This window comes from Arachis hypogaea, chromosome 5 (genome assembly GCF_003086295.3).
Source record: "Arachis hypogaea cultivar Tifrunner chromosome 5, arahy.Tifrunner.gnm2.J5K5, whole genome shotgun sequence".
Lineage (NCBI taxonomy): Eukaryota > Viridiplantae > Streptophyta > Magnoliopsida > Fabales > Fabaceae > Arachis > Arachis hypogaea.
The window spans coordinates 14,097,957-14,170,045 of NC_092040.1; the positions used below are offsets into that span (position 1 = coordinate 14,097,957).

A 72,089-nucleotide genomic window follows, 5' to 3' on the forward strand; every position below is an offset into this window, starting at 1 on the left:
GGAGATTACCATGGAGTTATCATTTTTTTATACTTCTTTACATACTCCATGGTATCTTTAACAATGATGGGCCAATAATACCCAGCCCTAATGATTTTTTGAGCTAACAATTTTCCATCCAAGTGATGTCCACAGCACCCTTCATGAACTTTCTGTAACACATACATTGTTTGTCTAGGATTTAAACATTCTAATAACGGTTGTGATACCCTTTTTGCATAATTTCCCATTTATTATGGTGTAATTAGTTGCCTTTAACCTCAACTTCCTAGCCTCTTCAGCATCGTTAAGCAAAATTTCATGTTCCAAATACATGCATATGTGATCCATCCAAGTACTAACGTCGCTAGAGTGTGAAACCGTAACGTCGGATAAGCTAATAGAAGGTTCTGAAAGTACACTTGTATTAAGCTACGATTTCCACTTCTAAGTTTAGTACTTGCTAATTTTGATAACACATCGGCCCGTGTGTTTTGTTCCCTTAGCACATGTTTAATACAAAAGGAATCAAAGAATTATACCTCTTGCTGTACCTTTCTTAAGTACTTTTGTTACAACAGATCTCTTGCTTGATATTCGCCATTAAATTAGGATGTTACAATTTGTGAATCACTAAATACAATGATTGCCGTCGCGCCGACATCCCGAGCTAACGCTAGTCCTACAAGCATAGCTTCAAACTCAGCTTGATTATTAGAAATGGGTAAATCAAATTTGATAGAGGCTTCAATCATCATGTTATATCTTTTAGTTAGAATGAGACCGGCACCTCCATTTTTTACATTAGAGGCTCCATCTACATGAATTTCCCATTTTAGGATCTCAGAAACTGGGTGAGTCATTTCAACTAGGAAATAAACCATCGCTTGAGCCTTAATGTTAGAGCGTGACTCATATTATATATCAAATTAAGATAGTTCTATAGATCAACTCACCCAAACTGTCAAGTCGGGCTTTTGTAAAACTTTTTTAATCGGCTGATCAGTTCGTACTATGATTAAATAACTTTGAAAATATTGATGTAACTAACGTGCCGATGTCAGTAAAGCAAAAGCTAACTTTTCTAATTTCGAGTAAGGAACTTACTAATAAAAGATATAGGTCGTTGATGTTTATTCTCATCCTCTAGAACCAGGGTCGAAGTGACAGTCTCCTCAATTATAGATAAGTATAGATATAAGGGCTTCCAAGGTTCTTGTTTTGCTAGGATAGGGGAAAATGAAAAAAAAATTAAAATGTTGGAAAGTTATCTCACACTACTCTGTCCATGCAAATTCCACATCTTTCCTCACCAGTTTAAAAAATGGCTTTGCTTTCTTAGCAGAAGCTCCTAAATATCTTGACAAAGCAACTAACTGACCTGTGAGCCTTTGCATCTATTTAAGGTTCTGAGGATTCGACATGTCTAGTATAGCTTGACACTTATTAGTATTAGCTTCTATTCTCCTTTGGGTTACCATAAAGCTAAAAAATTTACCTCTCTAGACACCGAAGGCACACTTCACTAGATTCAACCCCTCTGGAGAAGTCGGAGGCAATTGAAAATCTCCTATAAGTCAGCAATCAAGTCAGAATCTTCTTTGTTCTTTATCAACATATCTTCAATATAGACTTTTATATTCTTTTTTATTTGTTGCTTGAATACCTTGGCCATCAGTCTTTGATAAGTGGCCCCTGCATTTTTCAAACAGAAAGGCATTAGGATATAACATAAAATCCCTTCAGGGGTAATAAAAGTAGTTTTATCTTCATCGGACTTATGCATGGGTATTTGGTTATACATATACCCACTGTAAGCATCTAAGAAACTCAAAATCTGATATCCCAAGGATGAATCAATTATGTTATCAATGTTAGGTAAGGAAAAATAATTTTTTGGGTAGGTTTTGTTTAAATCTATTAATCCACACACATACGCCACTTTTTATTAGATTTTTTCACCATTACGACATTAGATAGCCATGTTGAATATGTTAACTCTCTAATGAACGCAACATCTAACAATCCTTGTACTTGCTTCTTGACCTTAGCAGCTCAGTCGGACGACATCTTCCAACATCGTTGTGTAACCAACTTAAAAGTGGGGTCAATAGCAAGTTAGTGAGACATAAACGTTGGATCGATTTCAGACATATCGGAGGGTTTCCAAGCAAATAAATCTATATTACCTTTCATGAAGTCCTGAAGTTCCAACTTCAGGGGGTACAGCAGATCCTTATTGATCATAGTATATTTTTCTGCAACATCGCCAATTTGGAATTTTTCCAAATTACCATTGGGCTCAGGTCTTGGTTTCTCTTGAACTCAGGAGTCCAAGTCGACTAAAAAACACTCCTATAGAATTTTTGGTTTTATCTCTCAAAGTCAGACTTGCGTTGTTGCACTTTAGAGCAGCTACCCTATCTCTACGAATAGTAGCTATCCGACCTTCAGAGGTCAAGAACTTCATAACTGAGAACTTAGTTGATATAAATGCACAGAGGTCGTTGATCGTCTTCCTTCCAAGGATTACATTATAAGCTGTTGAATCCTTTAAGATGACAAACTCAGCTGGTACTACTTGAACATCATCACCTTCTCCCACTGTAAACAGGAGATCAACAGCCCCATTAGGCTTTATGTAGTGATCTCTTAAACTGACTATTTTAGGAAGATGTGATTTTAGGTGATGACCCTTTAATCCTAATCCATCAAAAGTACTTCTAAAAAGCATATTTGAATCTGCTCTAGTATCAACCAAGATTCTCTTCACAATCTCATTTTCCAACTTCGCAGTAATCACAAAAGACTCATTATCATTCGATGTGGTACTGAAAATCCTCTACCAAGAACTACACATTTGAAAAACTAGTCACTATTAGAATTTTTGAATTTGCAACTTTAATATCTTTTTTATGGCATTTCTGGACTTTGGGAGTCCATTTTTTTCCACAACCACATTCACAATGATTTGAACAGCATCATCCTAAACATCTACAATCCTAGTATTTCTGGGATTCTTGGCCTCTCGTTCTTCATCATCATTATGTTGTCTGGGCAGCCTGACATGCTAAACAAACTCAAGGAGCTTCCCATATTGGATTGCCTGCTCCAACGCATCCTTCAAATCAATACAATCTTCAGTGCTATGACCATAAGACTTGTGATAGTCATAATATTGTGACTTATTCAATAAGGTTGTTGGTCGAATTTGTCTCACTTTTAAAAGGATACCCCTGTGAGATACATAATGATATACGTTGAGAACTTGCCGACCCAGGGGGTAGATGACTTTGAAGTTGAGGATTGACTCGTTCTTCCAGCCTTATTCGGTGATAGTGCTGGATTTTTACTCTTTGTTGAGACCGCCCTCAAGACGTTCTCATCTCGCATATACTCTAGCGCAATATAATGAATCTCCTCCATGGATTTTACATTCTTGGAAGTTAAATACCTCCTGAAGTCTCCTTCTAGGAGTCCAACAATGAGACATAGACACACGATTTCAGGAGTTCGTATGTTTACTTCCAGCAGGGCTTTGTTAAAGTGATCCAAGTAATCTCGGATACTCTCCTCCACTCTTTGCTCTAACGCTAAGTAGTGAGATTGGATGCTTGCCTTGAGTTTTTCTTGTGGTAAAGTATGTAAAACAACTTAGTTTTAATGTCAGCAAATGAAAAAATGGAGCCGGAAGGCAGTGTGTTGAACTAAGCCATTGTTGGGCCTGACAATATCACTGGCATCAATGTGCTCCTAAGGATCCGAATTTCCCTTATACTTCAGATCTGTCGGCTTATCAAAGTGCTTAGGTGAGCAAACCTGGAGGACATGGGAAGCAAATGGAGTCTGGCCCATAATCACATGTTTACGAGCATTCCTATGCCTTTTAGGACTCAAACTCCTTTGTGGAGTTTGTCTTCTTTTATACTCGGCTGATCAGGATTCATCCCTTCCTCGTCTCTCAAACTCGCGATGTTTGTCATAACGTCGTGGCGACCTCTTGTCCCTTTGAGGTGAGTGCGAACGTCGCCGATTGTTATCTTGTCACTGATTATGGGCCCTTTTGGGTTTTCTCTCTCACGACTATGATCATCATGGCCCATGGCGGTGCGAGTTCGATATTGGGACTGCCTAGATTGTGATCGTTCTGCCAGGCAACGTTCCGACTCTGCTTGGTAGCGTTCCAATTTTTGCACTCTATGGTGCATTTCTTGCATGACATGAACGTAATCATTCCCTAACTTAGCAAAGTGATGAGCCCCCACGTTCTGAGTTACAACGTTACGGGATTCAGCATTTTGCACCTCAAGTTTTTTGAATCCTGGGGGGAGTTGATGTTCTTAATTGGTTGGATGGGCTGACATCTGTTTCATGCCCATTATCTTGGAATTGCTCCTTAAAAGGAGTGATTGGGTTAATTACCGAGTGAATTTTCTCAGCCATGACTCGGACAATGTAGGAACTCCACAGATGATGCCAAATATTTGTATTTTTTATAAAATTAGGAGATCAGAGATCCTAACTTGAGCGATGTCAGAACTAGGCCGGAAGGGCTACCTGTAAGACACTACGATGCTTAAACCAGTAGTGTTCACAGGTGTTAGTGTTTATTAGAATTTACCTGTTGAGTTTTTCTTTTCCTTTTATTCTCTTTTTTCAGGGTAACTATTTTCTAAGCATTTACTGCTTTTAATATATGCTTTTAATACCATGATTTGGCAATTTTATGGGTTATGAGTTGTATTAGAATCAAAGTCATATATCTGTTAACTAGTAATGTGATATGCTCATTTATTTGCGATCTTAGGTATTATCTTTGTCTAGAACAAAACCCATTTCCAAAGTCCAACTTGTTGATTCAAGTGCTTGATGATTCCGGAGAAAATCCAGCACGAAGCTCAAATATGACTATGTTAAATTGGAGTTGAATTTTTAGAAGTCAAGCTATGATGAGTCAGAAGCAGCGCACGAAGAAGATGATGATGAATAAAATTTACAAAGAAAGAGTGAACCCCAAAACCGGTTTTGGTTCTTCCAACACGCCACTGAAGGATGCTTTGTTGTTGACTAGGTGTAGATCTGCACCGTACATATCTTTGTCACTAGCGTGCAGATTCTGGAGTTCGCCACTAAGGAATAGGGAAGAAGAAGAATAAAAAAAAGAAGAGAAAGAGAGGAATGAAACAAATAAAGCAAGCTCGCAAGAGATTTGGTCTTGGAAGAATAAGCAAAAAGGGTATCTGCAAGGGACACAGAGTTGGGGTTTTGAAACATGCGGAGAATTCAAATTCGAATGAAAAACCGAAAAAGATTACTGAAGAGTGATGAGAGTAAAACATGACCAATAATGCTTACACGATGTAAATCAGAATTGGTGAGAATTGGGTACAAGCTGGATCCTAGATAAAGAGTAGTTTGAAGAAGAAAAAAAAGGAGACAAAGTTGGGTTTAGTTGATGTTGACATTATTTATGACTAATTAAATTAATTGAATTCATATATTAAATTCTTAATTTCTTTTTTTTTGGTTTATTGAATTGAATATAGTTCTCACTTCTTAGCTACAGCAAATTGAAAATAAATTCTTGTTAATTTTGTGATGGTATTATTCGTATCATTTGAGACAATTACAAGTAGAAGACGAAGAAGAAAAGAAACAAAAGGAAAGGAAGAAGAAAAAGCTGCAGAATTTATAAATGGGGACATTGACTAAATTGAAAAATTATACATTGCTAGCTAGGTCAGCTAACTATTATAATTGATAGCATGGTAATGATTATGCCACATCAGTAATTTGTTTATTGACTCACGTCAAAAATGGACCGAAGGACTTGTATATAGTCTGGAGCTCAATCTAACAGGTTAAATTAGTGCAATTGAAAATTTAAAAATAAAATTTATGTACGAATCTAATATAAAAGACCACTTTAAAAATTTAGTCAAGAGAAAAACTTCTCTCTATTTTTTATTCCAATGCATAATCTCTCTTTCTCTTTGATAACATAGTAAATAGAGATCCAAAACTTTAACTGTTAAAGATGCTACGAGAGACGAGCTATGCAAGGTAAAGCCTATGTTGGCTACATGTTTCAAATGCGACAAAGCCTTACAAATTAGGGGTCATCATTTAGAATGCGTTTGTTTTTTAGAATAGGATAAGATAAGATATTAAAAACAAGACATAAAGGATAGATATACAAAATTTAGTGTTCTTATATTTTATTTAGTGATAGAATATTATATTTTATTTAGTGATAGAATATAACAAATGATAAAAATCTAATTTATTTTCATTCAAAAAAATTGAGAAAAAAATAATTATAAAAAAATTAACAAAAATAATAAAAAATAAAAAATAAAGTATATCATTTGTTAATGTCTCTGAACACAATTCTCTGTTCATATATTATTTGTCAAATATAATTTTATACCTATCAAAATATTCTATCCCCGTAAACAAACACAACCTTATTAAACAAATGCTTATTGTGATGAAATTGGCTAAAATTTTACTTCGAATTAGGCCGACAACTACCAACTAGCTACCATTCACCACTCGATATCCACATATCCTCCACTATATTATTATATACAGTTGCCGGAGGAGTTAAAAAAAAAAAAACCAAGATTGCTAAGTAAATATAAAGAAAAAAATAAGCTTTTTTTCTTTGTATGAGTAGAAATCTAATAATGTGTATTTAGACATATTTATATTATAAATATTCTCTACGTACAAGTCGTTATTCTATACAAGTCTCTTTAAACTAATTCACCTTACGCGCCATTATCTAACTAACTTTTTAATCAACGCGTGAATATATAACTGCCTTTTTCGAAAGGATTTCGTTTCTGTTTTCGAATTTTTTCAACGTTTTCGATCTACGTTCTCTTCTATCTCTGCATTCTTTGCATTTCTCTCTGTTCTTTCTTTGTGTATCTCGTTATTGAAGATAATGAATAATTCAAGTTCAAATTGTCAATTGAACCAAAACGAAGTTGATTATTGTTTTGAATAAAATTAAGTGACTGAGGTGTTGTTCGATTCTAGTTAATATTTTCATTAGTAGTTTATGATTCTGTAGGTGAATAATGTTGTTTTTGTTTGTGAAATTGTTGTTCATTATTAATGGTTTGAAATGAATGTAATGTAAGAATTCTGCATTAAAGAAAATATTTTTCTGTATTTGCAGCAAATTTCGATGTAACACAAAGATATTTAAGTGTATTGTTTAAGAATTTTCGGTGCACGTGTGTGCTGATAAGTTTTTCATAATTCAAAGCTCTTCTTCTCCGTCCTCCTCATATTCTGCTTCTTCTTCTTCCTCTTTTTCATCATCATCATCATCATCATCATCTTTTTTTTTTCTTATTCATATTTTTTCTTGTTTTATCTTCTCAAGTTTCTTCTTGTTTTACTTTTTTAACAAGAATAAAAACAAAAAAAATCAAACAAAGAAGAAGAAACACATAATGCTACAAAATTATTTGGAAGAGGATGAACTTACATTCATTCAACTAAAAGAAAGAAAGAAATAAGAAAAAAAAAGAAAAACATGCAGCATTAGAGGAAACATTTTTCTGTATTTGCAGCAAATTTCGGTATAACACGAAGATATTTAAGTGTATAGTTTAAAAATTTTTGGTGTTTTTGTACTGATAAGTTCTGCATAATTCAAAACTCTTCCTCTTCCTCTTCCTCATATTCTGCTGCTGCTTCTTCTTCTTTTTTTCATCATCATCACCATCTTCTTTTTTTCTTATTCATTTTTCTTTTTTGTTTTACCTTCTCAAGTTTCTTCTTATTTTACTTTCTTAACAAGAATAAAAACAAAAAAATCAAACAAAAAAGAAGAAGAAACACATAATGCTGCAAAATTATTTGGAAGAGAATAAACTTACATTCATTCAACTAAAAGAAAGAAAGAAAAAACAAAAAAGAAGAAGAAGAAAAAATGCAGCATTAGCGGAAATATTTTTCTGTATTTGCATCAAATTTCGGTGTAACATGAAGATATTTAAGTATATTATTTAAGAATTTTTTATGTATGTGTGCTGATAAGTTCTGCATAATTTAAAACTCTTCCTCTTCCTTCTCCTTATTTCTGCTGCTTCTTCTTCTTCATCTTTTTATTTCATTCTCATAATTCTTTTTGAATTCAGCTTGTTTAGGGTTTAGGGTTTAGGGCAACTTCCTTCACTTTTCGCAACGATTTTGAGAGATTTTTGAGAGATTTTGATCCTTGTTTGAATTTTGAGTGTTGTGGTTTTGATTGTTTATACTATTCAAGAGTTAGGGAAACGCGTGATTACACGCAATCTAAATTGAGAATTGTTTTTGTTGGATTTAGATCAATATATATGAACTTGTATGCCAAATAGACTTGTACGTGTAGTAACCTTCTTTATATTAAACACAATATTAAACACAATTTTTTAAAATATGTATATTTAAAGTGAATTTGACTTTATTCAGAGCAAATTTATTTGCTTGTTCATTTGTCAAATATTTGTATGAGTATCTAAATAAAAAGTCAATTATATTATATGTATAAAAAAATTAGTCAATCAGCTAACAGTTTATATAGAATACAATTAAAATATAACATAAAATTATTAAATATATATAAACATATGATAACTGATTATAAATATACACAAATATATGACAAAATTGATTTATTGGTTGATTTAAAATATTATATAAATTTTTTGGTAAAATAAATATTAAAATTATTTTGGTTAAAAAAATTTCAAAAGAAGTAATCAAATATAATTAAAAGGAACATCAAAACTATATTTGAAATTCTAAAAAATGTTAGAGTAAAGTATTGTTTTTGTCCCCAACATTTGGGGTAAATCTTAAAATTGTCCCTAACGTTTCAATCGTCCTATTTACGTCACTAACGTTTTAAAATTGACTCAATGTTGTCCTGCCGTTAGGAATTCGTTAATAAAATTAACGGCGAGATAAAATTGAGATGATTTTGAAACGTTAGGGACGTAAATAGGACTAAAACGTTAGGTACAAAAACGATACATAGAAATAAATTTCAATTTTATTCTTCAATAATATCAACTTTTATTATACATAGTATTCAATTATTTTTAATCATTTACACTTAATCACCTTATTTTCATTCTAAATAAATTATTTTTTTTATAATTTTACGCTTAAAGTAATATAATTTTTTTATAAATAAATAAATTTTATACTTTCATTCTAAATAAATAATGTAATTTTACTTTCATTACTTAATCACATTACTTATATTTTTTTTTATAGTTTTACACTTTCAGTCTAATCACATTACATTATTTATTTAGAATAAAAGTGTAAAATTTATTTATTTATAAAAAATACATTACTTTAAGTGTAAAATTAAAAAAATAAATTTATTTAGAATGAAAATAAGGTGATTAAGTGTAAATATGATTAAAAATAATTGAATACTATGTACAGTAACAAATTGATATTATTGAAGAATAAAATTAAAATTTATTTCTATGTATCGTTTTTGTCCCCAACGTTTTAGTCCTATTTACGTCCCTAACGTTTCAAAATCGTCTCAATTTTGTCCCGCCGTTAATTTTATTAACGGATCCCTAACGGCAGGACAACATTGAGTCAATTTTAAAATGTTAGGGACGTAAATAGGACGATTGAAACGTTAGGGACAATTTTGAGATTTACCCCAAACGTTGGGGACAAAAACAATACTTTACTCAAAATGTTATTTATATATTTGGAAAAACTACCATTTGTACCCATGAATTTTGCGAACGCTGACAAAAGTACCCATTAAACAAGAAAACTAATGTTGTACCCATGAAAGATGGGTTCCGTGTGACAATAGTACCCAAATCGTGATTTTTCGTTGACTTTTTAATAAAATTTCCAAATTACCCCTTCTATCTTCTTCCCCAAATTTCAAATTTCACAACCCTCATCCTTCGTCTTCCTCCTCTGCTGCTGCCAGCCACCAGGCATGATCTCTTTGGCGCTTGGGAACATCAGCAGCAAGAAGCTGTTGTTGGATAGAGGTGAATTGTTGCTGCCTCTCGTGGCGCTTGGAAGCGGGAACCCAAGTGCTCTTCACATGGGTTTGGCAATCGAAGCCACGGCTCTTGCAGCATGTCCTGCACCGCATGTGAGGGCAATCCTTCTTCGCCTGGTTCCCACAGTCCTAGCAGCTAATCCCACCTGCTCCACTTGCTGCTCCGCTCCCCACGGCCGACGCCGGCACCAGGAAGGCCGATCTCGAGGGTGACTGATCGTCGGACACGGTGGTTGGACCCACTCCTAGAGCAGCCGCGAAACTGTAAAGATCTTGGTGGAAGAGAGGCCTTGCTTGAGGTATGAGGTCGTGTTCCGGTTGGTGATGATGATGATGATGGTTCCACAGCTCCAAGCCACTTCGGTACGAGGAAATGTCTTCATTCTTGTACCAGTAAAATTGTCGGAGGTAGGAAACGTCTTCATGCCTGGTGGCTGGCAGCAGCAGAGGAGGAAGACGAAGGACGAGGGTTGTGAAATTTGGAATTTGGGGAAGAAGATAGAAGGGGTAATTTGAAAATTTTATTAAAAAGTCAACGAAAAATCACGGTTTGAGTACTATTGTCACACGGAACCCATCTTTCATGGGTACAACGTTAATTTTCTTGTTTGATGGATACTTTTGTTAGCGTTCGCAAAATTCATGGTTACAAATGGTAGTTTTTCCTTTATATATTTAAAAAATGATTGCTTATGAATACTCAATTTAATTTAATTTAATTTAATTTAAGAATAGCAAATAATTTTACTTTTTAGATTATTAATGTTCTTATTTTTGTTATGACCTGACTAAAAGCGACTTATTATAGGCTGTAGGAGCTAACAGCGCACGCTGACGGTATCCCAACGTTTAAGAAAGACAGACAGATATTAATATCATAGTTAGCTCATAACTGCCAAAGAGTAGGGAATTGAAGAAGCCGCGCTGCCGCAGAGGAAGATACAGAGGAGCGCCCACTGCATTTCTATGTTGCCATCACCGTCCCCACCCTTCCAAATCGCAACCGCAAACTCCACTCTCGCTCTCTCACTACTATTTACTTAACGGTATTATTTTCCCTTCGTGTATTCCTAACTGCTTCTTTAGTTTTTATACACCCTTTCAATTTTCTTAATTGTTTCTTCTGTTATCAAACACGCTTAATTTCATGCTAACTTAGTACTATAGGAGTACTGCTTCTGTCTCTTAAAAGTCGTAATCAACGGTTTCGCATAATCATAATCCATGTTGATCCTTTTGCCCTCACTCTTGTTTAGCCACGTGTACGCATTAGCTGATCCAGTTAGTTTTGTAAATAACCGTTTTCTTTTACTATCTGCTTTTGGAAGTTAAGTCACAGCTTCATGGTCTGCGTTGTTGTATATATAGCATGGTCTCAATTTTATTTTATGTAACTTTAATTTCATTTTCATTACTTCAATCAAAGTGAAGATTTAGATTATCATCTCTATTCTTTAATTTGCTCTTGTTCTTGTGTAATCCTCTCTCGTTTCTTATTATTCCTTTCGGAAGTTTGTGATTGCTACAAATAACAACCTAGTGCACACCAACGCATGTATTGTATAACTAATTTTTAATATGTATTTTTGTATTCCAACCTATATTCTGGATAGGTGGTTGATTTTTGGTGTACACTTAGCATGATTGATATTTTAAACGGAGGTCAAAGGATGGAATTATAGTCACTAGCCCTGTTTTTGTTTCTTGTACTCCAGGTCCAGGAACTAGACTGTATAGTATGCAGAAGATGCTGATGGAAGATATTGGTTCGGAGCAAGCAAGCACTCAATTATTAACTTGGTTATTTTTGTCCTCCAATCCAATCAGACCCGAAACATCAATGAGGTTGATTGAAGATGCAAGAATGTCTTCACTCCAATGGTAAATTAAGTTGTCTAGTGATTCTTCATTCTTTCTTTTCTTTATTATCATTATCATTTTTATAGTATTTTGTAGTAATGCACCGAAGTTTGATCTCAACGAAGTTCAATTGGATGACTCAGCAAGTAACTCGAGTGATAATTTAGAGACCTGCCACTCCACAACTAGATCATTACGTATTTTTGGCAGGGTTCCACACAGAAGAAGCAAAACATCAAGTCACTAAGTGATGCTTCCAAACCCCTTCAGTGGGATGATACTGTAAATTCTGTTGTGGTTAATTCCAAAAGTGTTGGAGAGGTTACTAATCCCAAATTTAATGGAGAGAATGTAGGTGAAGCAGGCCTATTTAGTAGTAAGTGTGTTTCCAGGACTAACGTAGACCCACATAAAGATATTTGCTATTGCACAAGTGACTTGGAGAACAAGGATACTGGATCCACTTGGAAGCCATCTGTTGGTCAATTTTTCTATTCTGATTTTACAGATACTATATTGGTAAACTGTGAGAATACCAAAGATAATGAAATTTCTTGTGCTTGTCAAAGTCAAGGAGAAGAAAAATATGTAGATAACAATGCTTTTTGTGAATCTAGATGGTAGTAGAACTTCCTGAAGCGTCTATGTGCATCCAAAGTGCTGCTCAATTGCTTGTTAATTTTTCCTTAAGCAGTTCATTCAACTACCAAAACTGTTCATCCAAAACAGAATGCATTAAGGTTGACAAGGAAGAGATTGTTAAGGTACAGTGTACTGATTCTTATGAACAAATTGCTTTAGAGCTTGAAGAATGCAATGATGATGACTGCTCTTCCGCATCATCAAAGCCATATGAAGTGGACATAGCAAAGACAAATGATTTTAGTCTTAGATTAAAACGGGGAAGGAGATTCAAGGATTTCCAGAAGGAGATACTTCCTGGTCTTGCATCTCTTTCTAGACATGAAATTCAAGATATAAACATTTTGGAGGCAATATTAAGATCAAGGGAATACCGGAAGATCAGATCCAGAATGGGTGACCACAGCAGCCAGTGTGCGCCTACAACAAGAGTTAGGTCCAAACGCAATTCTGCATGGCGGAAATTGTTTTAGCAAGGTTCATCCAAGTGCTAACATCATTGGAACTTGATTGTTTCTATTCTTTTATGGACATGTTAAAGTGGAATTTGTCAACGATAAAAATTGTTTCTGTAGAGTTTACTTCACGAAAACTTAGAATGTTCATATTACTTAAAAATTGTTTCTCTAGAGGTTACTCGTAGTTGTTAAATTTGGTTTGAATGATGATAGTTAATTAAAAATGTGGTAATTCCAAGTTCCAACTCCAAGAATTTGGTCCGGAAATTTAGTAAAGCCTATTGTTACTTTTTGTTTGTTTGTTAGGATTTAGTTAAAGAGTCCGAGCCAATGGAATATTTGTACAGAATAAAATATTACTAATTTTTCAAACACAATACACTCATATTATCCAAAATAACTATCTGGGTATCAGGGATAATAATCATCTGATATCCTACTGAATCGAACATTCCTAAACCCTCATGGTACATATTGTACAAATATTCCATTAACTCCTTATACTTCCTCTTAGTTAAAACGTGTCATAACATTTTTTTGAAAATTTTTTAATGTATTTAATGTATTGAAATATAAAAAATTGTTTTTATAAAAAAGTTTAATCAAATATTCTTTTATGATATTTTTAAAATATATTATTACGATATGTATTAATAAGAATTTTTTCTTAACATGATAGACTATTAGAGGATACAAAAATCCTAAATTACCCTTGTTTTTAATATCCGATGTCCAAATAAAAAGTTCCTCATCTCTGGGAGAATTTCTTAAAATTCTAAGAGATACTTTTAACCAATAGTATGCTGATCCTGAAATGGATATTGTTAACAGTAACAATATGAATTAATTAATGTTACTATTGGGCCACTATAATGGCACAGTAGAGACAGCACAAAAGGACATAAGACATGCATAGCTGCAACTCATAGCCAAGTTAGCCTATCTAGGAAAAGAAAGTGTGGGGTTTCTCATGATCAAGACCTTTTACATCAAACATTGGATGCTCATTTCAATTGCTTAGGAATCTAGATATCAGATATGGCGTTGAATTTTTTTTTACCAAAAGATCTTATATCATTATATCCGATCCTGCAGTGTAGAAGGAGTGGGCTCAGAATTCAAGTTGATGAGCGATGAGCCAAAGCAGAACATGTCAAGTTGATTTCTGGCAGTTGGCACCATCATTTGTTATCTTATATTTTCTCAACCACCAGCAGTGCTTCATTTTTGTGGTAGGCCCATACCCTTACAACTTTCCTTTTCATTTTTTCCCCTCATTTAATCTAATTATGTCTAATGAAAAATAACAAGAATCAAACTTATAATTTCAATTATTAAAATTTATGATATCACATTATAAGCTTTGGATAAATGTAATTTATTTATATTTTAACACACATGTGCACTACTTCTTTACATTGATGTCCATGCAACTTGAATTTGATTCTTCACTTTGAATAATTAAGATAGCAGTTAAAAAAATATCTTAGTCACAAATTTTGTATGCAATATGATTCCTCACATAACAAGCAACGATGGGGAAAGCGAGTACAACAAAATCTGTGGAGTATTTACTCATTCCAAGGAAGATCTTCCCTCCAAATAAGAAACGCCTTCAGACTTCACATATATACACACACTAACACACGCATAGACCACTGTTATCTGATGTCTCATCTACATACATGTAACATGTCTATGTCTAATATTGGTAGCGTCATTACTCATTACTTGTCCTCCAATTCATCTTCTGCTCTTTTTCCTGCCAATTCGAGTAAATCTGTTTCTTACCCCAATTCCAAATGTGCATTAACTACATCCATGTAATGGTTGGCGAAAAAAGTAGTATTATATTTTACATGTTATCGTATATCAAGTTTAGCTGTGAATTAAACTTCAACTAACTAATAATCTTTTGTATTAGAGACAACAACAACAACAATATATAACATGGATATGGAATATAAAGGAAGGGGCAAAATGGTCATATTGCGGGAACACAGAGCTGACTGTGGGAGGTAGCTAGTCAGAGTTGTCGAGTGTTGGACGGGCGAGAAGATCTCAACCGTACAAAAAAGGATGAATGGACCAGACTCATGCCATGTCATCAACTCCGCTTTGCTTGTACGTTTTATGCATAATTTTTGTTGTACCTAAGGCTAAGAGTTTTAAGTGAAATCAAGCAACACAGAAAAAATATAATATTCTTTTTTAGAGGTGACTATGCCACCTTGAGGAATCTTTGATCCTTTTGTTTCTTCTCCTGTATTGGATTAGGATTATTACTTTTTTGAATTAGGATTAAGATGCATGCATGGCCTTTGATGAGAGAATCCTTATGCAGGACTTGCAGATAAAACAAAAGAAGACAAACTCTTTTTCTTTTAAGAGATTGATGTATGTATGTATGTATGTATGTGTGATCTGTGTATGCTGTATTCTGTACCAGTATTTGTTGCGTATCCTGCAGTGCTTTTTACTCCGTCCACGCCAGCCACACATTTTTAACTTGTTCATTATTAATTAATAATTATATATACATAATGAGTAACGACAAGGTGCTTGTTTAATCTTAGAAAAATCACTTTTTCTATACTTTTAAAATGTTTGCCTTTTTGTTTTAAGTCACTAAAATGCAGAACAAACAAATAAGGCTGGAGAAAGCGCTTCATCCACTTGCTGATCTTTTCTCAACGTCGAGAAGTTGAAACACTTTCTCATACTCCTGGGAAGAAGGACGATGAAAGTACAAAATCCATTTATCTATATCCTCACTCCAAACTAGAATGTCTATAATTATAAATTTGTTTGAGTATAACATAGAAAGGGGGGGCAAAACACTAAAATAAGTCAAAGAAAGAAAATTTTTAAGCAAATACGCCAAATCAAAATTTAGTCCATGAATCAACCAATGCATATTTATATGTAGTTCGAATTAACTAGATTCGAACTCGATCTACACATAATTCGAATCATGTTACTTCGAATTATACACAAAACTCACACACACTAATTCGAATTAACCTGATTCGAATTATGTGTAGATCGAGTTCGAATCTAGTTGATTCGAACTACATATAAACATACATTGATTGATTCATGAACCAATTTTAATTTGACGAATTTGCTTAAAAATTTCCTCTCCTTAGCTTATTTTAGTATTTTGCCCTAGAAAGGGTAAAATAATAAGTGACAAGAGTAAAGAGGCAATAATATCTGAAATATATGCAAATGCAAGTAATGAAGGATCCATAATATTCTTTTCAATAATAATATTATTAGGGGTATGGTCTATGGTATGCGTAGAAGGCAGATTCTTCCTACCTTTCCCCACTTTTAATGCCATGTGCCGCCTCCAGAATCCAGAAAAGGCTCTTTATGCTTTGCGCACTTCTCTCTCTGTATCTCCCTTTCTGAAAAAAAACCTACTACTTTTCTATTCTACAATGCAACAACTGAATACTAATCATACTATAAAATTTAACTAAAGTTAATGAATACAATAAATTAAAGAAAGGAGCATTGTGCTGTCACTATCTTCAATTTAAGGTATGGGATTCCAATTAGAATAGATGATAGGATGATTAAGGGGATGAAACTAATAATGAGAAAAAGAGAAAGGGATATTTGGGTTAATGGGAAAGGGATGAGAGATGCCCACAGAATATTACTAGGAAGATTTGAAAGCAACGTCTCTGATGCACAAAAGATTGAGATGGGGTAGCCACAGATTGTGTAGTATGTACACAGTACAAGTAGTGATGTGCAATTAACTACATACACTGCTTTCGGTACTTGAAAACACTCTAGCTGGATATATAGTGAGACTAGTACCAGTCAAAATCTTTCTAGTCTAGTGCTCATCATATAAGACAACATATTTCTTCTATAATAATTACATTTCTTAACACACCACAATATATCAAAATTTTTCAATTACATTTGAATTGTTTTAAGCATAGCTTGAATAGATGGCCCAAACACGAAAGAGGAAATGTAGCGTACACAGGAGGCAAGGATACATATTTGATATTTGAGTGATCATGCTTTGCATACATTTAATTAATTGCAATCGTACGTGCATATATAGGAAAGGGAATTGGAAAATGTGTTTCTATTGATTTTGTACGTTGATTACTACTTGTGCATTATTATCAAAGTATATTACTCCACCGACATTTTCTTCTAAATGTGTTAGATTGAGGAGAGAAGAACAGCTTTGTTAATTTGTTTTTATTAATTATTAAAGGAAAATTCTGCATCTTAGTGTTAGTGGAGTGGACCACTAATGGGAGAAATGAGTTAAAATCACTGTCTCATGGACTATTTTCTTCAGTGCTATCAATCTCTCACCTCAACTACTAGTCACTCAACTTGCCTCTGCCTCTTTAAAATATTTAGTAATTTATTTACTATGTTATTTAATAAATTCAACATTTTATGCAATTCTTAGTCTCGTTGAACTGAATTACCAATTACCATAAAAAGGAAACAATATGACACACTGTCACTGTATTGAGGGAAAAAATTGCATATAGTACTGTTGAGATATGATTAGTTCTGTTGTGTCTATATTTTAGTAATAAGATTTCAATAAAATGTTAGCGATTTTGAAGGAAGAATATAGTGTAGATTGCTATATAATATAGATTCAAAAATGATAGGATATATGTTTTGATGTTGGAATATTCACCAGTGTGAAGTACAGTTAACTAATGAGAGAAATATATTGAGATTCTCTCTCACTACTCCACCTACCTATAATTGCTGTCATGTTATATCAATGTCATATTTTACTCATATTAATCATGATAGTAATTACTTCTTCTAAGATATAATAAACAATGAAGGTGGATACTACAATGAAGATGGCAAAAATATCTTCTCATGAAGATGCTTTGGTTAAAAGTGTGGTTTATTTATTTAGCCACACTTTAAACAAAAATAACACTTTTATAAATATCAAAATCTAACCATTCAATCCATCATCCAATGGTCAAAAAGAAATATATTCACATGAAGACAATTATAAGATCTTCATTGTAGTATCCACCAACAATGAATGGTCTCTAATTCCCAATGAAAACTAAGGCATGACTAGCTGTAGCTTTGTTATAGTTGATGCGAACACAAACAAATCTCTGAGCTGAGATGCTGCACAGATAGATAATTTAAGACACAACCAATCACTTTGGTTTCTTCATTTCAGAACACATTTTCTCCCTCCTCCCTTTATAAATTATAAAGATCGCACACACTAACATAACACAACACTCATTCTTCTTTCCTTCTCTCTCTCCCTCTCTCTCTCTACTCATTACAGAACACAATGTCGGCTTACAGAGACGAAGACCCCCGTCTTCATGGCATCAAAACTAAGATTCGTGTCGTCCCACACTTTCCCAAATCCGGTATCCAACTTCTTCTCCTCTCTTTTCTCTATTATTATTATTTGGATTTAGTTACTTTGTGTTCTAAAGACACACTTTAAGAAGATATTAATAGAAATTTTTTAGTTTTTTGATATATTTAAAAAAGGTATTATTAAAATGTAATATTAAGACTCTTATTATGATTATTATTATGATTATTTTCGGAGCCTGAAACACAGCACTCACACCAAATACCATAAAAGATAAAACACCGTTCCGCACTTTTTTTTATGTTTCTGATGGACGATGGTTGAAATTCCTTTAAGTATTGTAACTTTGTTCATGACTCTGAGGCTTAGGCAGAGAGCTTCTAACTTTTCTTGGTCTTTTTGTTTTTTGGCTGCAAACTTGCAATGGCAGGAATAATGTTCCAAGACATCACTACTCTCTTGCTCGATCCCAAAGCCTTCAAGGACACCATCGACTTGTTCGTGGAGCGTTACAAAGGCAAAAACATTTCTGTTGTTGCAGGTAAATACTTGCTCTATTACCATCAGCAACATGATTTTGGAGTTCCTTTTTTCTTCATCAGCGGTGTTTATCTTTTCTGGAGGGTGGTGGTGGTGTCACTTACAAGTGTGGATAGGTCCAAAGTGGGTGGGGTCCATGTTTGCGAGAAAGTTGGGCGGAATATGCACTGGACAGTCTTGTATATTATTTTTGGTGGGTGTCTTTATGGAATGGAAGCCACTGTGTGTTTTGTTTTGGGATGTGAACTGTGAAGTGATTATTATTATTATTGACTATAAAATACTATATTAACTGTTTTACCTCAAAATTGTTCGCACAAACTAAAAAGGTTCTATAAGAGCACTAAAAAGTTGTCGGACAAAGTTAGCCCCAAGGATCACCTTGCCCAAATAGAAAATAGACAAAACAAGAGTCGATCCAAAAGAGGTCAGACAGAAAGGTACCTACCCTCTATAAAATCCGCAAAAGTTGCAAAGGAATGATTACCATGTCAGAAAAACATATCCATTAGAAAAATACATTAAAGACTCAAAAGGCCACCAAAAAGGCAGCCTCAGAGTTTGAAAGTGTTTTGTTTTTAAGGTTGCATAGAAGCAACCAAGTATTAGAAGAGTCAACCAGTTAAAAAGTTACAAAAAACCAAAGTGCAAAAGTCCACAAACCATACTATAAGATAGGTACAGAAAAGCTATGGAACATTTAAATTCTCCCCAGTAGAAGCATCCTGGGCTGAAAAAAGAGGAACAGTGGAGATCGGGACTGCATCAACAATTCTATCCGTCCGGTTCAGAATTTGCACATCGGGCTCGGGCTCTAGATGGTCAACCTCAGCTGAAGGGGTTGAAGAAGCTGAGGCTGCAGAAGCTCTGGCCGGTGGCAGGTACAATCTTGCCATCCTCCACTATATTATCCAGATTGAAGGGAGTCAGGTCGAGCTCAAGGGCAAGAACTCGGACCTGGTATTTCAAGTTCTCATACGCATTAGTCACACAGCCCACCAAATGACCTTGCAGCTCGGCATAATCGGCATGGGCAGATTAAAGCCTCTCCCGGGTCTCCAACAAGTCGGCATAAGTACGGGTGTAGCACTCTTTGGACTTCTTGGCCATCTCCTCGACCAGGTTTGCAGCAGCCTCCGCAGTAGTAGCTCAGGATTTCTCCTTTTCCACATCTAGCTCCAGTTTAATAACCTTAGCGTCAAGCTCATCCTTCAAGCTCTTAATTCGGTTATATTCAGACTTGGCATTCTCCATAAAGGCTTTAGTAGCTCAGACAGGAGATTCCATATATAACAACTCGTGACAAAGTCGCACAAATATTTGCCATCCAAATACTGTTACTTGTAACAAAATCAAGGTGGTGAAGAATAGATACATCGTCCAATGGAAGCTTATCATAAGGAGCAATCAGTTCAGTAGCGAAACCCACACCATCAAAATCCTTATCATTCAGATCATAAGAACTAAGAGTTTTCTGACGCAGAAGGAGAGAAGGCAGCACCAGAAGTCGGTTGAAGAGGGTCAGAAGGAACCACGCGAACCTGAAGAGTTGGAATGATCTTCCTCGGTCAAGAAGTGTCTGAGGTCGGCTTCTTCGGAGGAACTTGAGAAGATCCTTCTCCAGAACCCTTCGCCAAGATATTTTGAGTAGTAGTCGCCTTCTTCGCCCTACGAAAGGCTTTCATGGAGTCTGTAGATTTCACCATCTCTGCAAACAGAAACCAAGAAAACAAATCACAGATAGAAAGGGGTAAAACTTAACTATAAAGCAAAACTATGGAAAAGAAATCGGCCATTACCCAGTTCAACATGAAGGAGGGAAGGATTTCCTAGAAACTTCTTTGTGTCGAGATGAGGAGGCTCCCCCCAATTCTCCTCTAACACACTCACAAAAGCATATTCAACCTCATCCAGGCCCTCCCAAGAATACTTAGTAGCAACTACATCTGTTTGCCAACACAAAGGAAAAGTTGGCTCGATATTTTAATCTAAAAAGAAAGGGTGGACGTCTTCAACAGCCCAGACTTTAAAGTAAAAGTTCTTAAAGTCCCGGAAGGATTCATCATTGGTGCACGAAATTATGATATCAATGGCGCCAACAACCTAGTACGCACAATTGTAATCTAAACTCTTTTTCACAACTTTGCACAACTAACCAGCAAGTGAACTGGGTCATCCAAGTAATAAAACTTACCTGAGTAAGGGTCGATCCCATGGAGATTGTCGGCTTTAAGCAAGCTATGGTCATCTTGTAAATCTCAGTCAGGCAGATTCAAATGGTTATGGAGTTTCCATAATTAAAAGGTAAATAAAATGTAAAATAAAGATAGAGATACTTATGTAATTCATTGGTGGGAATTTCAGATAAGTGTATGGAGATGCTTTATCCCTTTTGAATCTCTACTTTCCTACTGCCTTCATTCAATCCTTCATACTCCTTTCCATGGCAAGCCGTATGTTGGGTGTCACCATTGTCAATGGCTACTTCCCGTCCTCTCAGTGAAAATGGTCCTCTACGGTTTCTGTACGGTGATGAGCGGATAATTTATACGCTTTTTGGCACTATTTTTAGTATGTTTTTAGTACACTTTAGTTAGTTTTTAGTATGTTTTTATTAGTTTTTATTTAAAATTTACTTTTCTGGGCTTTACTATGAGTTTGTGTGTTTTTCTGTGATTTCAGGTAATTTTCGGTTGAAATTGAGGGACCTGAGCAAAAATCTGATTTAGAGGCTGAAAAAGGACTGCAGATGCTGTTGGATTCTGACCTCCCTGCACTCGAAGTGGATTTTCTAGAGCTACAGAAGCCCAATTGGCGCGCTCTCAATTGCGGTGAAAAGTAGACATCCTGGGCTTTCCATCAATGTTTAATAGTCCATACTTTTCTCGAGATTTGATGACCCAACCTGGTGTTGCAAATCAGCTTCAGAATTCCCGACGATTAACGCCGGAACTGGCACAAAAATTGGAGTTAAACGCCCAAACTGGCACAAAAGCTGGCGTTTAACTCCAGAAAAAGTCTCTACACATGAAGGCTTCAATGCTCAGCCCAAGCACACACCAAGTGGATCCCGGAAGTGGATTTTTACGTCATTTACTCATTTCTGTATATCATAGGTTACTAGTTCACTATTAATAGGACCTTTTGACATTGTATCTTTACCTCATGACACTTTACACGTTCCTTATTGTATCTTCTATGGCATGAGTCTCTAAACCCCATGGTTGGGGGTGAGGAGCTCTGCTGTGTCTTGATGGATTAATGCAATTACTACTATCTTTCATTCAATAATGCTTGCTTCCATTCTAAGATATCACTTGTTCCTCAACTTGATGAATGTGATGATCCGTGACACTCATCATCATTCTCACATATGAACGTGTGCCTGACAACCACCTCCGTTCTAGTTTAGATTGAGTGAATATCTATTGGATTCCTTAATCAGAATCTTCGTGGTATAAGCTAGAATTGATGGCGGCATTCAAGAGAATCCGGAAGGTCTAAACCTTGTCTGTGGTATTCTGAGTAGGATTCAAAGATTGAATGACTGTGACGAGCTTCAAACTCCTGAGGGCTGGGCGTTAGTGACAGACGTAAAAGAATCACTAGATTCTATTCCAACCTGATTGAGAACCGACAGATGATTAGCCGTGCTGTGACAGAACGCGTTGAACATTTTCACTGAGAGGATGGGAGGTAGCCATTGACAACGGTGAAACCCTACATACAGCTTGCCATGGAAGGAGCCTTGCGTGCATGAAGAAGAAGACAGTAAGAAAGCAGAAATTCAGAAGATAGAGCATCTCCAAAACCTTAACCTGTTCTCCATTACTGCAAAACAAGTATTTATTTCATGTTCTTTTACTTTTCACAATTAAACCTGAGAATTATTGATATCCTGACTAAGAGTTACAAGATAACCATAGCTTGCTTCAAGACAACAATCTCCGTGGGATCGACCCTTACTCACGTAAGGTATTACTTGGACGACCCAGTGCACTTGCTGGTTAGTTGTGCGGAATTGCAAATGTGTGATTGCAATTTCGTGCACCAAGTTTTTGCGCCGTTGCCAGGGATTGTTCGAGTTTGGACAACTGACGGTTTATCTTGTTGCTTAGATTAGGAATATTTTATTTTCGTTGGTTTAGAGTCTTTTATTTGAGTTTAGTTTCATATTTTAATTTTGGTGTCAATTGCATGCTTTTATTTTCTTTTAATTTTTCGAATTTGCATGTTTCTAGTCCTTTCTTGATCTTTAAAAATTTCTAAGTTTGGTGTCTTCTTTGGGTTTTCCTTTAATTTTTTGAAAATTTGTGTTGGATTTTCTTAAAATTTTAAGTTTGGTGTCTTTTGTGCTTCTATTTACTTAATTTTTTTTAAAAAAAAAAAACTTGTTCTTGGTGTTCATCTTGAACTTCAAAGTGTTCTTGGTGACATTCAAAGTTTTCTTGTTTGTTCTCTTTGTTTTGATCTAAAATTTCTAAGTTTAGTGTCGTTTTGTTGTTTTTCTCTTTCCTCATTAAAAATTTAAAAATCAAAAAAATATCCTTTCCTTATTTTACTCATAATTTTTGAAATTTTGCATTAAATTAGTCAAAGATTTTCAAAATCATATCTTTTTTTTAGTCAAGTCAAAATTCTAATTTCAAAAATTGATCTTTTCAAATCTTTTTCAAAAATCAAATCTTTTTAATTTCTTCAATCATATCTTTTCAATCAGTTTTTTTTATTGCAATCATATCTTCTCAATCATATCTTTTTTCAAAATAAATTTCAATCATATATTTTTAATTGCTAATTCCAAAATATTTTTCATTAATTAATTAATTTAGTTTTCAATTTGCTTTGATTTTATTTTCTTTTAGTTTTCGAAATTTTATTTTATTTTCTTTTCTATTTTATTTTATTATTTTCGGTCATTCCTAAAAAAAATAATAAAAAAATAAAAATAAAATAATATCTGCATCATCTCCCTTTCTCCATCATGGACCTAAGTGGAAGTGAGCAGTCCAGAAGGACTCTGGGGTCATATGCTAACCCCATTACAGTTGCATATGGGAGTAGCATCTGTATACCTCCCATTAAAGCAAGCAGCTTTGAGCTAAATCCTCAACTCATTATCATGGTGCAGCAAAATTGCCAGTATTCTGGTCTTCCACAGAAAGAACCTACTGAGTTTCTGGCACAGTTCTTACAAATTGCTGACACAGTACGTGATAAAGAGGTGGATCAGGATGTCTACAGATTATTACTGTTTCCATTTGCTGTAAAAGATCAAGCTAAGAGGTGGTTGAATAACCAACCCACAGCAAGCATAAAAACATGGAGACAGTTATCAGACAAAAAGGATGACACAGCTAAGGCTGGACATCCAAGGCTTTAAACAAGAGGATAATGAATCCCTTTATAATGCCTGGGAGAGGTATAGAGGTATGCTAAGGAAATGCCCCTCTGAAATGTTTTCAGAGTGGGTACAGTTAGACATCTTCTATTTTGGGCTTACGGAAAAAGCTCAGATGTCTTTAGACTACTTAGCTGGTGGATCTATACACATGAGAAAGACGATTGAAGAGGCTCAAGAGCTTATAGATACGGTTGCTAGAAATCAACATTTATACTCAAGCAGTGAGCCCTCTATAAAAGAAGAAGCTATGGCAGTAACTACTGATCCTAACCCTCAAGAACAGATGGTTGAGCTTAATCAGCAATTATTCTTGATGACAAAACAGTTAGTAGAATTTAAAGAGATGCTCCAAGAAACTAAAATTGCTAACAAGAATATGGAAGCACAATTAAATTAGACAAGACAGCAACTATCTAAACAGATAACAGAAGAATGCCAAGCTGTTAAATTAAGGAGTGGGAAAACATTGAATGTATCAACTGAAAGCAGTAGAAAGCTAAGAAAGGAACAACTGACAGAGGATGACCCACCAACTACCCAAAATCCCTCTGAGGATAGTAAGAGCCCAGAGAGGAATGATTCTGGTGTTCAAACGCCAGAAAAGAATAAGAAAGTGGCGTTAAACACCCAATGGGTAGCCAATTCTGGCGTTCAAACGCCAGAAAAGGGTTGCAATCTGGCGTTAAATGCCCAAAAAACACCCAATCCTGGCGTTCAAATGCCACAAAGGGGTCAGACACTTGCAAGTGCTGATAACAACCCCCATAAGCAGGCTTCTCCAACCACTTTTGTAGGAAATAAACCTGCAGCAACTAAGGTTTAAGAGTATAAAGCCAAGATGCCTTATCCTCAGAAACTCCGCCAAGCGGAACATGATAAACAATTTGCTCGCTTTGCAGACTATCTCAGGACTCTTGAAATAAAGATTCTATTTGCAGAGGCACTTGAGCAAATACCCTCTTATGCTAAGTTCATGAAAGAGATCTTAAGTCATAAGAAGGATTGGAGAGAAACTGAAAATGTTTTTCTCACTGAAGAATTCAGTGCAATCATATTAAAGAGCTTACCAGAGAAGCATAAGGACCCTGGAAGCTTTATGATACCATGCACATTAGAGGGTACTTGTACCAAGAAAGCTCTATGTGATCTTCGGGCAAGTATCAACCTAATACCTGCATCCACTATCAGAAAGCTTGGCTTGACTGAAGAAGTCAAACCAACCCGAATATGCCTCCAACTTGCTGATGGCTCCATTAAATATCCATCAGGCATAATTGAGGACATGATTGTCAAGGTGGGACCATTTGCCTTTCCCACTGACTTTGTAGTGCTGGAAATGGAGGAGCACAAGAGTGCAACTCTCATTCTAGGAAGACCTTTCCTAGCAATTGGTCGAACCCTCATTGACGTCCAAAAAGGGGAATTAACCCTGAGAGTTAATGAGGATGAGTTCAAGTTGAATGTTGTCAAAGCTATGCAGCATCCAGACACATCAAATGACTGCATAAGCACTGATAATATTGACTCTTTGGTGGAGGAGGTCAAATGACTGAAAGTCTCGAATCAGGGCTAGAGGACATCTTTAAAGATGTTCAGCCTGATCTGGAGGAACTAAAGGAAATAAAAGAAATTCTGAAAATTCCTCAAGAAGAAGATAAGCCTCTTAAACCCGAGCTCAAGCAACTACCACTATCCCTGAAATATGCATTTCTGGGAGAAGGTGACACTTTTCCAGTGATCATAAGCTCTGCTTTAAATCCACAGGAAGAGGAAGCACTAATTCAAGTGCTAAGGACACACAAGACATCTCTTGGGTGGTCTATAAGTGATCTTAAGGGCATTAGCCCAGCAAGATACATGCACAAGATCCTATTGGAGGATGATGCTAAGCCAGTGGTCCAACTACAAAGGCGGCTAAATCCAGCCATGAAGGAGGTGGTGCAGAAAGAGGTCACTAAGTTACTAGAGGTTGGGATTATTTATCCTATTTCTGATAGCCCCTGGGTGAGCCCTGTCCACGTTGTCCCCAAGAAGGGAGGCATTACAGTGGTTCATAATGAAAAGAATGAACTGGTTCCTACAAGAACAGTTACAAGGTGGCGTATGTGTATTGACTACAGAAGGCTCAATACAGCCACCAGAAAGGATCATTTTCCGTTACCATTCATAGACCAGATGCTAGAGAGACTAGCAGGTCATGAATATTATTGCTTTTTGGATGGCTATTCAGGTTACAACCAAATTGCAGTAGATCCTCAGGACCAAGAGAAAACAGCATTTACATGTCCTTCTGGAGTATTTGCCTACAGAAGGATGCCTTTTGGTCTGTGCAATGCACCTACAACCTTTCAGAGGTGCATGCTCTCTATCTTCTCAGATATGGTATAGAAATTTCTGGAAGTCTTCATGGATGACTTTTCAGTATTTGGAGACTCATTCAGCTCCTGCCTTAACCATCTAGCACTTGTTCTAAAAAGATGCCAAGAGACCAACCTAGTTTTAAACTGGGAAAAATGTCACTTTATGGTGACTGAGAGGATTGTCCTTGGGCATAAAATTTCAAACAAGGGAATAGAGGTGGATCAAGCTAAAGTTGAAGTAATTGAAAAATTACCACGACCTACCAATGTTAAGGCAATCAGAAGCTTTCTGGGGCATGCAGGATTCTATAGAAGGTTTATAAAGGATTTTTCAAAAATTGCAAAACCTCTGAGTAATCTGCTAGTTGCAGACACGCCATTTATCTTTGATAAGGAGTGTCTGCAGGCGTTTGACCTTCTGAAAGCTAAGCTGGTCACAGCACCAGTTATCTTTGCACCAGACTGGACACTGCCATTCGAACTAATGTGTGATGCCAGTGACCATGCCATTGGTGCAGTATTGGGACAGAGGCACAACAAGCAACTACATGTCATTTATTATGGCAGCCGTATTCTAAATAATGCACAGAAGAACTACACAACCACAGAAAAGGAGTTACTTGCAGTGGTATATGTCATTGACAAGTTCAGATCTTATTTAGTAGGATCAAAAGTGATTGTGTACACTGACCATGCTGCTCTTAAATATCTACTCACAAAGCAGGATTCAAAACACAGGCTCATAAGATGGGTGTTGCTTCTGCAAGAGTTTGATATAGAAATAAGAGACAGAAAAGGGACAGAGAATCAAGTAGCTGATCACCTATCCTGGATAGAACCAGTAGCAGGAGCATCCATCCCTCCTACTGAGATCTCTGAAACCTTTCTGGATGAGCAATTGGTTGCTATTCAGGAAGCTCTGTGGCTTGCAGACAGTGCAAACTGTAAGACTCAAGGTTCTCCTTCTGTAACCATGGAGAGGGAGCATGAAAAGCTTCTCTCAATATAGAGTCAAACAAAACCCCCACATTCAAACTCTAAGTTTGGTGTTGGGGGGCACAACCAAACTCTAAGTTTGGTGTTGGGAGGTTCCAACATTACTCTGAACATCTGTGAGGCTCCATGAGAACCCACTGTCAAGCTACTGACATTAAAGAAGCGCTTGTTGGGAGGCAACCCAATGTTATATTTATTACTTTCCTTTGATATTTTATGTTTTCTATAGGTTGATGATCTTGGGAAGTCACAAAATCAATTGAAAAAGCAGAAACAGAATGAAAAAATAGAAAGAAAAACAGCACACCCTGGAGGAAAACTTGCTGGCATTTAAACGCCAGTATGGGCAGCAAATGGGCGTTTAACGCCCAGTCTGGAACCATTCTGGGCGTTTAACGCCAGAAAGGGGCACCAGACTGGCGTTAAACGCCAGGAAGGGGCAAGAAGCTGGCGTTAAACGCCAGAAATGGGCACCAGCCCGGCGTTTAACACCAGAATTGGCATAAAGAGCATTTTTGCTCGCCACTTGGTGCAGGGATGAATTTTCCTTGACACCTCTGGATCTGTGGACCCCACAGGATCCCCACCTACCCCACCACTCTCTCTCTTCTTCACCCATTCACCAATCACCTCAATACCTCTTCCCCAAAAACCCCTCACCTATCAAATCCAACCATTCTCTTCACCACTCACATCCATCCTTCATAAAACCCCCTACCTCACCATTCAAATTCAAACCACTTTTCCTCCCAAACCCACCCACAAAGCCCCCTCCATCTCCTCCATTTTCTTCTTCTTCTACTCTCTTCTTTCTTCTTTTGCTCAAGGACGAGCAAACCTTCTAAGTTTGGTGTGGTAAAAGCATTGCTTTTTGTTTTTCCATAACCATTTATGGCATCTAAGGCCGGAGAAACCTCTAGAAAGAGGAAAGGGAAGGCAAAAGCTTCCACCTCCGAGTCATGGGAGATGGAGAGATTCATCTCAAGGGTGCATCAAGACCACTTCTATGAAGTTGTGGCCAAGAAGAAGGTTATCCCCGAGGCCCCTTTCAAACTCAAAAAGGGTCAACTTTGATCAAAGGGTGGACCAAGTCCTCATGGATACCACTAAGAAAGAGGATGGAGCAAACAAGAGAGTCCACTCATGGACCTCAACAAAAGCAACCATTATCCTCCATGAAATCAGACAGGAGCAACAAAGGCAAGGAAGAGACATTGAGGAGCTCAAGCACTCCAGAGGATCTTCAAGAAGGAGAACTAGCCGTCATCACTAAGGTGGACCCGTTCTTTAATTTCCTTGTTCTTATTATTCTGTTTTTCGATTTTTATGCTTGATGTTCTATCTATGTTTGTGTCTTCACTATATGATCATTAGTATCTTAGTGTCTATGCCTTAAAGCTATGAATGTCCTATGAATCCATCACCTCTCTTAAATGAAAAATGCTTTAATCACAAAAGAACAAGAAGTGCAGGATTTCGAATTCATCTTTGAAACTAGTTGAATTAGCTTGATGTGGTGACAATACTTTTTGTTTTCTGAATGAATGCTTGAACAGTGCATATGTCTTTTGAATTTGTTGATTAAATAATGTTAAACTTGTTGGCTCTTGAAAGAATGATGGAAAGGAGAAATGTTATTGAAGATCTGAAAAATCATCAAATTGATTCTTGAAGCAAGAAAAAGCAGTGAATTCAAAAAAAATATTATCATTATATATAAAAGGTGATCCAAGGAAAAAAGAGTGTGCTTAAGAACCCTGGACACCTCTAATTGGGGACTCTAGCAAAGCTGAGTCACAATCTAAAAAGGTTCACCCAGTTCTGTGTCTCTGGCATGTATGTATCCGGTGGTAATACAGGAAGACAGAGTGCTTTGGGTCATAGCCAAGACTCATAAAGTAGCTATGTTCAAGAATCATTATACTTAACTAGGAGAATCAATAACACTATCTGAATTCTGAGTTCCTATAGATGCCAATCATTCTAAACTTCAAATGATAAAGTGAGATGCCAAAACTGTTCAGAAGCAAAAAGCTACTAGTCCCGCTCATCTAATTGGAGCTAAGTTTCATTGATATTTTGGAGTCTATAGTATGTTCTCTTCTTTTTATCCTATTTTATTTTCAGTTGCTTGGGGACAAGCAACAATTTAAGTTTCGTGTTGTGATGAGCGGATAATTTATACGCTTTTTGGCATTGTTTTTTGTATGTTTTTAGTACACTTTAGTTAGTTTTTAGTATGTTTTTATTAGTTTTTATTTAAAATTTACTTTTCTGGGCTTTACTATGAGTTTGTGTATTTTTCTGTGATTTCAGGTAATTTCTGGCTGAAATTGAGGGACCTGAGCAAAAATCTGATTTAGAGGCTGAAAAAGGACTGCAGATGCTGTTGGATTCTGACCTCCCTGCACTCGAAGTGGATTTTCCGGAGCTAAAAAAACCCAATTGACGCGCTCTCAATTGTGTTGGAAAGTAGACATCCTGGGCTTTCCAGCAATGTATAATATAGTCCATACTTTGCCCGAGATTTGATGGCCCAAACCGGCGTTGCAAATCAGCTTCAGAATTCTCGGCGTTTAACGCCGGAACTGGCACAAAAATTGGAGTTAAACGCCCAAACTGGCACAAAAGCTGGCGTTTAACTCCAGAAAAAGTCTCTACACATGAAAGCTTCAATGCTCATCCCAAGCACACAACAAGTGGACCCCGGAAGTGGATTTTTACGTCATTTACTCATTTCTGTATATCCTAGGTTACTAGTTCACTATTAATAGGACCTTTTGACATTGTATCTTTACCTCATGACACTTTACACGTTTCTTATTATATCTTCTACGGCATGAGTCTCTAAACCCCACGGTTGGGGGTGAGGAGCTCTACTGTGTCTTGATGGATTAATGCAATTACTACTGTCTTTCATTCAATCACGCTTGCTTCCATTCTAAGATATCACTTGTTCCTCAACTTGATGAATGTGATGATCCGTGACACTCATCATCATTCTCACCTATGAATATGTGCCTAACAACCACCTCCGTTCTAGTTTAGATTGAGTGAATATCTCTTGGATTCATTAATCAGAATCTTCGTGGTATAAGCTAGAATTGATGGCGGCATTCAAGAGAATCCGGAAGGTCTAAACCTTGTTTGTGGTATTCTGAGTAGGATTCAAGGATTGAATGACTGTGACGAGGTTCAAACTCCTGAGGGCTGGGCGTTAGTGACAGACACAAAAGAATCACTGGATTCTATTCCAACATGATTGAGAACTGACAGATGATTAGCCGTGCTGTGATAGAGCGCGTTGAACACTTTCACTGAGAGGATGGGAGGTAGCCATTGACAACGGTGAAACCCTACATACAGCTTGCCATGGAAGGAGCCTTGCGTGCATGAAGAAGAAGACAGTAGGAAAGCAGAGATTCAGAAGATAGAGCTTCTCCAAAACCTCAATCTGTTCTCCATTACTACAAAACAAGTATTTATTTCATGTTTTTTTACTTTTCACAATTAAACCTGAGAATTATTGATATCCTGACTAAGAGTTACAAGATAACCATAGGTTGCTTCAAGCCAACAATCTCCGTGGGATCGACCCTTACTCACGTAAGGTATTACTTGGACGACCCAGTGCACTTGCTGGTTAGTTGTGCGGAATTGCAAAAGTGTGATTGCAATTTCGTGCACCATACGGCTAATCAACTGTCGGATTGCTCGTATCAGATGAAAAATACCATACACAGATATCGTATGGCTAATCAGCTGTTGGTTCTCGATCATATAGCAATAGGATTTACTATCCTTTTGTGTCTTTCACCATGCCCTACAGTCGCGAGTTTGAAGCTCGTCACAGTCATCCCATCCCAAATCCTACTCGGAATTCCACAGACAAGGTTTAGACTTTCCGGATCTCAAGAATGCTATCAATGGATTCTAGCCTATACCATGAAGATTCTAATCTCAGACTCAGATGCCCCATTGTCAGAGCAGAGTCGATGTAAATCGTTGATTAGAAACCCAAGAGATATACAATCCAGCTTGTTTGCATGTAGAACGGAAGTGGTTGTGAATCACGCGTTCATAAGTGAGAATGGTGATGAGTGTCACATAATCATCACATTCATCATGTTCTTGTATGTGAATGAATATCTTAAAATAAGAATAGGCATGAATTGAATAGAAAACAGTAGTAATTGCATTAATACTCGAGGAACAGCAGAGCTCCACACACTAATCTATGGTGTGTAGAAACCCCACCGTTGAAAATACATAAGTGATAATGGTCCAAGCATGGCTGAATGGCCAGCTCCCAAAACGTGATCAAGAGATCAAAAGATGATCAAAAGATGTGAGTACAATAGTAAAAAGTTCTATTTATACTAAACTAGTTACTAGGGTTACAGAAATAAGTAAATGATGAAGAAATTCACTTCCGGGGCCCACTTGGTGTGTTCTTGGGCTGAGCATTGAAGCTTTCACGTGTAGAGGCCTTTCTTGGAGTTAAACGCCAGTTTGTAACTTGTTTCTGGCGCTTGACTCTAGCTTGCAACTTGTTTCTGACGTTTAACGCCAGAATAGGGCAGAAAGCTGGCGTTGAACGCCAGTTTGCGTCATCTAAACTCGGGCAAAGTATGAACTATTATATATTTCTGGAAAGCCTTAGATGTTTACTTTCTAACGCAATTGAGAGAGTGCCATTTGGACTCCTGTAGCTCCAAAAATTTCATTTCGAGTGCAGGGAGGTCAGAATCCAACAGCATCTGCAGTCCTTTGTCAGCCTCTGAATCAGATTTTCGCTCAGGTCCCTCAATTTCAGCCAGAAAATACCTGAAATCATAGAAAAACACACAAACTCATAGTAAGGTCCAAAAATGTGAATTTTGCTTAAAAACTAATAAAAATATACTAAAAAGTAACTAAATCCTACTAAAAACTATGTAAAAATAATGCCAAAAAGCGTATAAATTATCCGCTCATCACAACACCAAACTTAAATTGTTGCTTGTCCCCAAGCAACTGAAAATAAAATAGGATAAAAAGAAGAGAACATACAATGAATTTCATAATATCAATGAAACTTAGTCCCAATTAGATGAGCGGGGCTAGTAGCTTTTTGCCTCTGAACAGTTTTGGCACCTCACTTTATCCCTTGAAATTCAGAATGATTGGCATCTATAGGAACTCAGAATTTTAGATAGTGTTATTGATTCTCCTAGTTCAGTATGTTGATTCTTGAACACAGTTACTTTATGAGTCTTGGCCATGGCCCTAAGGACTTTGTTTTCCAGTATTACCACCGGATACATAAATGCCACAAACACAAAACTGGGTGAACCTTTTCAGATTGTGACTTAGCTTCACTAAAGTCCCCAATTAGAGGTGCCCAGAGTTCTTAAACACACTCTTTTTGCTTTGGATCATAATTTTAGCCACTCAGTCTCAAGCTTTTCACTTGGACCTTCATGTCACAAGCACATGGTTAGGGACAGCTTGATTTAGCCGCTTAGGCCTGGATTTTATTTCCTTGGGCCCCCCTATCCATTAATGCTCAAAGCCTTGGATCCTTTTTACCCTTGCCTTTTGGTTTTAAGGACTATTGGCTTTTTCTGCTTGCTTTTTTTTCTTTCTTTTTTTCTTTTTTTTTTGCCAAATTTTTTTTTGCAAGCTTTGTTATTCACTGCTTTTTCTTGCTTCAAGAATCAATTTCATGATTTTTCAGATTATCAATAACATTTCTCTTTGTTCGTCATTCTTTCAAGAGCCAACAATTTTAACATTCATAAACTTCACTATAAAAAATACGCACTGTTCAAGCATTCATTCAAAAAATAAAAAGTATTGCCACCATATCAAAATAATTAAACTAATTTCAAGATAAAATTTGAAATCCAATTACTTCTTGTTCTTTTGTAATTAAGCACATTTTTCATTTAAGAGAGGTGAATGATTCATGGAATTATTCATAGCTTTAAGGCATAGACACTAGACACTAATGATCATGGAATGAAGACACAAACATAGATAACACATAAAGCATAAAATCGAAAAACAGAAAAATAAGAACAAGAAGATTAAAGAATAGGTCCACCTAAGTGATGGCGGCTAGTTCTTCTTCTTTGAAGATCCTATGGAGTGTTTGAGCTCCTCAATGTCTCTTCCTTGCCTTTGTTGCTCCATCCTTAGTGCTTTTGGTGCTCCTATCCATAGTTGCTCCAAATAGTTGTGTGGAGGAAAATGTATCCCTTGAGGCATCTCATGGATTTCTTGATGAGGGAATTCCTCATGCTCTTGTTGAGGTCCATGAGTGGGCTCTCTTGTTTGCTCCATCCTCTTTCTAGTGATGGGCTGTTGAGATGAATCTCTCCATCTCTCATGACTCAGAGTTGGAAGCAATTGTCTTCCCTTTCCTCTTTCTAGAGGTTTCTCCGGCCTTAGGTGCCATAAATAGCTATGGAAAAATAAAAAGCAATGCTTTTACCACACCAAACTTAAAAGGTTTGCTCGTCCTCGAGTAAAAGAAGAAAGAAAGAAGGGGAAGAAGAAGAAAAATGAGGAGATAGAGGGTGGTGTGTGGTTCGGCCAAGGGGGTAGGAGAGTGTTTGTGGAAGAATGGATGGATGTGAGTGGTAAAAAGGAGATGGGGAAGAGTGAATGAGTTGATTGGTGAGGGGTATTTAGGGAAGAGTGTTGTGGAAGGGTAGGAGAGAGAGGGGGGGTAGGTGGGAATCTTGTGGGGCTACAGATCCTGAGGTGTCAAGGATTTCTCATCCCTGTTCCATTTAGGTGTGCAAAATGCCCTTAGTGTGCAATCCTGGTGTTTAACGCCAGATTGCTGCTTGTTTCTGGTGTTAAACGCCAGCTTTTATTCCTTTCTTGACATTAAACGCCAGGCTGTAACCTATTTCTGGCGTTGATAAACCACTATTTCATGGTTTATATTGTATTTAATTGAGTGGTTTTATCAAGCTTTTCACCCACTTATTCATAAGATTTGCATGATTTTACAATTCCTTCCTAGTTTAGTTCTATGATTGAAAACATGCTTCTTTGGTCTTAATTTAGCTAATCTTAATCCTCTCTTATTTCCATTGGATGCCTTGATCTGTGTGTTAAGTGTTTCAGGCTTCATAGGGCAGGAATGGCTTAGAGAATAAAGAGGAAGCGTGCAAAAATGGAAGGAACACAAGGAATTGAGGAGATGACCAGCGAGAAGTCACGCAGTCGCATGGCCACGCGACCGCGTGAAATGGAAGAAATCAGAGTGACACGATCGCGTGCCTAACGCGACCGCTCGGATTGGAAGCTGCATGAACAACGCGGAGGCATGGACGATGCGCTCGCATGGAAAAGAAAATGCTGAATGACGCGATTGCGTGGACGACGCGGACGCGTGACGTGCGCGATCTGCAGAATTATAAAAGTCGCTGGCAGAGATTCTGGGCCGTATTTCAACCCAGTTTTCGGCCCAGAAACACAGATTAAAGTCAGGGAAGTTGCAGAGACTCAGAATGCTTTTCATAATTCACAATTTTAGGTTTTAGATGTAGTTTTTAGAGAGAGAGGTTCTCTCCTCTCTCTTAGGATTTAGGATTAGGATTATTTCTTCGTACTAGGTTCAATAATTTATGTTTCTCTTCTACTTTTATTTACTCTGATATTTTTATTTGTGTTTAATTGATGTTGCCCAATTGGCTGATGATATTGTCCATGTTAGAATTGACATTTTTATTTAATATAATTTGAGGTATTTCAGACTTATATGTTATGGATGCTTTGGCTCTATCCAACTTATTTTCATTCAAGTAGATTTTATTCCCTTTTGGCTTTGGTTGATTAATTGATAACTCTTGAGTTATCAAACTCATTGTTGACTGAAAATTGGAATTCTTCAAGAATTAATTCGAGATCCAATAACTCTAACTTTTCCCAAGGAAAGATTGGGACTTGAGGATTCGAATTAATTCATTCACTTAACTTACATTCATAGTTAGAGGTTAACAAAGTGGGAGAAAAATCCAATTCTCATCACAATTGATAAGGATAACTAGGATAGGACTTCCAGTTCTCATATCTTGCCAAGAGTTTATTTTATAGTTATTTATTTATTTTAATTGTCATTTCAATTACTTGTCATACTTCTTCCTTATTTCCAAAACCCCCAATTTTACCTTTTTCATAGCCAATAATAAGAACATACCTCCCTGCAATTCCTTGAGAAGACGACCCGAGGTTTAAATACTTCGGTTATCAATTTATTTAGGGGTTTGTTACTTGTGACAACCAAAACGTTTGTACGAAGGGATTTTTGTTGGTTCAGAATCTATACTTACAACTTGACTTTATAAAATTCTTTACTAGCAAAAATCCTAACGTCAAAATGGCGCCGTTGCCGGGGAATTGCAAACGTGTGCCTTATTATTGGTTATTGTAAATATTTTTCAAAAAAAATATTTTTCTTTTACTTGTTTATTTGTTTCTTCTTTTCCCTCTTATTCCTTAATAGCTATTATGAATTCTCACCCCTCTCGCTTTGAGTTTGGTTTTAATTTTGTTGCAAGGAATGAAAGCTATAATAGGACTATGCATCAAGGTCTAAGCAATCAAAGATGGACGGAGCCAAGAGGATCTGATCAACCCTTTAGGCAACAACACCCTCCTAGATATCACAGACAAAGACCATCCTACAATGCATACCAAGCTGATAGATATGGTGGACCGCCTAGTAGCTACCAACAAGCCCCACCGTATGCTCAGAGACCATCCTCACAATATAACTTTGAACCACCACACTCACAAGCCCCTTTCCACCATTCACCTCCATATGACCCCAATCCCTATTCACTACACCAACCACCATATGAACCATACCCAGAACCACCACCTCAATATACACCATCTCTATATCCTTATCAAGAGGAACCACTTCCGTGTTATGAACCTTCTCTCCTAACAAATGAACCCTCCTATCCATCCCAAACCTCCATGGAAAGCAAACTTGCCTCTATTACTAGTCTCGCCTCTACTCTTCAAACACTTATATCCCGCTTGGGCCAACCCTCTACACCCAATATTCAACCCTCAAGCTTCACTGCACTTCCATCTCAACCACATAATGATCCACCCATTGACGAATGAATTTTTGCCGGTATACAAATTATCAAGTAATCAATCGTAGTATAGTCTAAACCGACGCAGAATCCATCATCAAAGTAATTCTACAATCTATAACCGAGAGTATTAGTCCCGAGTCGTTCTTCCCTAGGAATGCTACAAGGATGCATGTTATTGGTTAAGTGGACTTTTGTGGCTTGAAGAGTGTGGCATAAAAGTTCTAATAAAAGAAAACAACAATCAATCAATATTAAAAGCCATGGCCAAGGTTGAACATTGGAAGTTCCATCACTATAGCTTCCTTCAATTATGATGACAAAGGAGTGTTGCTTTACTTAGTTAACCCCTAATTATAGAGGGAAGTCAAGTAAAAGTAACTAACTTGAGTCACAAGTCCTAGTCTTACCCTAGGGAAGTCTAGCTTTAGTGCACTCCAAGTCAATTAGCAATTCTCAATTCTTAATCAACAATTGACATCCATTATTCAAGTGTCTCCAATGACTCAACTACTAGGCCAAGTGAGGGGATACTACTCCATATCTAAAGTTGGCATTTTCTCAAACACTTGGAGAGCGAGAATGAAAGACATAGTAAAATTGAGAGGAAATTTAGAATCAAAGTAATTCAACACAAGAAATCAACAAGAATCAACAATGAACAACAATGAAAATGAGATCTTCAATGAATTAATAAAATCCAAAACAACAAAGTTAAACCTAAGATCTATAAGAATTGAACAATTACAAACACTAATTGAGATTAGAGAAGAGGATCTACAACATGAACAAAGTAAATTGAGAGTTGCAATGGATCTCACCAAGGAATGGTTGAGAATTGAGAAAATGAAGATGAATCCTAGAGAGAAGTTGGAGTTTCTCTCTCTTACAAATGTAACTAACTCAAAATATCTACCTAAGGATCTAAAATTAGTCTATGGATGTGAATGTGTGTCAATCCCCTTCAATCCTTGGCTCTTATATGCATTTTGGCGCCAAAGTTGGTTGCTGAAACCTTCCAAAATCGCCAGGCACGTGTGATGACAAGTCATCATATACCCATTTTTCAAGCTAATTTCACTTGTTTTGTTAGCATTTATGCACTTTCTTGTATCCTAAGTAAGTGATTTGGAGTGAAAATGCATAACTTCTCTAAATCAAGCAACCACCATGAAATTAATGTTAAATCATGAGGTTTAAGCTAATTTTAATTGAATTTTTATTGATTTATAAGCCTCTTGAATTTAGTGATACTTGGAGTGGTTGTTTTGGTTTATTGTAGGTGAAGAAAAGAAAAGAAAAGGAAAAGCGTGGCCTAAGAAGTGTAGCCCAAGGAAAGGAAAGTGTGGTCAAAGCCCAAGGAAGTGTGCCGCATGCAAAAGGGGGAGGCAACATTGCCATCCACAAGGGCAGACTGCCCTCTAGGAGGGCAACATAAGGGAACCAAGAAGAGAAGGCAACCCTGCCCTGCCCACTCCAAGGGCAGAGCACAAAATGTGCCTTGGGACCAAGAGGAAGAGAACCTTGCCCTGCCCTCCACAAGGGCAGTATCGGGCTCACCAAGGAAAGAATTCAAAGGAAAAATGTCACCCATGCATGCCACAAGATTCGAACAAGGAACCATGAGGAAGCTAGGACTTAAGGTTGATTGCCGTGCCAAGAAGCCAAGAAAATTAATAGAACGTGTGCCACAGCCGTGTTTCGAACACGGGACAGCAAAGTGGAAACACTGCCCTGCCCTCCGCGAGGGCAGGGCAGCATTTTGTGTATGGCGCACCATGGCACGTTCCTGGCAGCATCTGGCGCACCATGGCACGTTCCTGGCAGCATCTGGCGCACTAAGCTCAATCCTGGCAGCACTAAAATTTCCTGCCCTGCCCTCCGCGAGGGCAGGGCAGCATCCTATGCACCAAGGAAATTTCTGGCGCACCAACTCCTGATTCTGGCGCACCAACTTTTCCTGCCCTGCCCTTGGCGCGGGCAGGGCAGCATTTCATGCACCAAGGCCGCACCAACCGCACCAAGGCCGCACCAGCTTGCACCACGCCGCACCAATCATCCGCACCATGCACCAATTTTCTGCCCTGCCCTCCACAAGGGCAGGGCAGCCTCCTGGGAGTCATAATTTTGGGCCGAAAAATTCAATTAAAAATCCATTTTAATTCATTTCTTCACCAAATCAAAAGCCCATCCAAATCCCAAAATCCAAGGATAGAAAGTGTATAAATAGAAGCTAGTTTGATGTAATTAGGACCTTTTACCACTTACCTTTACTTTTACTTTGAACTTTTGAACATTTACCTTTGGCTTAGCCTTTGAATTGGCACTTTCTTTGAGCTTTGAATTTCTTGTAATTGTTCTTGAGAGACTTGACCGAGAGCTTAGAGGATTAAGGGAGAATTGACTGATCTCCTTCCTCATTCTTACTCGGGCAATTCTACTCTTCTGTTTCTGAGTTTTGGGTGTGTGAAATTGAGGAAATTCTGTCTCAATTCCCATCTAAAATCTCTTTAAATCCCTTTCTCCATAATTGAATTTAATTTCTATTCTTCTACTGCTTCTTCTTTAATTTTCTGTCAATTGCTTTGTGAAGTTGGATCTGGGAAGGCAAATAGAGATCTAGGCTCTGCTACCTAGTCTCTTGAGACCTGAGACCACAATTTACTTTAGGTTCTTCTGTGAACCTCTGCTGCACTTTATTTCCTTTCTGTTTGAATGCTTATTGCTTCTGATTCAATTCCTGCTCTCTTAATTGTTGCAATTTACTTTCTCTTTGTTTAGATTCTGCAATCCCAATCCTCAAATCCCTTTTACATTCAAGCAATTTATATTTCTTGCCATTTAAGTTACTGCAACTTACATTTCTTGCACTTTAAGTTTCAGTCATTTACTTTCTTGTTCTTTAAGATTCTGCAAATTTACTTTCCTGTTCTTTACTTTACTGCACTTTTCCCTTCCCCCTTTACATTTACTGTCATTTACTTCCTGTTAAACACAAATCACTCAACCAAAACTTGATTCGCTTGACTAAATCACCCACTAAACTAAAATTGCTCAATCCTTCAATCCCTGTGGGATCGACCTCACTCATGTGAGTTATTATTACTTGATGCGACCCGGTACACTTGCCGGTTAGATCTATGTGTTTGGAAAATTCGTTTTCCGCAAAAAAACACCATCAAGTTTTTGGCGCCGTTGCCGGGGATTGAAATAGATTGACAATGATTAAGTGAAGTGGAGGTCTAGATTAAGCACTTTTTCTTTTCTGTTATTCTAATTCTTACTAACACACTAACTGTTTGAATTTTTGCTTAAACTAACTAAACCTTCATTCTAGCTATAGAGTGAAGTTTCATTGGCTTTCTGGGTCTGTGTGTTTATTGTTGTGTGTTTGTATGTCAGGTATAGGAAGATCTTCCCCTATCATCTCTGAAATTGATCAAAGAACTCTTCGGAGAATAAGAAGAGCTGAAAGAGGGAAGAACATTATTGGAGAAGAAGAATCTGAGGATGAATTCCAAGAGATGGAAGGAGATACCAATCAACCAGGAGAAGGAGCCAACAATAATCAACAACAGAGAAGAGTCTTGGCTTCATACACATTTGCAAATGCTAGGCATTGTGGGAGTAGCATTCTTCCTCCCAATGTCAATGCAAACAATTTTGAACTAAAGCCACAACTCATCACTCTGGTTCAAAACAATTGTTCTTTTGGAGGAGGGCCTTTGGAGGATCCTAATCAACATTTGTCTACTTTCTTGAGAATCTGTGACACAGTGAAAACAAATGGTGTACCTCCTGATAGCTACAAGTTGCTGCTCTTCCCATTCTCTCTCAGAGACAAAGCCACTCAATGACTAGAGACCTTTCCAAAAGAAAGCATCAACACTTGGGATGACTTGGTGAGCAAGTTTCTTGCTAAATTTTATCCTCCTCAAAGAATCCTAAGGTTGAAGACTGAGGTTCAAACGTTCACTCAATTGGAGGCCGAGAACTTATATGAAGCATGGGAAAGATATAAGGCTTTATTGAGGAAATGTCCACCAGAGATGTTCACTGAGTGGGACAAGTTACAAAACTTCTATGAGGGACTCACTCTTAAAGCTCAAGAAGCTCTTGATCACTCTGCCGGAGGCTCATTACAACTCATGAAAACCACAGAGGAAGCTCAGAACCTCATAGATATGGTGGCCAACAACCAATATTTCTTTGCTCATCAAAGACAACGCCAACCATCACAGAGAAGAGGAGTAATGGAGTTGGAAGGAGTGGATTCAATCTTAGCTCAAAACAAGATGATGCAGCAGCAGATTCAACAACAGTTTGAGCAAATGGCCAAAAGAATTGATGGCTTGCAAGTGGCAGCAGTGAGCACCACAAGCCAACCACCAACCACTTGGGTGCAAAATGAAGAAACTCAAGAAGAGCAACAACAAGAGCAAGTCCAATACATGCACAACCAAAATCCTGGAACAAATGAAGTCTATGGGGATACTTACAATCCATCTTGGAAGAATCATCCCAACCTCAGATGGGGAGATAACCAGAACCAAAACCAACAACCATGGCAAAGAAACACAGGCCAGAACAATTGGAAAAACACAAACCACAACCCCCAGCCAAACACTAACCAAAACTCATACAGAAAACCACAAAACAACTACCCAAATTCTAACCAATACCCACCCAATAACCACCCAACTAACCAAAACACTTATCATCATCCATCAACACCCCAAAATCAACCCATCTCACAAGACTCACAGAGAATCACCAATCTAGAGCTGCTCATGGAGAAACTGATGAAGAACCAAGAATTGACAACAAAGAACCAAGAAGCCTCCATGAAGAACCTAGAGAGGCAGATTGGACAAATCTCTAAGAAGATTTCTGTTGAAAAACCATCAAGTTCACTACCTAGTGATACCATTCCCAACCCAAAGGAAGAATGCAAGGTCGTGCAACTAAGAAGTGGAAAGATGTTAGTGGATGGTAACCAAGGAGCAACAAAGAAGCTTATGGAGAATGACACTGAGCCAACAAAGAATGATGAAGCCATCAACAAAGACATGATAAGCAAGAATGCTCCAGAAAAACTCACAGAGGAAGACAACAAACCACAGAATTTGAAGAAAGGAAAGAAGATCTTGGAAGAAGCAATTCCAAAACAACATCAAGGGGAGAAGAACTCAACATCACCACTGCCTTATCCACAGAGATTTCACAAGGAAACAAAGGATCAGCATTTCCACAAATTTCTTGAGACTTTTAAGAAGTTGGAGATCAACATACCTTTAGCTGAAGCTTTGGAACAAATGCCTTTGTATGCCAAGTTCCTAAAGGAGCTCATCAACAAGAAAAGAAGTTGGAATGAGAAGGAGACTGTAATGCTCAGTGAGGAATGCAGTACACTCATCAAAAAGGGACTCCCTCCCAAGCTTGAAGATCCTGTAGGATTCTTCTTACCATGCACTATTGGAAATCTATTCATCAACAAAGGGATGTGTGACTTAGGAGCAAGCATAAATTTAATCCCATCTTCTTTAGTGAAAAAGCTTGGCATAGAAGAGGTGAAACCAGTGCAGATATCCTTGGAATTGGTGGATCAATCAGTAGTATATCCTAAAGGACTGATTGAGAACCTTTTAGTTAAGGTTGACAAGTTCATCTATCCGGCAGATTTTGTGATCTTGGATTCTTCAGAAAATGGAAATGACTCCATAATACTTGGTCGACCATTTTTGGCCACTGCTAGAGCCATTGTAGATATAGAGCAAGGAGAGTTAACCCTCAGGATGCATGAGGAGAGCATCACCCTGAAAGTCTTTCCAGAATTACAAAGGGATGAAGAAACAAGCAAAATGAGTAATGATCTCTTCCCAAAGCAATCGACTGACAAGGAAGTAGAACAGAAAAACAAACAGATGCAAGAAGAAAAAGGGATTCACAAGGAAGCAGGGGTGATAAGCAAGAAGGAAGGTATCACAACTCAAGTAACTGTCAAGAAAGAAAGATCAACAAGAAAGAAAAAGATGAAGAGCAAGAAAAAGGTTCACAAAGGGTGGAAGAATAAGAAAATCCCAATAGAAGGATTTGCCAAGGGTGACAAGGTGCAACTAGTGTATCAACAGCAAGGAGCAGAAGATTATTACACTGTCAACCAAATACTTTCTCTTGAGCATATGGAAATTGAGCATCAAGGCACACAGAGAAAGCTGACAGTGAGAGGTGACAAGTTGAGACATCACCAACATCAACCACCCTAAAGGGAGGTCAATGTCAAGCTAATGACAATAAAAGAGCGCTTCATGGGAGGCAACCCATGGTTTAAGATTTCTGTCTTCTCTTTTATTTAATAAGTTATGATTCCTCTGAATATGATTTTGAATTTTCATGCCTGGTAAATGCACACATCGTTTTGAAGCACATGGCAAACTTCTAAGTTTGGTGTACCTTAAGGCACACCCAAGTTCATTTTTCAGAAAAAGAGAGGGGGATTATTCTTAGAACATATGCATAATCCTTTTGATAAAGCATGTGACCAAACACTAAGTTTGGTGTCTGCATGTGCAACAATATTCAAAAGATTATTTCTCAATCATGGACTCAAAACCATACAGACAAGGGATCATACATCAAATTTTTTTAAAAATGCATCAATTGTGAGAACGGTTTGCATTGTTAAGCCATCTCCTCAATAAAAGATAAGTTTGGTGTTCACCAACTTTTAACATTTTATTTAGGGACACAATTGATCACAAAAATTTTTTTTTCAACTATTAAGCAAACCAGAACAATTTATTTTATTCTTGCAAATAAATTGCCAACGATTATATTTATGATCTAAGGCTGATTGCTTTGATTTATGCAGGAGAAAAAGGTTAAGACAAACGCAAGGAGGGGTCACGGCTAGGAGGAGCTATGTGAGGAAGGTCACATGTGCCTAGGAAAACGTGCTCATAGGGAACAAAATTTGCATGCATGCAACATTGAACACCGAGGTACATGCAGCCAATGGAAGAAGGATCCTCGTCAAAGCCTCAACAACACATGCAAGCCGTCCATCTCATGCATTCCTTGAATGAGCAAACCAATCTTAACCCTTCATGAGCACCAACGAGCCTCTCTCTCTCTCATTATGGTTTTGTTGGAAGGCTTGAAGAATTCACCTATAAGTAGCCGTTGGCACCAACACGGTATACACATTTTCATTCAAGCCACTTTCATATGAAAACCACACTCTCTTCCACTTCCAAAATCAACATAATTCCCTCACCTCACACATCAAAACCGAACCAAAACTCTTCCCAAACACAACACATATTTCTTCTACTCTCACTTCCTCTTTCTTTTCATTTCAATTTCAATGGCCTCCTCAAGCTCAAAAAGAAGACCGGGAAAAGAACCTATGGTAACCGAACCTCCATCATTTGATGCAAGAAAGTTTAGATCCCAATTCCATGAAGGGAGATATCATAGGTTCATGGAGGCAAAGAATGTCATCTATGAGAAAGGCCTTGATTTAAGGGAAGGAGAATACCCCATCATGAGGCAAATTACTAGAGAAAGAAGGTGGGAACTCTTGTGTGCTCCTCTAACTGATATCAGTGCAGTAATGATCAGGGAGTTCTATGCAAATGCTGCAAAAGAAAACAAAAATAGTACTCCCTACACAAGCTATGTCAGAGGAGTTGAAGTGAGCTTCAGTCCAACACCCATCACTAGAGCTCTAAAGTTGAGAACCATAACTTATGCAGAGCCTAGTTATGAGGCTAGATTGCAAATGGAAAATAATCCTGATGAGATTCTGCAGGGGTTATGCATGGAAAATACAGATTGGGAAAGAGATTCAAAGGGAATTCTAAGTCACATAAGGAGGATAAATCTTACTCCTGTGGCTAAGGGATGGTATGAAATAGTGAGGAGATCTATCCTTCCTACTGGAAACGCCTCTTGGGTCACAATCAAACGAGCACTCTTGACTTACTGCATCTTGCATGGAGATGAGATCAATCTTGCACAACTCATAGCCGACAGTATTCAAGAAATGGCCGATAGCACAAGTAAATCAAAAGGTCTTGGACATCCAAGCACCATTCAAAGGCTATGTGACAGAGCTAACGTAATCTTTGAAGATGAGGACACAACAAAAGTGAAGAAAGGGAAATGGATTACCAAGAAGAGCATGGAGGGAACAAATGAAGAAGAAGATCAAGAAGGGGTAGTAGCTCCTAGACAAAGGAGATCACAAAGAGAGGAAGGACGAAATCAAGCTTATGATGCCATAGATATGAGCCAATTGCAAAGATCAATTGAAGAACTATCTCAGCAACTCATGCAGGCTCAACAAGGCCAAAATCAGGAGGGCCAAGAGAAATATCTAGAGCCCCATCCTGAATTTATGGAGCAATTTTTGAAAGAAAAAGAGGAACGAGAAGCTTGGCAGCATCAAATGGAGGAGAAACAAGAGAGATGGCAACAACAAATGATGACTCAGCAGCAAGAATTTCAAGCACAGATTCTTGAAGGACAAAAAGAGCAATACAAAGAATTCAAGGAATCATATGATAAGCTGTATTTTAGTCAAGCTAAAGCAGAGGAATATAGTCACAACCTGTATCAATGGAAGAATGTTCATCATACCCTGGGAGAAGTTAGACACGTACAAAGAATGGAATATGATGAAAATATGCAAGCAAGGTTGGAGTACTTAACCCACAATCTGCCAACACTCAATCCTGAGATCAAGCCATTTGAACAATGCCCTGAATTCTTAGCCAAGCAACAAGCAAAATCTCATCAATACACTGAGTCAACCTTTAAAAGATTGGAAGATTTTGGGCTCTCAGGACTCTTAGATTCTGTTTGGGGTAGAAGATGTCCTGGTGAAGAGATCCGAGATTATTCCAAGACAAGGAAGAGAAAGAAGAAGAAGGGAGAATCAAGCAGCAGCCATGACCATTAGAAGGTGGCAAAGTTCTTTCATATTTCTTCTTTCATGTCTCTAATAAGGAGATGCATGTCTGAAACATGATATGCCTCCATCAATTATTTCTTTTACTATATGCAATTTCTGTTCTTTGCCTTTCATTTTAATTAGTTAATAAATAGCTATAAAAATGCTAAATCTGCATAATGCTTGTTATCCATCACTTAGCTTTAAATATTGTTTTGTTTCCCATATGCTTAAATAAAAGAGTTTGGTTTGAATTGAAAAGTGAAATATCCAATGTTGCATAAGTATGAATGGAAGTTGGTGGTGGTATATGTGTTTGATTAAATGCATAACTCATGAAATAATTGTTGCATAATATCATTCTCATTCAATTGTGAGTTAGCTTGCTGTTACAAAGACTCTTCTCAAGAATGAAAAAGCCCTTGGTAACAAAAACAGAAAGAAAAGGGAAAGAAAAAGCCAAAATGGCAAGAAAAACAAAGAATAAAGGCTGGACACCAATAGCTTGAACCTTAGGACATATGCCTGTGGTGTTCTTGTACTAAGATCTGCTTGGATGAGTAAATTCTAAGGGGTATTTTAAAACCCGGTCACTTAGATCAACTGATTTGGGATGGCCAATTGAAAATCCACAATAAAGAGCAACTTAGATACAGAACATTTAGTTATCCAAAGAGATGCTGGGCATCAATGATCCTAGGAAGAATTAGTGAGCCATGTGTCTGTGGTGGAAAGATGTTGAGCAAAAAGAAAAGAAAATAAAGCCAAAGGCTATGCTGCAGCATTTGACACCCAACCTCTAAAAGAATAATAAGCTTGTTAAGCATTGTAAGCCAAGAAAAGTTAGCAAGGGAGTGAGTAAAAAGTGAGCCTTACAACAGCAAGTTTAGCAAGCTTTTGAGGAAAGAAATATATTATGTAACAGGAATAATAACCTGAGTTGTCATTGTCTGCATAAATGCCCCGTAGATCAAGTTCTGCTATCTGCATAATAAGGATAGGTATTCTTTTCTTATTCATTTCAGTTTCTCTTAGTTTTGATGCTTGCTTGGGGACAAGCAAGATTTAAGTTTGGTGTTGTGATGACAAGTCATCATATACCCATTTTTCAAGCTAATTTCACTTGTTTTGTTAGCATTTATGCACTTTCTTGTATCCTAAGTAAGTGATTTGGAGTGAAAATGCATAACTTCTCTAAATCAAGCAACCACCATGAAATTAATGTTAAATCATGAGGTTTAAGCTAATTTTAATTGAATTTTTATTGATTTATAAGCCTCTTGAATTTAGTGATACTTGGAGTGGTTGTTTTGGTTTATTGTAGGTGAAGAAAAGAAAAGAAAAGGAAAAGCGTGGCCTAAGAAGTGTAGCCCAAGGAAAGGAAAGTGTGGTCAAAGCCCAAGGAAGTGTGCCGCATGCAAAAGGGGGAGGCAACATTGCCCTCCACAAGGGCAGACTGCCCTCTAGGAGGGCAACATAAGGAAACCAAGAAAAGAAGGCAACCCTGCCCTGCCCACTCCAAGGGCAGAGCACAAAATGTGCCTTGGGACCAAGAGGAAGAGAACCTTGCCCTGCCCTCCACAAGGGCAGTATCGGGCTCACCAAGGAAAGAATTCAAAGGAAAAATGTCACCCATGCATGCCACAAGATTCGAACAAGGAACCATGAGGAAGCTAGGACTTAAGGTTGATTGCCGTGCCAAGAAGCCAAGAAAATTAATAGAACGTGTGCCACAGCCGTGTTTCGAACACGGGACAGCAAAGTGGAAACACTGCCCTGCCCTCCGCGAGGGTAGGGCAGCATTTTGTGTATGGCGCACCAAGAAGCAAATCTGGCGCACCATGGCACGTTCCTGGCAGCATCTGGCGCACCATGGCACGTTCCTGGCAGCATCTGGCGCACCAAGCTCAATCCTGGCAGCACCAAAATTTCCTGCCCTGCCCTCTGCGAGGGCAGGGCAGCATCCTATGCACCAAGGAAATTTCTGGCGCACCAAATTTTGATTCTGGCGCACCAACTCCTGATTCTGGCGCACCAACTTTTCCTGCCCTGCCCTTGGCGCGGGCAGGGCAGCATTTCATGCACCAAGGCCGCACCAACCGCACCAAGGCCGCACCAGCTTGCACCACGCCGCACCAATCATCCGCACCATGCACCAATTTTCTGCCCTGCCCTCCACAAGGGCAGGGCAGCCTCCTGGGAGTCACAATTTTTGGCCGAAAAATTCAATTAAAAATCCATTTTAATTCATTTCTTCACCAAATCAAAAGCCCATCCAAATCCCAAAATCCAAGGATAGAAAGTGTATAAATAGAAGCTAGTTTGATGTAATTAGGACCTTTTACCACTTACCTTTACTTTTACTTTGAACTTTTGAACATTTACCTTTGGCTTAGCCTTTGAATTGGCACTTTCTTTGAGCTTTGAATTTCTTGTAATTGTTCTTGAGAGACTTGACCGAGAGCTTAGAGGATTAAGGGAGAATTGACTGATCTCCTTCCTCATTCTTACTCGGGCAATTCTACTCTTCTGTTTCTGAGTTTTGGGTGTGTGAAATTGAGGAAATTCTGTCTCAATTCCCATCTAAAATCTCTTTAAATCCCTTTCTGCATAATTGAATTTAATTTCTGTTCTTCTACTGCTTCTTCTTTAATTTTCTGTCAATTGCTTTGTGAAGTTGGATCTGGGAAGGCAAATAGAGATCTAGGCTCTGCTACCTAGTCTCTTGAGACCTGAGACCACAATTTACTTTAGGTTCTTCTGTGAACCTCTGCTGCACTTTATTTCCTTTCTGTTTGAATGCTTATTGCTTCTGATTCAATTCCTGCTCTCTTAATTGTTGCAATTTACTTTCTCTTTGTTTAGATTCTGCAATCCCAATCCTCAAATCCCTTTTACATTCAAGCAATTTATATTTCTTGCCATTTAAGTTACTGCAACTTACATTTCTTGCACTTTAAGTTTCAGTCATTTACTTTCTTGTTCTTTAAGATTCTGCAAATTTACTTTCCTGTTCTTTACTTTACTGCACTTTTCCCTTCCCCCTTTACATTTACTGTCATTTACTTCCTGTTAAACACAAATCACTCAACCAAAACTTGATTCGCTTGACTAAATCACCCACTAAACTAAAATTGCTCAATCCTTCAATCCCTGTGGGATCGACCTCACTCATGTGAGTTATTATTACTTGATGCGACCCGGTACACTTGCCGGTTAGATCTATGTGTTTGGAAAATTAGTTTTCCGCAAAAAAACACCATCAACGTGTTGCAATAAAAGAATCACGTGCGGACCATGACGCGTGCGCGCACGGTACGCGTGCGCGTCCCTGGCTAATTCTGCGATGTGCGCGCGAGCACCTTGTGCGCGTACGCGTGCTTGGCCGAGATCAACTCTTTGGCTTTTTGTGCTTCTCTCCACTTGCATGCTTCCTTCCTTGCTTCCTTTGATCCATGCCTAGCCTATTTCAATCCTGGAATCACTAGCAAACACATCAAGGCATCTTATGGAATCAAAGAGGAACTAGAATTCATCAAAATAAGGCTTAAAAAGCATGTTTTTACACTTAAGCACAAATATGGGAGAGATAACAAAAGCATGCTAATTCATAGGCTAAATGTGAGAAAAGGTTATCAAAATACCCTAAATTTAGTACAAGATAAACCGTCAATTTGGGGTTTGTCACCCATCCCATCACCACCATCCATGGAAGAGCACCAACATCCATCAATCCAAGAGCAACATGATTCCACTGATACTATTGACATGGAACGAGAGAGAAGGGATCATCTTCGCGAATCCATACTTCATAAGGAGCTAGAGGAGGCACTAAAGGTGAAGGTAGTAGACATCCTTGAAGTTGACAGCGCGGTTGAAGAACTAGTGAAAGAAGACAACAAGGAGGATTTTGTGCTTGAAGGTGAAGAAATAGTTGAAAAGAAAATCATCGAGGACGAATACGATTGCATACTTAAATACCTGGATCAAGAAAGAAATCGATTACCTTTCTAACGTTCGGACATTCAAAGAAATCGATTGCATACTTAGGTTTTAGATGTAGTTTTTAGAGAGAGAGGTTCTCTCCTCTCTCTTAGGATTTAGGATTAGGATTATTTCTTCGTACCAGGTTCAATAATTTATGTTTCTCTTCTACTTTTATTTACTCTGATATTTTTATTTGTGTTTAATTGATGTTGCCCAATTGGCTGATGATATTGTCCATGTTCGAATTGACATTTTTATTTAATATAATTTGAGGTATTTCAGACTTATATGTTATGGATGCTTTGGCTCTATCCAAATTATTTTCATTCAAGTAGATTTTATTCCCTTTTGGCTTTGGTTGATTAATTGGTAACTCTTGAGTTATCAAACTCATTGTTGACTGAAAATTGGAATTCTTCAAGAATTAATTCGAGATCCAATAACTCTAACTTTTCCCAAGGAAAGACTGGGACTTGAGGATTCAAATTAATTCATTCACTTAACTTACCTTCATAGTTAGAGGTTAACAAAGTGGGAGAAAAATCCAATTCTCATCACAATTGATAAGGATAACTAGGATAGGACTTCCAGTTCTCATATCTTGCCAAGAGTTTATTTTATAGTTATTTATTTATTTTAATTGTCATTTGAATTACTTGTTATACTTCTTCCTTATTTCCAAAACCCCCAATTTTACCTTTTTCATAGCCAATAATAAGAACATACATCCCTGCAATTCCTTGAGAAGACGACCCGAGGTTTAAATACCTCAGTTATCAATTTATTTAGGGGTTTGTTACTTATGACAACCAAAATATTTGTACGAAGGGATTTCTGTTGGTTCAGAATCTATACTTACAACATGACTTTATAAAATTCTTTACTAGCAAAAATCTTAACGTCAGGCGTTTAACGCCAGCTTGCTACTTCTTTCTGGCATTAAATGTCAGTCTGGTGCTTCTTTCTGGCGTTTAACACCCAGAATGGTGCTAGACTGGGCGTTAAATGCCTATTATGCTACCCTTACTGGCGTTTAAATGCTAGTAAGGTCCTCCTTCAGGGTGTGCTGTGTTTAATGCTATTTTTATTTTCTTTAATTTTTGCTGTTGTTTTTGCGACTCCACATGATCATCAACTAGAAAAAGAAAATAACATAGATAAATAAAATTGGGGGTTGCCTCCCAATAAGCACTTCTTTAATGTCAATAGCTTGATAGTGAGCTCTCATGGAGCTTCACAGATGTTCAGAGCATGGTTGGGACCTCCCAACACCAAACTTAGAGTTTGAAAGTGGGGGTTCAACACCAAACTTAGACTTTGGTTGTGGCCTCTTTGACTCTGCATTGAGAGAAGCTTTTCATGCTTCCTCTCCATGGTTACAGAGAGAGATCCTTGAGTCTTAAACACAAGGTAGTCCTTATTCAGTTGAAGAATTAACTCTCCTCGGTCCACATCAATCACAGCTTTTGCTGTGGCTAGGAAGGGTCTTCCAAGGATGATGGATTCATCCTCATCCTTCCCAGTATCTAGGATTATGAAATCAGCAGGGATGTAAAGGCCTTTGACCTTTACTAGCACGTCCTATACCAATCCATAAGCCTTTTTCATGGATTTGTCTGCCATCTCTAATGAGAATTTTGCAGTTTGTACCTCCAAGATTCCCAATTTCTCCATTACAGAGAGTGGCATTAAGTTTATTCCTGACCCCAGGTCACGCAGAGCCTTCTCAAAGGTCATGGTGCCTATGGTACAGGGAATTAAGAATTTACCAGGATCCTATTTCTTTTGAGGTAATGTCTGCCTAACCAAGTCATTTAGTTCATTGGTGAGCAAGGGGGGTTCATCCACCCAAGTCTCATTACCAAATAACTTGGCATTCAGTTTCATGATTGCTCCAAAGTACTTAACAACTTGCTCTTCAGTAATATCCTCATCCTCTTCAGAGGATGAATATTCATCAGAGCTCATGAATGGCAGAAGAAAATTCAATGGAATCTCTATGGTCTCTTTATGAGCCTCAGATTCCCTTGGTTCCTCAAAGGGGGACTCTTTATTGGTCAGTGAACATCCCAGGAGGTCTTCCTCACTAGGAATCACTACCTTTTTACTCTCTCCAGGTTCGGCCATGTTACTCACAGTTATGGCCTTGCGCTCTCTCTTGGGATACTCTTATGTATTGCTTGGGAGAGTACTAGGAGGAGTTTCAGTAATCTTTTTACTCAGCTGGCCCACTTGTGTCTCCAAATTTCTAATGGAGGACCTTGTTTCATTCATGAAACTTAGAGTGGCCTTAGATAGATCAGAGACTATGTTTGCTAACCTAGAGGGGCTCTACTCAGAATTCTCTGTCTGTTGCTGAGAAGATGATGGAAAAGGCTTGCTATTGCTAAACCTGTTTCGTCCACCATTATTAAAGCCTTGTTGAGGCTTTGGTTAATCCTTCCATGAGCAATTTGGATGATTTCTCTATGAAGGATTATAGGTGTTTCCATAGACTTCACCCATGTAATTCACCTTTGCCATTGCAGGGTTCTCAGGATCATAAGCTTCTTCTTCAGAAGATGCTTCTTTAGTACTGTTGGATGCATTTTGCAATCCATTCAGACTCTGAGAAATCATATTGACTTGCTGAGTCAAGATTTTGTTCTGAGCCAATATGGCATTTAGAGCATCAATTTCAAGAACTCCCTTCCTCTGAGGCGTCCCATTATTCATAGGATTCCTTTCAGAGGTGTACATGAACTGGTTATTTGTAACCATTTTAATGAGTTCCTGAGCTTCTGCAGGCGTTTTCTTTAGGTGAATGGATCCACCTGCAAAATGGTCCAATGATATCTTAGACAATTCAGACAGACCATCATAGAATATGTCCAGGATGGTCCATTCTGAGAGCATGTCAGACGGACACTTTTTGGTCAGTTGCTTGTATCTTTCCCAAGCTTCATAGAGGGATTCACCTTCTTTTTGCCTGAAGGTTTGAACATCCACTCTAAGCTTGCTCAGCTTTTAAGGAGGAAAAAATTTGGCTAAGAAAGCCGTGACCAGCTTATCCCAAGAGTTCAGGCTATCTCTAGGTTGAGAGTCTAACCATGTTCTAGCTCTGTCTCTTACAACAAAAGGGAAAAGCATAAGCTTGTAGACCTCAGGATCAACTCCATTGGTCTTAACAGTATCACAGATCTGTAAGAATTCAGTTAAGAACTGAAAAGGATCTTCTGATGGAAGTCCATAAAACTTGCAATTCTGTTGCATCAGAGAAACTAATTGAGGCTTTAGCTCAAAGTTGTTTGCTCTAATGGCAGGGATTGAGATGCTTCTTCCATGGAAGGTAGAATTTGGTGCAGTGAAGTCACCAAGCATCTTCCTTGCATTGTTGTTGGGTTCGGCCATGTCTCCTTCTTTTTCGAGATTTTCTGTAAGGTTTTCTCTAGATTGTTGTGCTTTAGCTTCTCTTAGCTTCTTTTTCAGAGTCCTTTCAGGTTCAGGATCTGCTTCAACAAGAATGTCCTTGTCCTTGCTCCTGCTCATGAAAAAAGAAGAGAACAGAAAATAATAGGGATCCTCTTTACCCAGATATAGAGGTTCCTTTTTGTGAGTAGAAGAGAAGAAGAATACGAATGAAGGAGAAGAGAAAAAATTCAAACACAGAGGAGAAGAGCGGGTTCGAATTTTAAGATGAAGAGAAATGTTAGTAAATGAATAAATAAATAGAAAGAGATGAGAGAGAGAAGAAAATTCGAATTTTAATTAAGAAAAAAGAAAAATATTTTTGTTTTTATTTTAATTTAAAGTTAAAATTTGAAAATTAAGAGAAGAGGTAAAATAAAATTAAAATTTAAAATAATTAGTTAATTAAAAAGAATTTTGAAAAAAAGGAAGGTGATTTTCGAAAATTAGAGAGAGAAAAGTACTTAGGTGGTTTTGAAAAAGATAAGAAATAGTAAAACAAACAAAAAAGTCAATTAGTTAGTTGAAAAAGATTTGAAAATCAATTTTGAAAAGATAAGAAGTTAGAAAAGATTTTGAAATTAATTTTGAAAAAGATATGATTCGAAAGAGATATGTTTGAAAAGATATGATTGAAATTTATTTTAAAAAAGATTTGAAAAGGAAATTAAAAAGATTTGATTTTTAAAATTAAAATTGATTACTTGACTAACAAGAAACTAAAAGATAGGATTCTAGAATTTAAAGAATGAACCTTTCTTAACAAGAAAGTAACAAACTTCAAATTTTTGAATCAATCACATTAATTGTTAGTAAGGTTTTCAAAAATTATGAAATAAAATTAAGAAAAAGATTTTGAAAATCAATTTTTAAAATTTTCAGAAATATTAAGAAAAATGAAAAAGATTTGATTTTTGAAAAAGATTAAAAAAGATAAGATTTTTAAAATTGAAATCTTGACTTGACTAACAAGAAACAACTTATTTTAAAAAATTTTGACTAAGTAAACCCAAAGATTTCGAAAATTATGAGTAAAATAAGGAAAAGATATTTTTTTAATTTTTTGAATTTAATGAGGAAAGAGAAAAACACAAAAATGACTCAAAACATGAAAAATTAAGATCAAAACAAAGAAAACCTGCAAGAACACTTTGAATGTCAAGATGAATACCAAGAACACTTTGAAGATCAAGATGAACATCAAGACTTATTTTTGAAAAATTTTCAAGAAAAGAAAAACATGCGAGACACCAAACTTAGAAATTTTTCATGTTTAGACGCTATGAATGCAAAAATGCATACAAAACAAGAAAATTTAAAGATCAAACAAGGAGACTTACCAAGAACAACTTGAAGATCATGAAAAACACCATGCATGAGTTTTTGAAAATTTTTAGAAAAAAATTAAAACATGCAATTGACACCAAACTTATTACTTGACACTAGACTCAAACAAGAAAAACAAAAATTTTTTTGATTTTATGATTTTATAATTTTTTTGTATTTTTTTCGAAAATTATTTTTTTAGAAATAATGAAAAAGAAGAAAAAAATTTTAAACGATTTTTGAAAGCTTTTTGTAAACAAAAAGAAAATTACCTAATCTGAGCAACAAGATGAACCGTCAGTTGTCCAAACTCGAATAATCCCCGGCAACGGCGCCAAAAACTTGGTGCACGAAGTTGTGATCTCAATGGCGCCAACAACGTGGTATGCACAATTGTAATCTCAACTTTTTTTTCACAACTTCGCACAACTAACCAGCAAGTGCACTGGGTCGTCCAAGTAATAAACCTTACGTGAGTAAGAGTCGATCCCACGGATATTGTCGACATGAAGCAAGCTATGGTCATCTTGTAAATCTCAGTCAGGTGGATTCAAATGGTTATGGAGTTTTCATAATGAAAAGATAAATAAAACGTAAAATAAAGATAGAGATACTTATGTAATTCATTAATGGGAATTTCAGATAAGTGTATGGAGATGCTTTATCCCTTTTGAATCTCTGCTTTCCTACTGCCTTCATCCAATCCTTCATACTCCTTTCCATGACAAGCTGTATGTTGGGTGTCACCGTTGTCAATGGCTACTTCCCATCGTCTCAGTGAAAATGGTCCTCTACGGTTTCTGTACGGCTAATCAACTGTCGGATTGCTCGTCTCGGATAAAAAATACCATGCACAGATATCGTATGGCTAATCAGCTGTTGGTTCTCGATCGTGTAGGAATAGGATTTACTATCCTTTTGTGTCTGTCACTACACCCTACTGTCGCAAGTTTGAAGCTCGTCACAGTCATCCCATCCCAGATTCTACTCGGAATACTGACGTGAGCGGAAATTGGCAGATTAAGAAGTAATTAGAAAAATGGTATTGCGAGTACAGTTCTTAACCGGCGAAAATCCACTCGTCAATTTAGAAAAGGGTTATCACAAATTTTAGAAATAAAATACTGGGAATATGAGTCCCAAGTCGTCTCCCAACGAGTTGTAGGAAGATGTTCTATTTTATCAATCAGAGGTTTTCAAAAGGGGTTTTGAATTTGTTGAAAGAAAATTAAATTAGAGAATTTATATGATTTAAATAAAATCTTGACCGGGAGAAGGTTAATTGGAAGTTCTATCCTTGTTAGAATTTTATCAAGAGCAATTAATAATTAGTCATTGTTTTAATTTAGTTAACCCTCAACGAATGAAGGAAAGTCAAACAAAAAATCAACTTCTATTCACAAGTCTTAATCCTTTCCCTTGGGAAGGATTAGAGTTAGTGATTAACAAGTCAACCAACAATAAACCAATTACAATTGAACTCTTGAGTATTCTAACTCAAGGTTCTCCTTTTAATCATCTCCCAATCAAGTTGGGGAACTACTCACTCATCATAATTGTAGACTTCACAAAATCAATGGGGAAAACAAGAGAAGACATAATAAATAATAATAAAAGAGATTAATTAAAAGTAGAAATAGTTCTATATTAATAACTTGTGAAAATAATCCAATGTCAACTCTGGAGGAATTAAGAATGTGGAAGAATAATTGAAAAGTAAATAACAAACTGTAGTGACTAGTACCGGAGGTAGACTCTTCTCAAAAGCTAAAGCAAAAAATCTTCAAAATCCTAATTATGAATGTTCAAGTGAGAAACCTAGGGGAGGAGTAAAATCAGATCTAAAAACTTGAAATTGTGTAGAATGAAAATTGTCAGTCTGTCTCTGCATGTTCCCTGGCTCTAATCTGTGTTTCTGGGCCAAAAACTGGGTTAAAATGCGGCCCAGAATCTGTGCCAGCGACTTCTGAAATTCTACAGATCGCACACGTTATGCGGCCATGTCGTCCACGCGTTCGCGTCACTCAGCGTTTCTCGTACCACGCGTGCACGTCGTCCACGCATTCGCGTCATTCGTGCAGCTTCCAATCTGTGCGATCGCGTCAGGCACGTGAGTGCGTTACTCTGAATTTTTTCATTTCGCGCGGTCGCGTGAGCCATTCGACCGCGTGACTTCTCGCTGGTCATCTCTTTAATTCCTTGTGTTCCTTCCATTTTTGTACGCTTCCTCATCATTCCTTACGCCATTCCTGCCCTATGAAGCCTGAAACACTTAACACACAGATCACGACATCGAATGGTACGAAGGAAGATAAAAATATACAACTAAAAGGTCTTTAGGAAGCAAGTTATCAATCATAGAACATTTTTAGGAAGGAATTGTAAATACATGCAAATCATATGAATAAGTGGGTGAAGACTTGATAAAACCACACAATTAAATACAATATGAATAATAAAATAGTGGTTTATCAGCCTCCCCACACTTAAATATTAGCATGTCCTCATGCTAAGTTGAAGGAGATAAATATGAATGAATATGAACATGTAAGACTCATGTTATGCAATGCAACCTATATACATATGAATGCAACTATATGAGTTTATTTACATGATTAAAAATAGATAAGTTCTCTAAGATAAAACATGGGGCAGATTTCACTAATTCAAATCATATTGTAAAAGCAGATAAATTCGTAAGAAGATAGCTTGTGAAAGCAGGGAATACAGGACTGAGCATTGAACCCTTACTGTTGGTGCATGTGCACTCTAATCATCTCTAGTATATGGGGTAATCACTCTATCATTCTCTAATCATGCTTTCAAAAATTTTGTTTTTCACCTAATCAATCAACAATTTTAAAATGCCAATGCAAACATCATGAGGTCTTTTCATGGTTGTAATGGGACTAAGGTAAGAGGGAGGATACACATATGGCTAAGTGAGCTTATGCATTGAATCTTTAATTAACCTAAGCTCTCACCTAACATACATATATTCTATATAATTTTAACATTCATCTTAGCTACCCAAAATCTCCTTTTCACATTTCATATTCATGCATCAACCTTTATTTTAATTTTTATCACATGTGCATTGATTATTAAACTCTGACTTATCATTGAGGTGATTTTGTCCCCTTATTTACTAACATAAAGGAATTTTTTTTTAATTTTTTTTAGCTTATCAGTGCACATAGATTTGTAATTTTTCGTTTATGGTTTCACATGAATAGGTACCCAAATTCCCTTTATTTCATCATGACATATTCCCCTATTATCCTTTATTCCCACAATTTTCCCATAATTAGTTAACACATATTCTATCTTAAGCTATCCAAAGATTCAATTGAGATTTTTGATTATTTTTCTGCTTAAGGCTAGTAATGTGGTAAAATATAGAATAAATGGGATTAACAACGGCTCAAAGTGGTTAACAAAGGTAATTAAAAGGGTTAGCTTATTTGGGATATATGAGCTAAACAAATAATGGCCTCAATCATATGCATGCACATAACACATTTACATTGGACATATAGGATAAAGCAAAATTTAGATTACAATCATAGAGAAGAAAGCACACGAGAAATAAAAATGTTTATGGTTAAATAGTGTAACCATGTATTTAGGCTCAAAGTCTCACGGGTTGTGTGTTCGTTTGGCTTAAAAATCCTATTCCAATTTCAACTTCAAACAAATTTAACATAAATGTTTTTATTTAAATTAGTGAAATTTTCGAAAAATATATGGTCTTAAAAGAAACTTATTGTCTTTTCAATCAGGTAGAACATGAATGCAATTAACATACTAATATGCAATCTATCATATTCTAAAGAAAAAGAAGTTGGTGTTAGGGGGAAAGAATTACCTCTGGAAGTCAGGTACTATCCGATCTCTCCATACTTAAGGCTTTGCACCGTCCTCGGTGCCATTTGTCAGGAACAGGGGTGGGCTGGTGGCAGTATCTCTACAGTCGGGACCGTTATGGCTCCCTGTGCTGGTGAAGGAAATGGAGTCCGGAGTGTCTGGGTCGTCGTCAGGTCTGTGGTTGCCTGTGAGTAGCTCTTTGAGGTATTTGAATCGGCGGTGGTTGCGGCGCGCTCAGAGCTTTGCTTTTTTGGTCTTGTTGGTCCAATCTCTTCAGTATTTGATGCAGCAGCTGACTAGTAGATGGTGGAATGTCTGCAGCATCTTCTGTGGACTGGCTGGCAGTGGTAAGTGGTGGCCTGAGATATCTCCCGTTAGGGATGTACTGATCATCCCGTGGAAGTATGGCTTTGGTGTCCCCAGCTCTGTAGGAGACTCTGGCTGCTGAGACAAGATCTAAGACCAAGGCGGGGAAAAGAAGGTTGCCTGTGATTTGCACGTGTCCCATAGCATTCCGGATGTGTCTTGGTAGATTTAGAGGCTGGTCTGTGAGGATGCACCATAGTAGAACGGCCATGTCTGCGGTGAAGGAGGACTCATGAGTGCTTGGAAAGACGTAATGGGACATAATCTGTGTCCAAACGTGAGCTCTAAGGTGAGTGCGGAAGCCGAGATTCCCTTAGGATGGGAACGATGGTATCCAAAGATCCATTTGCTGCCAGGTTATGCGATAACTCTGAGAACAACGTCCCAGTCAAATTTGTACGCCTGGCGCTTGAGGGTGGCTTCCTGAAATGTGTCCAATCCTTCTAGAGCAGGGGAAAGATCTAGCACTCGCTGAATGGCCTCTTCTGTAATGGGGACTTGCTTCTGACAGACATAAACAGACTGCAGGGTCGGCAGGTAGAAATTGGAGTAGAACTCAACTACCTAAGAAAGGTTAACCTGTCGTGGCTGTCTCTGTAGGAATCCCCAATGTCTTTGTGCAATTTTTGGCTCAACAAAGTTGGCAATATGAGGTAGAAGGATAAGAAGGTGTTCGTTGTTGTAATTTCGAGCTGCCAAAATGGGGAACATCTGCTCACAGTAACGATTGGAAAAAATCGTGCAGTGTCCTTTGTTGGGAAGGCTTTCTCTTTTTTATCGACCTTTATAATCCTTTTGATTCATTTTGTTGAGGGATGAACTGCAGTTGAAGATGGCTCTGCCACTAATGCTCTTTTAGTTCCTTTCCTTGCTGTGGATTTGGGGGTAGCTTTCTCCTTGCCTTTCTCGGTGGCCATCCTGAAAGGAAACGAGTAAAGACATGAAAATTTCAAGGGTTATAGCAAGGAAAAGAATGGGAAAGGTGCTAATCAATGCACAGGAAAGGATAATGATGTGAACACATGGTCATGACTACATGTGGCAAATCAATAATGGAAATAAAATGAGTGCATGTGATGACAGTTAAATGCAAGGCGTTTATTGGCATGCCGGTAAAGGGCATGAGTAGCATAGATCAAGCATCCAATGTCTAAATTAGATTATCAAGTCTTACAAACTAAGAATATGTTTGTAAAAATAATTATATTAAATTAATAAAATATAAAAAGGGTTTTGTGAAAAGTAAGCACTTACAGTAGTAGGTTGAAAGAAATCTAAAAATAGTGCAAAATGCCATATGGGCGTTTTCACAAACACCTAGCATGCATGTTAAATAAGGTATGGAAAAATTAATGTTGAACATGCAAGTAACCCTATAAAAAATAATATATAATTGTTAAACAAGTCCTAAACAATTTACAAGCAACATATAAGAATAATGACCCAAATAAATTTCTAACACCAATAGAAGGAAGAAGAAAAGAAAAAGAAAACATGGATAGAGAAAGTAGAAGAGAAAGAAAAAAAGAAAACACGAAAAGAAAAAGAAGAATGAAATAGTAAGGAGGGAAGAAGAGAGAAGAAAAACCGTGATAATGGTGGTAGGAAAGAGGGGGTAGAGGAGAGAAAGAAGGGAGGAAGAAGGAAGGAGAGGGGAAATAAAATAGGAATGAGATGAGAAAAGAAAAGATAATCTGGCATATTTGAATGAGTTGGGTGGTGCAAGCGACATGGACGCGTGGAGCAGGCGGTCGTGTGGAAAGCCCCTAAATGAAATGACGCGGACGCGTCGTTCACGCGGATGCATGAAATGATTTGCGCTAGTGGCGCGAGGGCAGCTTCGCGCTCGCACAACTCTCTGTTCAAATTATGTTTTGCCAAAATTTTGGGTGACGCAATCGCGTGGTAGATGCGATCACATGGATGGCCAGATTGATAAAATGGTGCGGACGAATGGGGCACGCATTCACGTGGCAGGGCTTGTGCGACTAGCACAAGTGCAGCCCAATTCCAGCTCAACTCTCGGTCATACACCCTTTTTACGTTGATTTATAGGGCACGCGTTCGTGTGGGTGACGCGGATGCGTGGGAGGCCCTTTTTCTACATGACGCAGATGCGTCAGTGACGCGGTGGCGTCAGTCAAATTGTGCCAAAAGCACGCTTCCAGCCACACTTTTGTGTGACTCTCTGTTTCTTTTCTTCTCATATCCAAGGCACTATGACGCGGACGCGTCATCGACGCTGTCGCATCGTGTGCTCCTTTTTTTTAATAATAATGAAAGATGCAGTATGCGGATGAGATGCAAAAGATAGGCATTAGTAATGAGAAGAGTTATTGACAAGGGAAGATAAGGAGAGGAAGAGGAACGATCATACCATGGTGGGTTGTCTCCCACCTAGCACTTTGCTTTAACGTCCTTAAGTTGGACGCTCCACTAGTTCACTCTTCTGCTGTGGGCGGATCTACCAAGAGGAAGATCTCTAGTTCCTGGTTTTTTGCCATCTTTTCACCATGGAATAACTTCAAGCGATGTTCGTTGACCTTGATAAGTTCATAGCTTGAAGGATGGCTCAAGTGAAAGACTCCGTATGGTTCCACCTTCTCTACTCGATATGGACCATCCCATCTGGATCTCAGCTTGCCTGGCATGAGTCACATTCTGGAGTTGTAAAGAAGGACTAAGTCCCTGGTTGAAATTCTCTTCTTTTAATGCTCTTGTCATGCACAGCCTTCACATTCTCTTTATACAGCCTGGATTTTTCATAAGCTTCAAGGCGAAGGCTCTCTAATTCTTGTAGTTGCAACTTTCGTTCAATTTTGGCTCTCTCACAGTCCATGTTGCATTTCTTTACCGCCCAGAAGGCTTTGTGCTCTAACTTAACTGGAAGATGACAGGCCTTTCCATAAACCAAGCGGAAAGGACTTATCCCAATTGGTGTCTTGTATGCTGTCCGATATGCCCAAAGCGCATCTTGGAGTCTGGTGTTCCAATCCTTTCTATGATGCTTGACTACCTTTTGCAGTATGCGCTTTATCTCTCTGTTGGATACCTCTGCTTGCCCATTAGTCTGGGGGTGATAGGTTGTTGATACTTTATGAATAATTCCATGCCTCTTTAGTAAACCTGTGAGTCTCCTGTTACAAAAGTGGGTGCCTTGATCGCTCATGATTTCTCGTGGTGATCCAAAGCAACAAATAATATGATTTCTAACAAAGGAAACAACGGTGTTAGCATCATCAGTACGGGTAGGTGATGCATGAAAACTTGTCTCTCAACAAATTTCCCTTCGGCAGGTATACCGAATTGTCGTCAAGTAATAACTCACAATAGAGTGAGGTCGAATCCCACAGAGATTAACGGATTAAGCAAACAATGATTAATTGATTTTCCTAGTTAGACGAATCATATTGGAGTGATAAGTAACAAGGAAATGTAAATGGCATAAAAGTAAAGAAAAGCTATAAAGTGCAGAATAGTAAAATGGCAAGAAAAGTAAATGTAAGAACTAAAAGTAAAATGAACATTGGGATCAAGAGATATTGTAATCCCCTGGATCAAGTTCATTCTCATCTCTTCCTCAATCAATGCATTCATTGATCTCCTTGGTAATCTTAAGTGATTGGATTCCGATTCCTTGGCAATCCAATCTCTCTAAGCTTGAATAATTGCCCAATTCCTTGATTTAATTGCTCATGGGAAGAGATGAAGTTTGGTCACTGATTATACCACACACATTCATAGATCAAAGTATTGGTAGGATTACATGTCACAATATCCATCCAACCCCCAACCTAATCCAATGTGAGAGAGCATTTCTAGCATGATTTCCTCATTCCTCTTGATGACATGTCATCATATACCCATTTTCTATGCTTTTTCATACAAGAAATTGATGATTTGTGCTTAAATATTGAATGCTTTTGTACTTAAATGATAGATTTCCTTGATCTTTTAATTTTATAAATCTTGTAGGAAATAAGAAGAAAAAGAAGCAAAGAAGCACAAAAAAAGGAGAAAAAAAAGAGCTTTGGGACACACTTTGAAGTTGGGGTACACTTTGGAGCTTTAGGCCACGCTTTTAAAAGCGTGGCCCATGACAAAATCAAGGAAGGAAGCAGCCAGCACGATTCTGCCCTGCCCTTGCCAAGGGCAGGATCGTGATGCACATTAAGGATTGGAAGCAAAATTTCGCTAAGTTAAAATCTGGGCGCTCACAGCATGACCATGCCTACTTCAAAGGGCTATAACTTGAGCTACAGACGTCCGATTGATGTGCTTCTAGTTGCGTTGGAAAGCTGACATTCAGAGCTTTCCAACGATATATAGAAATCCATATTTGGCGCACAATTGGAGCAGGAACGAAAGGCATCTTTAAGGGCCAAAAACAAGCGAAAATAAACCAAAATGCTTCCACCAAGGCTCGAAGAGGGAGACACAAGGAAACAAAGTGGCGCTCAATTTTCTGCCCTGCCCTCTTGGAGAGCAGGGCAATGTCGTGTTTTCTTCAAGAAAATTCAAGGAAAAATTGCAACAACTTCCTCCACCAAGTTTCGAACACAAGACCTCTAGGAAGTAAAGGCTTGGGCTTGGCACACACAAGGGCACCATGGCACGTCCCTGGCAGCCTCAGCGTGCGCACTCCACAATTCTGGCGCATCAAACTCTTCCTGCCCTGCCCTTGGCGCGGGCAGGGCAGCATCCTCGCGCACCAAGGAAAATTCTGCCGCACCAAGCTCGCTCCTGGCCGCACCAAAAGCACGCACCACGCATCAATTTTCTGCCCTGCCCTCCACAAGGGCAGGGCAGCCTCCTGGAAGCAATTTTCCTTCATGGGCTGAAATTGAATTAAAAACCCAATTTAATTCATTTCTTCACCAAATCAAAAGCCCATCCAAACCCCAAAATCCAAGAATAGAAAGTGTATAAATAGGAGCTAGTTTTATGTAATTGGGGGGCTAGAGACTTTATTTTTGAATTTTCCTTTCTACTTGCATTTTAATTTTGAACTTTGGAATTTCTTAGAGAATTAGGAAGGAGAATTGATCTCTCTTCCTCCTGGTTCCTTCTAAAGCTCTCTTAGTTTTCATTTCTGCTTTGGATCTTGGGTGAAGAATTGAAGAACTTCTGTTTCAATCTCACCTTGAGATCTCTTCTTTAATTTTCTGCATAATTGAATTCCACTTTCAGTTCATTTCTTCTTCTTCTGCTATTCTGCAATTTGCTTTCCTTTATTTCTCTTGCAATTGTTCTTGTTGGATCAAGGAAGGATTTGAGATCTAGACTTGTTATCTAGTCTCCTCCACTCCTGAGATCTTCAATCATTTTTAATTTGCTGCAACTTAAGCATTGCTTTTCTGTTCTAAATTCTTCAAGGCATTTTTACTTTTCTGTTTAGATCTGTTGCATGATTTTGCACCTTTTACTTCTCTGTTTGATTGCTATTTACACTTTCCTGTTGAATTTTAATTCCCAGCACCCAACCCCCTTTACTTTTCATGCAATTTACATTTCTTGCAATTTAAGTTTCAGTTATTTTACTTTCTTGTTCTTTAAGTTTCAATGCAATTTACTTTCTGCACTTTATAATTCTTGCCATTTACAATTCTGTTGGCTACGATTTCACTCAATTCCACTTCAATGTTAGCTTGACTAAACTAATCACCCACTAAAGTTGCTTGATCCATCAATCCCTGTGGGATCGACCTCACTCTTGTGAGTTATTATTACTTGATGCGACCCGGTATACTTGCCGGTTGGATTTGTGTGTTGGAAATTCATTTTTCCGCAAAAACACCATCAAGTTTTTGGCGCCGTTGCCGGGGATTGAATAGATCAACAATGACTAAGTGGGTGAGAAGTCTAGATCAAGCATTTTCTTTGTTTTTGTTCTCTGTTCTAAGTTGAAACCAAGGTGTTTGTGTTTTTGCCTCACTAAGAAATTCTTTCTCTGTGACATGAATTTCAAATTTTATTGATGTTTACAAAATACAAATGGAGTTCAACTCATCTTATGGTCAAACAAAATTTTATGGGATATCATCCACCATCACCAATATCTAATGATGGCTGGGAATATCACCAAGAAAATACACATTCTGAGCACTCCAACTCATGGAGATTTGCTTCAGAAAAACAAGATGAGCAAGAGAACCATATGGGATATTTCCTTCCACCACAAAATGATGCAAGTCATGATTCTAATGGTGGCTGGGAAGGGAATTCTAATGTTCCATATGATATTCATCCAAAGATATCATCACTTGACCATGCTTCAACAGAAAGCCTCTTTCAAAACTCACCACCCACACAAACTTCCATGAACCAAAGCCTCTCAAAGCTTGAGACCATGTTTGAAAAATATGAGAGGGAGGCACAGATATCGTGGAACGAGCAAGAAAATTTATTCAAAAATATGGAAATAATGTTAGCTCAAGTGGTGAGTGCAACAAGGAAAGAGGAAGGGCAAGATGAGGAAGCCTCTGTGTCAAGTAAAATTTCAATGAAAAAAGAGGTGGTGGAAATATTTGAACCTGAAACTGCACTTGAGATGACAAGAGAACCTGAACACTCACAACCTCCTCAAACTCCCCTGGACCAAAGATGCTCAACACTGATCGAAAAATATGAAGAGGAGATGAAGAAAGCTTGGGAAGATCAACAAACCTCCTCCATGAAAGAGCTATTAAAGCAAATGTTGAGTGTAAAAGAGGAAGTGGAAGAACAAGCTAGTGAAGAGGATACTCAAGAGAAGTCAAACTCAAGTGAAGCAGAGAAGTACATACAAGAAAAACTCATGGAACCACCAATGCAAAAAGCCCTGGATGAATACAAAACTCCAATAATCACACAGCAAACAAGTCTTGAATTCAAAGAAGTGAAGGCAACTAACAAGAGCACCAATTCTGTCCCTAATCCAGCAAGCAAAATCAATCAAGCCATTTGCAAAAGGAAGCTTGCTGAGGAAAGGCCAAGGCAAGGGACAGTAGCTGAATCTTCTCCCCATTTGAGGTCATTCCTCTTAACAAACTGGAAGAAGAGGAAGAAAGTGAAGAACAACATGTCAAGCTAATGACACTAAAAGAGCACTTGTTGGGAGGTAACCCAACCGTAGGTATAATTTCTCTTCTCTGCTTTGTTTTCTTTCTTTACTTTGTTTAAATTCAATAAATTGGCATATGGTTACATTCTAAGTTTGGTGTTGCCATGCAACACATTTTCAATCTTTTTGGATGATTGCATCAAATCAAAAATGAAAGTGACGCACCAAGATTCTAAGTTTGGTGTGCCATTTATTTTTCTATGCAATTCATTCAAGCAACACCACTTGTTTACATAACCATAATGCCGCTGCAGTGTTATTTTTTTTTAGTTAGACAATTTTAGTTTTCTTGATTGTTTTAGTCATTTCCTTGTTTTTAATGCTTTTTTTTATTAACTGTGTTTGTTAATACATCACCCAAACATCCTTACTCATGATAGATTCTTCACTTGGTGATTGTATTCAACAAATAACAGTTTCTTTTGTTTAGTTTTAGTTCAAATAAATTGACATATGGTTGCATTCTAAGTTTGGTGTTGCTATGCAACAAAATTTGGTTCCAATGCTTACTAGATACTTGCATTAATTTCAAGTGAAAGTGTCACACTAAGTTTGGTGTGCCACTTATTTTTTTTATGCAATGTATCATGCACACCCTCTTATGTTTGCAATCAAAATGTCTTTGTCTCTTGTGCCTTGATTTTTATCTTAAATTTTGATTGCTCAAAACACATGTACTGCTAACATTTCATTGTGTAAGACATTCATGATCCATCTTAGCCCCATAGCCATTGTTCCAATTGTTGCTTGAGGATGAGCAACCATTCTGAGTTGGTATGGGAAGGAGAAGAATGGGAGAAAAAGGACAATAATAATGAAGATGAACTACAAGGTTGTAAAGTTCCTTTTCCTCTCCTTTGTTTCCAGCACTTTAAATTGCATGATTGTCTTTATATTCTCTGTATGCATGTGTGGTATGAATAAGCGCAGCTTGAATTTTGATTTATAATATGTTGCTGTGGCATTATAACTACCAACTTGAGCTTTATGAATTCAAAAGCAATAAAGCATCATGATCATAAACAAACAAGGCATTAAAGAAGATTTTAGCATGTGCATACAAGTATTGGAAAGCTAGTATGATTGATTGTTGCTCAATTGCATTGGATTTTATTTAATTGAAGTTTTTCATCTAGTACATTTTGTGAAATCTTTTGAAATCATGAAAACCTTGAAGAAGCAAATACAATTAAAGCAAGAAAAGAAAAAGGGAAAGAATGAGAAAGTTGAAGGCTCTGAGTACCAATGGCAATTTATTTGCTAAGTGCTTGTGGTGTTTATGTATCAAGCCAAATGCTTGAAAACAAAACACTTAGAAGTCAAGGCTAGGCTCAAGTGCAAAAGCACTCCCTCAAAGCTCAAGGCTCTGAGCATCAATGATTAGAGAGTCAAGAAAAGAAAAGAAAAAAATGAGCTTAATGAAGTCCTCTAATTAAATGCTTGTGGTGCTTATGTATCAAGTGGTAATACTTGAAAACAAAGCATTTAGAAGTCGTAGCTTTGTTATTAACTCATGGGGCAAAGCACCCAAAAGGAAAAAAAAATCAAAAGCTTGTTTCAAGGAAGAATTATAAGAAAATGATTTCACAAAATAAGCTAGATAGAAGCATCAATCATTTACATCTCTTTTGTAATTGTAGTATGCATAGAAAACTAGCTTACCATGAACATTGAGTTGCTATTCTTCTTACCTTGGATTGTCAATTTCTATTGCATGATTCTTTTCTTGCTTGGGGACAAGCAAGATTTAAGTTTGGTGTTGTGATGACATGTCATCATATACCCATTTTCTATGCTTTTTCATACAAGAAATTGATGATTTGTGCTTAAATATTGAATGCTTTTGTACTTCAATGATAGATTTCCTTGATCTTTTAATTTTATAAATCTTGTAGGAAATAAGAAGAAAAAGAAGCAAAGAAGCACAAAAAAAGGAGAAAAAAAAGAGCTTTGGGACACACTTTGAAGTTGGGGTACACTTTGGAGCTTTAGGCCACGCTTTTAAAAGCGTGGCCCATGACAAAATCAAGGAAGGAAGCAGCCAGCACGATTCTGCCCTGCCCTTGCCAAGGGCAGGATCGTGATGCACATTAAGGATTGGAAGCAAAATTTTCGCTAAGTTAAAATCTGGGCGCTCACAGCATGACCATGCCTACTTCAAAGGGCTATAACTTGAGCTACAGACGTCCGATTGATGTGCTTCCAGTTGCGTTGGAAAGCTGACATTCAGAGCTTTCCAACGATATATAGAAATCCATATTTGGCGCACAATTGGGGCAGGAACGAAAGGCATCTTTAAGGGCCAAAAACAAGCGAAAATAAACCAAAATGCTTCCACCAAGGCTCGAAGAGGGAGACACAAGGAAACAAAGTGGCGCTCAATTTTCTGCCCTGCCCTCTTGGAGAGCAGGGCAATGTCGTGTTTTCTTCAAGAAAATTCAAGGAAAAATTGCAACAACTTCCTCCACCAAGTTTCGAACACAAGACCTCTAGGAAGTAAAGGCTTGGGCTTGGCACACACAAGGGCACCATGGCACGTCCCTGGTAGCCTCAGCGTGCGCACTCCACAATTCTGGCGCATCAAACTCTTCCTGCCCTGCCCTTGGCGCGGGCAGGGCAGCATCCTCGCGCACCAAGGAAAATTCTGCCGCACCAAGCTCGCTCCTGGCCGCACCAAAAGCACGCACCACGCATCAATTTTCTGCCCTGCCCTCCACAAGGACAGGGCAGCCTCCTGGAAGCAATTTTCCTTCATGGGCTGAAATTGAATTAAAAACCCAATTTAATTCATTTCTTCACCAAATCAAAAGCCCATCCAAACCCCAAAATCCAAGAATAGAAAGTGTATAAATAGGAGCTAGTTTTATGTAATTGGGGGGCTAGAGACTTTATTTTTGAATTTTCCTTTCTACTTGCATTTTAATTTTGAACTTTGGAATTTCTTAGAGAATTAGGAAGGAGAATTGATCTCTCTTCCTCCTGGTTCCTTCTAAAGCTCTCTTAGTTTTCATTTCTGCTTTGGATCTTGGGTGAAGAATTGAAGAACTTCTGTTTCAATCTCACCTTGAGATCTCTTCTTTAATTTTCTGCATAATTGAATTCCACTTTCGGTTCATTTCTTCTTCTTCTGCTATTCTGCAATTTGCTTTCCTTTATTTCTCTTGCAATTGTTCTTGTTGGATCAAGGAAGGATTTGAGATCTAGACTTGTTATCTAGTCTCCTCCACTCCTGAGATCTTCAATCATTTTTAATTTGCTGCAACTTAAGCATTGCTTTTCTGTTCTAAATTCTTCAAGGCATTTTTACTTTTCTGTTTAGATCTGTTGCATGATTTTGCACCTTTTACTTCTCTGTTTGATTGCTATTTACACTTTCCTGTTGAATTTTAATTCCCAGCACCCAACCCCCTTTACTTTTCATGCAATTTACATTTCTTGCAATTTAAGTTTCAGTTATTTTACTTTCTTGTTCTTTAAGTTTCAATGCAATTTACTTTCTGCACTTTATAATTCTTGCCATTTACAATTCTGTTGGCTACGATTTCACTCAATTCCATTTCAATGTTAGCTTGACTAAACTAATCACCCACTAAAGTTGCTTGATCCATCAATCCCTGTGGGATCGACCTCACTCTTGTGAGTTATTATTACTTGATGCGACCCGGTATACTTGCCGGTTGGATTTGTGTGTTGGAAATTCATTTTTCCGCAAAAACACCATCACCTCTTCCAAGGTTCCGAGGAAATCCAAGTATGAGCAATTTCTCTTCCAAGACAATTACCCAATTGGATGAAGATCGAAAGCTCTCTAGTAAAATCAAGAGAAAAGAAAGAAGAAGACGAATAAGAACTACAATTGATCCATTGAATCACAATAGAGCTCTCTAACCCAATGGAAAGAGTTAGTTGGTCATTGCTCTACCAAAATAGAAAAGAAAGAAAGTGCAGAAAAATAAAGATGAAGAGTAAAACTGAAAATGAAACTTTCAAATTCATAAATAAAAAGAACAAAGAAAAATAAAGAGAAGGAAAAGTGTGTGAGGGGAGGGAGTCCGAAGACCCCTCTTCAATCCCCAATTTCCCAGCCTCAGTCCGTCTTAAAACCCCCCCCCCAAAAAGTAAAAATTAAGGCCTTTATATAGGCTCTCCTAAAATGAAATTAAAAGCAAATTACAATTAAATGAAAATTTCTATTCTAGATGCTTCTTGTGGCCTTGATTGGTTGACACTTGTGGGCTTGCTTCCTTGAGGTTGGGTGGTCCTTGAAAGAGAAGTGATCAAATTGAGGTCCAGGGTGACTTGGCTTAATGCTACCCAGTTGGTGTTTTTGGGGCTTAAACGATGCCTCTTGTTTGTGCTCTAATTTCATGCCCACTATAGACTATTATATTTCTTTGGAAAGCTCTGAATGTCAGCTTTCTAACACAACTGGAATCACCTCAATGGGATCTCTGTAACTCAAGTTATGCTCCTTTGAAGTGGACATGGTCGCTGGCATAGTCGCTAGCGTTAATGGAAAACATGAGTCACGATAACGCTAGCGACTAGCGTTAATGGAAAACGTGAGTCACGATAACGCTAGCGATCAAAGGCTCAAAATTAATGTCCACCCCATACTATTATATATTATTGGAAATCTCTGGATGTCTACTTTTCAACGCCTTTGGAAGCGCATCATTTGTAGCTCTACAGCTCGAGTTACACTTCTTGGAATGTGAAGAGGTCAGTTGGCCTTACTACAGGTTGATACCATGTTCATCTTTGCACTTTCGGGCAGGTTTTATCCCTCAAATTTAGTGTCAACCATGTAGTGCCATATATGCTTGGAAAGATCTGGAATCCTACTTTCCAATGCCACTGGAATCACCTCATTTGGAGCTTTGTGACTCAAGTTATGCATGTTTGAAGAAGGCATGGTCATGTTGCCAAATGGGACTTTTGCGCACGTTAACTACCACGTTAATGTAGTTAACGTGGCAGTTAACGTGGTTCTTTTTGCTTCAAAAATGTTAGTGGAGATCACTTTTTCCAATAACGTTGGCATCTCCCTTTCCTTCCACGTTAACTACCACGTTAATGTAGTTAACGTGGCTGTTAACGTGGGTCTTCTTGCTTCGAAAACGTTAGTGGCACTCACTTTTTCCACTAACGTTGGCTTATACCCCTTTTGTCCCTACGTTAGAGTTCACGTTAGTGTAGCTAACGTGACTCTTAACGTGGGTCTCTTTGCTTTACAAACGTTAGTGGCATTCACCTTTTCCACTAACGTTCCATACTCTCCTTCTTCAAAGTTAATGCCACTAACTTTTTTCACTAACGATGGGGCTTCTTTTCTTCAACGTTAATGACCACGTTAGTGGCACTAACGTAGCCACTAACGTGGCTCTTCTCTGCTTCTTGTTACTTGAAATCAATCAAACAAAGTGCATCAAAGTCTTGCTCTTAATCATGAGATCATGCATCATCCAATTTATCATTCAATTCATGCATAATTCTCATAAAATCATTCAAAATTCACAATGATTGCTTGAATCATGGTATGATTGCATTTTCAACCAAATACTTGCTTATTTCCTAAGAAAATGCATGAAACCAACCTAAAGCATGCAAAAAATGGCTAGTAAAACTAGCCAAGATGCCTTGGCATCACAACACCAAACATAAATCTTGCTTGTCCCCAAGCAAGAAAAGAACTATGCACAAAGAATTCTCTTAATTGGAATATATTAAAGAATTGCTTATGATGCCTTAGTGGGTGAAGTGAATAAGTGACAGTGGGGTGAACTCTAATTTGTATGCTTATGCAAGGATTCCAGTGCTCATTAGTCCTCACATTTTGGAAGTCTTAGATCTTAGGACTTTCATTCAAATGATATTATGAAAGTCTCTTTATAGATTGTCACCTTGAAGCAGCACTTATTTTCTAGCATTTTTCTTTTCTTTTTGTATCTTGGCCTCGACTCTAGGTGTCATGTATCAAAGCGGCTTTTTAAGATAATCTTTCAATCAATACTCCCAAACCAGTTGGTCTAAGGTATTAGGTGTTGAAGCACCCCTTAGGATTTACTTGCTCAAGGCTCTCTCTTTGATACAAATCCACCATAAGCATTTAACTAGGACAATAACTCTTTGAGTTCTTGTTTCTTTCTTTTTCTTCCTAGTAATTGATGCTTAGAGCCTTGGGCTTGTTCTTTGTTTTTTTCTTTTTCTTTTGTTTTCTTTTTTTACTGCTTCTTGGATCAATAGATGTTTGAGAAATTCCATAATACTTTTCTA

General features: G+C 37.6%; 1 protein-coding gene and 1 long non-coding RNA gene across 5 annotated transcripts; both read left to right on the top strand.

The window, feature by feature from the left end:
* Positions 1 to 10,910: 10,910 nt before the first annotated feature.
* On the top strand, positions 10,911 to 13,164 carry LOC112800898 (uncharacterized). Of its 2 annotated transcripts, none has more exons than XR_003201553.3 (3): positions 10,911 to 11,079; positions 11,749 to 11,914; positions 11,990 to 13,164. It is a non-coding gene; the product is annotated as an uncharacterized lncRNA (long non-coding RNA). The 2 variants fall into 2 exon arrangements; XR_003201554.3 differs by having other exon boundaries at positions 10,913 to 11,079; positions 11,980 to 13,164.
* A 4,947-nt stretch (positions 13,165 to 18,111) lies between these two features.
* Positions 18,112 to 30,579, top strand: LOC112800899 (adenine phosphoribosyltransferase 3). Of its 3 annotated transcripts, none has more exons than XM_072236743.1 (3): positions 18,112 to 18,404; positions 18,786 to 18,896; positions 21,578 to 27,950. In XM_072236743.1, exon 3 carries the CDS (start codon positions 25,138 to 25,140, stop codon positions 25,846 to 25,848), a length of 711 nt encoding a protein of 236 aa, XP_072092844.1. In that variant the 5' UTR covers positions 18,112 to 18,404; positions 18,786 to 18,896; positions 21,578 to 25,137; the 3' UTR covers positions 25,849 to 27,950. The 3 variants fall into 3 exon arrangements, with proteins under 3 accessions (XP_072092844.1, XP_025699134.1, XP_072092845.1); XM_025843349.3 differs by having other exon boundaries at positions 21,578 to 22,183; XM_072236744.1 differs by lacking the exon at positions 21,578 to 27,950 and adding an exon at positions 29,972 to 30,579 and having other exon boundaries at positions 18,187 to 18,404.
* Positions 30,580 to 72,089: the final 41,510 nt, after the last annotated feature.

Bases quoted from the DNA above. Each gene is read 5' to 3' on its own strand.
- LOC112800899 (XM_072236743.1), top strand. From the start codon at position 25,138: ATGCCTTATCCTCAGAAACTCCGCCAAGCGGAACATGATAAACAATTT.